The 72089-nt window shown below is 35.1% G+C and overlaps 2 protein-coding genes and 1 long non-coding RNA gene across 6 annotated transcripts; all 3 read right to left on the bottom strand.

The window, feature by feature from the left end:
• Nucleotides 1–27969: 27969 nt before the first annotated feature.
• Nucleotides 27970–37834, bottom strand: LOC110724292 (UPF0235 protein At5g63440-like). 2 transcript variants are annotated; one of them, XM_021903714.1, is made up of 7 exons: nucleotides 37625–37834; nucleotides 35163–35277; nucleotides 33302–33455; nucleotides 31144–31240; nucleotides 28931–29019; nucleotides 28783–28851; nucleotides 27970–28190 (listed from the first exon to the last, which is right to left on the bottom strand). In XM_021903714.1, exons 1-7 carry the CDS (start codon nucleotides 37737–37739, stop codon nucleotides 28131–28133), a joined length of 699 nt encoding a protein of 232 aa, XP_021759406.1. In that variant the 5' UTR covers nucleotides 37740–37834; the 3' UTR covers nucleotides 27970–28130. The 2 variants fall into 2 exon arrangements, with proteins under 2 accessions (XP_021759406.1, XP_021759407.1); XM_021903715.1 differs by having other exon boundaries at nucleotides 35163–35269; nucleotides 37625–37825.
• A 12853-nt stretch (nucleotides 37835–50687) lies between these two features.
• Nucleotides 50688–51446, bottom strand: LOC110724105. Its single transcript, XM_021903502.1, has one exon. It carries the CDS (start codon nucleotides 51444–51446, stop codon nucleotides 50688–50690), a length of 759 nt encoding a protein of 252 aa, XP_021759194.1.
• A 5353-nt stretch (nucleotides 51447–56799) lies between these two features.
• On the bottom strand, nucleotides 56800–65380 carry LOC110724291. 3 transcript variants are annotated; one of them, XR_002511947.1, is made up of 8 exons: nucleotides 65229–65380; nucleotides 64959–65081; nucleotides 64768–64798; nucleotides 63487–64645; nucleotides 60343–60465; nucleotides 60118–60235; nucleotides 59909–60011; nucleotides 56800–57140 (listed from the first exon to the last, which is right to left on the bottom strand). It is a non-coding gene; the product is annotated as an uncharacterized LOC110724291 (long non-coding RNA). The 3 variants fall into 3 exon arrangements; XR_002511948.1 differs by lacking the exon at nucleotides 60118–60235 and having other exon boundaries at nucleotides 56804–57140; nucleotides 63487–63596; nucleotides 63737–64645; nucleotides 65229–65377; XR_002511946.1 differs by lacking the exon at nucleotides 60118–60235 and having other exon boundaries at nucleotides 56804–57140; nucleotides 65229–65377.
• Between the last annotated feature and the right edge of the window lie 6709 nt (nucleotides 65381–72089).

Genomic DNA, 72089 nt, shown 5'->3' with positions numbered 1-72089 from the left:
AAGAATAAAAGTAAGAGGGAATTCAATGAAATAAAAGCCTAGGGCACATTTTCACAAATAAAAAATATTCCAGGGTAAAACATAACAATCAATCATCAATGCATCAATTAATCTGATCATAAAGGACTTTCGCTACGTATTACAATCACAGAGTTAATTTATCGGCATTAAATCTCATCTCTCGAATCTCAACTTAACCATTTATAAATTAGTCCGCCTATTGAAACTAACCCTAAACATCAATTCTCATCTCTCGAATCTCGAATCAATATTGTTAAACTCATACAATTAAACTAGGCCTAATCTAATTGCATAGCATTAAATCAATCAATAGGAAAATAATTAAGCATTGATAATCAACAATCATAAATTACCCCTTCATATTATTTATTTGATCCCCATAAACCCTAGAAATAAAACTACTCACACATAATTAAATATAAACTAAATAAAGCAATTAAATAAGTCATAAGAGAATAAAGGAAATAAAATTGCTGAAATTAATAGAGAAGAAATCGTTACCAAAAACAATGGAACTTCAAAGTTGAGTCAAGAACAAGAGTTGAGAGAATTCTAGAGAGAGAAATAATCTAAGTAGAGAGAGAAAGTCTAAGAAAAAAAGATAAACAAAAATCAAGTACTAAATCATACTTAAATAAACTCTAAAACATTCCTAATTAGAAACTAAGAATTCGGCAAATCAGGTCCCCCAGAAACACACGTCTGATCGGGCGAAGGGCCGCCCGATCGGGCCCGCCTTTTTTCGCACCTCTTCTAAGTAGCTGCGCCCAATCGAGCTAATGCTCACCCGATCGGGCGCGCCTTGCTAGCAGCACTTGACTGCGCGCCCGCCCGATCGGGCGTAAGCTTACCCGATCGGGCCCGGCTTCACCGCGAGGCTTGGAATTCGATTGGGCTTGAAACTTCGGCCCAATCCGGATCTCTTCTTTGGGTCTTGAATAATTGGTCCGAATTCCCCAGTATCACATATACCGAGCCCTTAATCACCGGCTTGATAACTCTAACCGACCTTGGGCTTCAAAAACGGTCTTGCTCTTCTAATGTCCGTAGTTGCTCCATGAAAACCCGAGAAAATGCTCCAAAAGTGCAATTTCCTACAAAACTCAAGCAAAACTACAAAAACACTAGAAAAACACCAATTAGTAATAAAAGTGACTCCAAAGAGCCAAAAACACTACTAATTATGACCAAGGGACGGGGGTAAAACACTATATAAATTATACACATCAGTGTTCAACACTAATCCTAATTGACATGCAATATTCATCAAAAGCCTGGGATGTGAAGTCACCAGCGTAATCTAAACGAATAGCCTTAATAGGAAAGTCTGAAAAATGTGCTCATAATATGATCAACTAAGCAAGTACTCTCGCAAACGCCAAGCCGCGAGTTGATAACAATGATACGTGTGACCATCTAGTTGATGCATCTAGTAAAACCATGAAATATCTAAATGGCCCAGACGGGGGATGAATTGGTCCACATATATCCCCTTGTATACGTTATAGAAAAGTAACTGATTCGAAATTTGTTTTAGCAGGTGATGGCCGGAGTATTAACTTGCCTATTAAGCAAGCAGCACATGAAAAATTATTATGAAGAATCTGATGGCTCTTCAATGAGTGTCCACATGAATTTTCAATTATTTTTCGCATCATTATTGAACCGGGATGGCCTAACCGGTCATCCCAAACTTTGAAGACATTAGTAAACTACTGGTTTACTATAGCATGTGATTCAATTGTATTGATTTTTGTATAGTACAAACCAATGGAGAATGTAGGTAATTTCTCCATAGTAAGTCTATTTCCTTGAGTTACACTCGTGATTTGAAGGAATTCATTATTTCCCTCACTAATTGTCTCAATATGTGTAGGCGTCGTTTGAAGTGCGCCTACGTTAAAGCATGTGGTGAATATGCTTGACACTCATAGGGAGTGGAAATTGACATATACGATTAGGGACAAGGAAAGTAGGGAGCCGCCAACAAGTTTTTAAGGAACTTGTAAACCGTTCACGGATCATAAAAGGCAACACGATAAAGAGACAACGATAGGCAGCAACGATTGCCCCGTGAAGGTTACACCTCATTCATAATCCATGAGATTACTAACTCCATATGGTTCAGAACCACGAAAGGAGGATCGGGGATGATGGTACGAAGTGAGTCATGGAGTCACATTTGCCCGTATTGGCCTCTACTCGATTCTTATAGTGAAAAGTGATTCCTACGATCTCAAAGGCATACAAACAAAGATTCAATTTGTTCCAAACTATTATTATCCTAAATTGGTTTAATATTAATGCAATACATTATTCTAAAATATTAATGATCACTTCAATTAATAACAAGATTAAAAAGGAACCTAAATCGGTTGTCCAAATTATCTTATTAGGCGTGATTTTCAATTACATATTCCCTTTAACATGCAATATGGTGATCAATAAATAATAATAGAATATACATTAATATTGGAAGCAATTTAACAATAATTCCAACAATATAAAATCGTTAGAAAAATAATAGAAATAAAAGGAACATAATTCTTACTTTGATTTTATTTGCTTGCAACTATAAAATAATAAACGAGTTAGTAACTTCAAGGAAATAATAATAAAGAAAATAATTAAATTAAATTAAATAAAGTAGAGTTGATTTGGGGCCAAACCCTCAAACAGTTCTACCTTTCACGCCTTGGCTTAAGGACAGAACCACGAGTAAAGTATGGACTCCTTGGAGTGCTTGAAGAAGGAATTTTGAAAGAAGAAGGGTAGGCTACTGTTTAGGCTAGAGCATAGAGGAGAGAAAAATAGAGAATTAATTGATGTCCCGTACATCAGAAATAAGGGGGTATTTATAGAAAAAATGTGCTGAGGGAACACACAGAACCCTAAAAAGATAAAAACCTTAAAAAAGTATACCGCGACACGGCAAAGTGTGCCATGACACGGGAAATCCTACCGTCAGACAGGGAACATTCCCGTGACACGGTATACTGCTGTGTGACGCGGGAAATAATTAGTGAACGGGGGAGAAAACGCGTTAAAGGATTACGCGGAAAGGACACGGAAACCCTCGTGTCACATCTGGTGCCCCATGTCACGGGGAATCCCACCGTCACACGGGACAGTTTCCCGTGACACAGTGGACAGCTCCTGTGACGCGGGAGTCTGTGGTCCGTTTTTCCGTCTAAATTCATTTTTAACCCTAATTTCGCTCAGCATTTTAAGTGTCGATTGATAATTTCGGGCCAATTCTGATTTATTATTATTATTTGGGCTAAAATAAGAAAATAAGTAAATAAAAGGTTTGGGCCAAAATAATAAAACAATAAAAAAAAAGGTTTGGGCTGAAATTAAAAAACTATGCTTTGACCGAACATCAAGACTGATCCATGGGTTAATTAAATACGATATTTAAGCACTCTCGGGATGAAATACTGAACCCAACCAATAGTGGCGGTGAAAGGTTGTTCATCATCGGGTCTGGTTTTGGGGAGACATTTTTAGGTGTCTAAAGAAGCCCCCACTTTGACTGAGTTTGTAGAAACGTTAGTTTCGAAAACGATAGTCAAAGTAGCCAATAGGGACGGAGAATGATTTAAGACGTTCTGCGATCCTAAATCACTCTGTATACGCCGATACCTGTAGAAAATGTTAATTCCACAGATAAAAGAGTAAAAGGATAGAATACGTATCTGGCACCAGTGTATCGGTGACAAATGAGTTTGGCAGCTTCCTACGCTTGAAGGAATCCACCGGATGACGTTCGTTCAAACGCTTTCCATGCCTGAGGAAAGCCAACTGAGGAATTTGGTAGCTTTCTAAGCCTGAAGAAACCTACCGGATGATACTTTCCATGCTTGAGGAAAGCCGGCATATGAATTTGGCGGTTTTCTATGCTTGAAGAAATCCACCGGATAATACTTTCCATGCTTAAGGAAATTTGACAGATGAAGAGATTGCAAGTCTCTGTGTATCGAGAACCTTGCGCCGTGAAATGATGGTGGTTCCATTGTCCCCGAACGTGGGTTGTAGTTGGTTCGCTTGCCCCCAACGTGGGCTGTAAATGGTCCACTTGTCCCCGGACGTGGGATGTAGATGGTCCGCTTGTCCCCGGACGTGGGCTACAAATGGTCCGCTTGTCCCCGGACATGGGCTGTAGATGGTCCGCTTGTCCCCGGACGTGGGTTGTAGATGGTCCGCTTGTCCCCGGACGTGGGATGTAGATTGTCCATTTATCCCGGAACGTAGGCTATAGATGGTCCGCTTGTCCCCGGACATGGGCTGTAATGGAGACCTGCAAAATAAAATTTGCCAAGGGACTCGTATAGACTATTATTGACTTGACCAACTGACTTGACCAAGCTTGACTTGACATGACATGACATGACATGTGTATGACTTGTGATTGTGTGTGTATAGTTTGAGTGTGTGTGCACAGACACAAGCAATCGAAAATGCAAAAGCAAAAATTTTCCGTCATTTTTGTCATGAAACGAGTGAAAGGTACTGACTTTCTCCCAAAAAAGAAAGACGTGAAAAATGAAGTTTTGTTTTTGAACTTCCCTCGATAAAAAATTTTGAAAAAGTTTTTGAACTTCCCCAAAAGAAAATAATGAAAAAAGGGGAAGAAGTTTTGAACTTCCTCCTTGAGCAAGACGAAATGAATCGTATGGATTGAATTGCTTGTCTTGAAATTAATTTATACATGATGCATGTTCTTAGGCCAGGAGCAAAGAACGATATTGCATAATGAACGTTGCTTAGGTCAAGGAGCTAAGAACGATATGCTTTGTATGATTACAAATCATTGATATATAAATGTTGCTCAGCACATTATGCGATGCATGAAATAATGAACATTGCTCAGGTTAGGAAGCTAATAAAGTATACAATGTTTCTTTTAATGAATTTTGTCTTGAAAGATGATGAAGCATGCACAGTGTTGAAACAAGATTTCATGATAAGGGCTCTTAAAAAGAAGGATGATTGATATGGATATGGATGTGTGAGTGAATTGTGTGAATGTGATACTAAGGCTGGCTGCAAGGGTTATGGTGATGAAAAGAGATGTGAGAAGAGTCAAAGATGATGACTCTTTATGCTGGGTAAGCTAATGTGATGTGGGTTCAAGCCCCCAAGTCTAGCTCTAAATGGGTAGGGATATAGAGATAAGCATTGGATATAATTTAACTCGATCATGCATAGATATGAATATGAATGTGGCCGCACCTCAATGTTAGGTTGCCTACGTATCCGTTAGAAATCAGGTCAAACGTAGCTCTAACCGAACTTTGCACAAGTGTGTGTACACCTCAAAGAGGTCTTTCAAGGGTTGTAATGTGGTTAAGCTGAAGGTTTAAGGAAGAAAAGGGGTAAAAGGCTCAAGACCCGACAGAAGCCCCTAAGATATGCAATTATGTATTAGACTTTGCAAGTTTTATTTTTCATATATTTTTTTTTTTGTTTTGAATTTTTTTTCTTTTTTTTCTTTTTTTGAAACAATGTAGGCAATCTCATATCATGTGGTCCATCATTCACTTAGCATTCATGTTTCTCAGGCACGGTACCGAGCACTCGATGAGAGACGCAATTTGAGACGTGTTCATATCAAAGCCATTGGAACACTTGCCTTTAGACATTGTTTTATTGTTGCTTTGCTGCTTTTTTTTTTTACTTGAGTTTTGAATGTTATACAATTACACATCTTCCAATCCCAGGGTTAAGTAAATGTGGGTTGAAGAAATGAAGGTCAAACGTTAGACGAGGCTCAAAATGGTTGATGAAGAAATGGAATGTGATTGAACGGTTAACAGCAAACGGCAGGGTTGCAAAGGTGCCTTAAGTCATTGGTGTCCCTTTGGTTTAGTTCGGTAATTTTTTTTTTTTTTTTTTTTTTTTAGAATGAATGAATGAATGAAAAATTCTATGATCGAGATGTAAAGGAAATTTTCTCATTTTATTAATGGAAAAGGTGAACGAAACACATGAAACATATAAAAATTCAAAATGGAAAACGTATGCTAGACATGAATGGGGGAATAGAGATGAATGATAAGGAAATAAATCATGAAATCTTGCACGAAGGATGTGTTGTGCGCCTTGTGTTCATTACTTCTTGCCGCCTGGAGGGACAGGAAGTTTGTTTGCATCCACCAAGTCTTGAATGACGTCCTTCAAATTCCAACATTGCTCCGTAGTGTGGCCCCTTCCTTGATGGTACTTGCAATGGGCATTCGGATTCCATTTGGCGCTCCTTTCTTCAGGTTTTGGCTCTGAAAATGGCCCAATAGGTGTGATCAAGCCTTGACCGTAAAGGCGATCAAAGGCCGCATCATAAGTCATTCCTAAAGGGGTGTAAGTTCTTTTCTTCTTGGGAAATGGAGCATCAAGAGCTAACACTTCATTGAGATCAACTTGGCTTATATTGTTGGTAGTATTTTCGTGCTTAGAAGACGAAGAAGAAGGATGGTCGTTCTTCTTGTTTTTCCAAGTGTTATTATTGTTACTACCAGCAGTCTTTATTAGCTCATCCTCGATAATGATGCCGATTTCGTATATAGCTTCGAAAGTGTTCAGTGGAAGAAATTTGAGAAGTTCCCTATATTTATGAGTCAGATTTTGAATAAAGAGGCGAACCATATCTCTTTCTTTGGGAGGATCTACCAAGAGTGAAGCTGTTTCCCTCCACCTGTTTAGGTAAGCGGTGAAGCCTTCATTCTCTTTATGTTTGAGAATGGAGAGTTCACGTTCAGAAGTTTTAGTTTGAATGTTACACTTATAACGATTCATGAAACTGTAGGTGACATCTTGCCAAGTCGCAATATGCTTGGCATCTAGGGAATAAAACCATTGTTGGCAAGGATGTTCTAAGGAGAGAGGGAACACCGTAGGGAAGAGTGTTATGTCCAATCCCTTAAGAGCCATGGTTGCAGAGAATGCCTTCAAATGGAATATTTGATTGTTAGTAGGCTTGAACTTTGGAATATCAGCAGTGGAGAACTTTTCAGGGAGTCTGTCCTTCACATCCAAAGGAGTGGGAGGTCGTTCCACATAAGTGAAATCCTCATAAATCTTACTCATTTGTTCCTTCAATTTGTCAAGGGTGGAAACAGTGACCTTGTTTTGTTCCATGGTAGTGACCCTAGTGGTAAGGGTTTACATCATGGCAGACAGTGCCTCGATGGATTTGTTGATGTTCTCAATATCTTCTTTAGTGGCCATTAAAAGGTGATAAGTAATGTGAAGATAGCAAAGTTCTCTTTGAATGCCTATTAGATCTGATAAATTGTTGCGGTAATGACTCGAACCGTATTAATCTATCCCTGTTCCTTGACCAAGTACTGTGAAATAAAATAATTCACTTAATTGTTTAACTCATTGCTCAAGATAGGAAAGGAAGGAAAAAATAGACATTTGAAAACAGGTGAGAAAACTCCACTCATTTTTTATATTATGACGAAAAAAGGGTGCATGAACCTAGTATACGATCATAAACGACCTAGTGCACGACTCGATTCGGAACATAAAGAAAGTTTGTGGACTATACTTGACTCGTGAGTGACTAAGTGATGTTATTAGACTCGTGGTATGATCGTATGGCTAGACATGTGAACAATAACCAAAATGACTGACGCGAGAACCAAATTAACACGGAAGACTAAAAAAAGCTGACTGGACTTATTTCAAGGGCACCGTGACCATGTCACGGTACAAGCTGTCGTGACGCGGTGCTTTTTTTTTACTTTTTTTTGTGCTGGGTTTCCACCGTGCCACGGTGGAAACTTTCGTGACACGGTGAACTTTCCCGTGACACAGTGGATGCTGATTTGGCACGGGATTTTTTTTTTTGCAGGAAATCCACCGTGCCACGGTGGATGCTGACATGGCACGAGAATTTTTTTTTTGTGCAGGAAATCCACCGTGCCACGGTGGAAATTGCCGTTTGTAAGAAATCCACCGTGCCACGGTGGAAATTGCCGTGACATGGTGGATGCTGACGTGGCACAGATTTTTTTTTTTTTTTTTTTGCGCTAATAGTTAGTCATAAAATAATTTACCATAGACAAAAAAAAGATCGTTAAGGTTAGGATCACACGACCAAATATACACACATAAAACACGTAGGCACAATGATGCAAAGAATAGTTCGCAACCTAAGGTCAAGTTCTATGTTCGATTATAGTCAGGTTTATTTGTGTCAGTAGGGTACCATGGTTAAGAGTTTGGACGCGTTAGCAAGGCAGCCTCCCTTGAGGGTGTATGCCAACGAGTGGCTCCATGAGTTCGTGATGAAATCGAACTCAACTCCATGGTTTGGGTGGATTTAATAACTCTGATGAACCCTTATTGCCATGAGCGTTTTTGGGTTGATAGAGCTTAAATCCCCCGGGGCTAAGACGCATGTAGAACACACACATTTTTTTAGAAAAATCGAAGGAAGTTGACTGTGAGATGATAAAACAAGCCACCGGACTGATTTTAGAACTGCCGTGACACGACAGATACCACCATGCCACGGTGCAGCCCACCGTCAGAGGGTGAACTGCACCGTGACACGGCAAATTCTGCCGTGGCACGACAGTCAGAAGATCTGACTGTTGCCCTGTTTTCCTTCGTACACAATCAAGTTATTCAATTTATCCTACGGGACAGACCTAAATGTGACGTTAAAACGTCTATGCTTATGCAAAAATATCAAATTAATCACTGGAATATTTTTCAAGAATCTTTCAAGTCTCATCCACTCATCTTAATTAAATACCGATCACTCAAATCGATAAATAACCAAGAATCCTCCGCAGTGGAGTCTCAATATATGTAGGCGTCGTTTGAAGTGCGCCTACGTTAAAGCATGTGGTGAATATGCTTGACACTCATAGGGAGTGGAAATTGACATATACGATTAGGGACAAGGAAAGTAGGGAGCCGCCAACAAGTTTTTAAGGAACTTGTAAACCGTTCACGGATCATAAAAGGCAACCACGATAAAAAGACAACGATAGGAAACAATGATTGACCCGTGAAGGTTACACCTCATTCATAATCCATGAGATTACTAACTCCATATGGTTCAGAACCACAAAAGGAGGATCGGGGATGATGGTACGAAGTGAGTCATGGAGTCACATTCGCCCGTATTGGCCTCTACTCGATTCTTATAGTGAAAAGTGATTCCTACGATCTCAAAGGCAAACAAAGATTCAATTTGTTCCAAACTATTATTATCCTAAATTGGTTTAATATTAATGCAACACATTATTCTAAAATATTAATGATCACTTCTATTAATAACAAGATTAAAAAGGAGCCTAAATCGGTTGTCCAAATTATCTTATTAGGCGTGATTTTCAATTACATATTCCCTTTAACATGCAATATGGTGATCAATAAATAATAATAGAATATACATTAATATTGGAAGCAATTTAACAATAATTCCAACAATATAAAATCGTTAGAAAAATAATAGAAATAAAAGGAACATAATTCTTACTTTGATTTTGTTTGCTTGCAACTATAAAATAATAAACGAGTTAGTAACTTCAAGGAAATAATAATAAAGACAATAATTAAATTAAATTAAATTAAGTAGAGTTGATTTGGGGCCAAACCCTCAAACAGTTCTACCTTTCACGCCTTGGCTTAAGGACAGAACCACGAGTAAAGTATGGACTCCTTGGAGTGCTTGAAGAAGGAATTTTGAAAGAATAAGGGTAGGCTAGTGTTTAGGCTAGAACATAGAGGAGAAAAAAATAGAGAATTAATTGATGTCCCGTACATCAGAAATGAGGGGGTATTTATAGAAAAAATGTGTTGAGGGAACACACGGAACCCTAAAAAGATAAAAACCCTAAAAAAGTATACCGCGACACGGCAAAGTGTACCGTGACACGGGAAATCCTACCGTCAGACGGGGAACATTCCCGTGACACGGTATACTGCTGTGTGACGCGGGAAATAATTAGTGAACGGGGGAGAAAACGCGTTAAGGGTTTACGCAAAAAGGACACGGAAACCCCCGTGTCACAGTAGGTTCCCCATGTCACGGGGAATCCCACCGTCCGACGGGACAGTTTCCCGTGACACGGTGGACAGCTCCCGTGACGCGGGAGTCTGTGGTCCGTTTTTCCGTCTAAATTCAATTTTATCCCTAATTTCGCTCAGCAATTTAAGTGCCGATTGATAATTTCGGGCCAATTCTGATTTATTATTATTATTTGGGCTAAAATAAGAAAATAAGTAAATAAAATAAATAACAGGTTTGGGCCAAAATAATAAAACAATAAAATAAAAAAGGTTTGGGCTGAAATGAAAAAGCTATGCTTTGACCGAACATCAAGACTGGTCCATGGGTTAATTAAATACGATTTTTTAAACACTCTCGGGATTAAATAATGAACCCGGCCAATAGCGGCGGTGAAAGGTTGTTCATCATCGGGTTTGTTTTTGGGGAGACATTTTTAGGTGTCTACAATATGGTATCCATTTTGTCGAATATCTTTATAACTTAGTAAATTTCTTTGATATTTACGGGAGTATAATGCATCAATAACTTCCAATTTTGTTCCCCTTGGCAATAAAACATTTGCTCTTCCGGAGCCTTCTATAATTTTTTTACTACCTGATATAGTACTCACATTAATTTCTTTCATCATCAATTGCAAAAAAAAATTCTTATTCTTAAGTATGGTGTGAGTGGTAGCACTATCAACTAGACATAAATCTTCACCATTGGTTGATGATTGAGCTCCAAAGGAATTCATATTCTAAGAATTAAAGGAACTACAATAAGATCCACAATATCAAATAAATTAATTAATAAATGATATAATGAAATATCAGAAAAAATAAAAATGTCCAAAAACAAAAAATTGTCCAAAATCAAATGTCCCGTAAAGAATAAAGTCATAGTACTACAATAAAATTCTATAATAAAATAAATGCAAGCTAATTAATAGGGTTTATTGGCCAGATGATCATAATTTATTCAATTGTTTTCTTTAGGATTAGGAAAGAAATCAACCGCTTCTAGGTGAGTTGTATTACTGTAAGGAATATTTCAAGCCATCCTACACTTGAGCCCCACTGTGATCATATAATTAAGCATGGTGGCGTCTAAAGGGAAGGAAGCTAGAGTAAAAGAGTCGCCAACAAGTTTTAGGAACTTGTAAACCGTTCACATGGTGAAGGTTACACCCCTTAACGATCCAGGAGATCGTTAACTCCAATAGGTCTGGAACCATGACTGGAAGTTCGGAGATGAAGGTACAAATCCAACTTAAAAGATATTGAACTTGTCCTAAAAATAGGCTTCTACTTTATTCTTCTCGTATTTATGTGCGCTTTCTGACTAACATACAATCAATAGGTTTACCCTAAACCTGTTTAATCTATGTTGGTTGAATATTAATGCACAAATAAATCTATTATTGGCGAACACTTGAATTATAATCATATTAACCTAAACAAGATTATCAATTATCTTATTAAGCATGATTACAAGTACAAATTCCCTTTATACATGCATAAAAGGCGTGATCAAGCAATATCCATAATAATATATCAAGCAACATAATAATCATCATAATAATAATATTACTCATGTTAAAGCATAATAGCAGCAAGATCCTAGGCATGATACTAACAAGATTAATAACAAACCCTAGCATGTCACTAAACATCAAATATCAAAGCTTTAACCTTAACATGATACTAACATGATATTAGGAAAGAAATAGGAAGCATCATAATAATCATATTTGATATTAGAAATACTAATTAACCCTAAACATGATACTAGGAAGTAGGAAGCAATAAAACGTCCTAACATGATACTAGGAATCAACAACATAATCTAAACATGATTTCTATATCAAAAGAATAACAATTAAACCACTTACTTTGATGCCTCGTATCTCTTTCTAATAACAAAATACACATGTTAGTAGCTTCAAGGAAAATATAAAATCAAACAATTAAATTAAATAATTGAAATAAAGATTAGGGACCAAACCCTCAGAAATTATCAACCTTTCACGTCTAGGGCGAAGGCAACTTCGAACTTGGCTAGGTGTGTCTAAAACTAATGTATGAGGAATTTTGTAAAAGGGAAGGTTTAGAAAAATAATAGAGAGAGAGAAAGCTCCTAGCTTTTAGAGAGAGAAGAATGTAGATGTAGATCATGAATGTAGATGATTTGAAAACAGAGAGATACGAACCCTATTTATAATAAAAATAGCACGGGATCGAAGAAAATCATATTCGGAATAAAATTCCTCCTGTCGCAAACAACAGGAACCAGCGCCAAACAACGAGCTCGTCGCCAGGCGACGAAGGCCAACGCTAGGCGACGAAGGTTGGACGACTCTGTCGTCTCGCGCTGGTCCAAAGGTCAACGCACTTTTCCACGCGTAATTACCTTTAACACCGGTTGCAGGTAATTATGAGTCCGAGCAATTTTCAAAATAGATTTAATATATTTTATTCTAAATAAAAAAATTCTTTTAAAAATATAATTAATAGGACCTCCTTTAGATCATCGGGCCACCTTTAAAAATCATTGGCCCTAATTTAATTTAATCCATAACTTACTCATAAGTCATCGGAATTGGGCCTATAATATATCATAGGAAAGCTCTTTTCGAACCCAATCCAAATACACTATTATTGGACCTTTATTATGGACCAAACCAAATTGGGCTGGCTATTTTTCATAAATAGGAGTAAGAATGAAATATTTTTAGAAAACAGAAAGAGAAATATAAAAACACCCTCATCATTAGACTTTCCACACTTTTACTTCATTCGATAATCAAACGACCTGAAAGGTATTCATCACCGGGTTTGGTTTTGGGGATACACATTTTGGGTGTCTACAATCACCGTAATCAAAATCACCTTCGTCATACTCATACACCAAATTTGTTTCCGCTTTTTTTTCCTTTGTGTCTGATTGATTGTTCATAAAGGTTTACTAGATGTTTTGGTGTGCGACACACACGTGACCAATGGCCCTTTCCTCCCCAACGGTAACATATATTTTCACTTTTATCCTTCTCATTCTTATTTCTATATTTATTATTGATAAGTGACTTTTATGTCACTTTTAGGGTGTTTATTGAGTCGTTTTCCGGCATATTTTCCAATAATTTAGCCCATTTTATCCTTTATTTCTATTATTTGCTTATTCTCGTCTTTTATCTTTATTTTGAGTATTTTAGTAGTTTTTAATAGTTTTTAACTTATTTTCTTAATTTATTTAATTTATCTTATATTCTATGTTTATATTTTAAGTTTTTAGTTCTTGTTTTCTAATAAGTTCCTAGTTTCTCTCATTTTCTTATTTTATTTTATTTTCATGTTTGATCTCTTTATTTTATTTAATTTCTTTTGATTTTATTTTTTATGTTATTTTGATTTTATTTTATTTTATCTTTATTTTATTTTATTTTGTGGTAATACCCTCGTGTTTTTGGTTGTAGGTGTTCCGGGTTTCAAGTTCAAATCGTGTTTGGGGTCTGAGGTTCGAGGCAAATGCACAATGCTCCCTGCTCTTCCCCTGCTGCTAGTCTTAACCAACACCACCACATCACCAAACAACACCAACAACCTCCATTTCGCCACCACAACTGCACCAACACTCCACTCCAATCAAGAACCACCTCCATCATCCACCAATCAACCACCAACCTCAATTCACCAAACCACCTGAACCACGCCCTTCCCCTGTTTCCACTCGCAACAACAACAATCAGCAGCACAACACAGCCACCGTCATAATCAACCACCGTCAGCCACCAAAGCAACAATTGCCACCAACCAAATCAGCCCAACAACACCAACACCAACAGCAATCACCACCACGCTACCAGCAGCAGCACAACCCAGCCACACCTCCCATTTCGCCACCAAAACCGCCAGCAAGTACCACCTTTAATTCGACCCCCGCAACACCAATTAAACCACCAACACCACCTATCAGCCCACCAACACCCCACAACTTCACTCAACTCAGCGCACCCAAACCACCGTCCACCAAAACCCGTATCAACCAACACCAACACCACCAATCCGCCAGCAATCACCACCAATTTCACCCTGTTTCACCAACAATCTCAAGCCTCAAACGCGGGCGCACAGCCCTGTCAGAAGGCGCACACAATTGGAGTCCAAAACAGAATGATACAGTAGCTTTGCATGACTTGCTGTGCGTCTTCTGTGCGGGCGCGCAATTGTGGGTCAATCACGAGCTTTTCACGTGATTTTAATGAAAATCGGACAGCCACGATTTGATGCTAGATGATGATAGTGTTGATGAACGGTGAGGATGATTGTTTGTTGTTGATATGGTGAATGGAAGCAGCCAAATTCGAAAGGGAGAAGATGAGGGTAGTCTGGTGGGACTTCGTGGGTTTGGACGGGAATTGTGGGTTTTGGGATTTCTTTTTTCCTTTTCATTTACTTTTATTTTATTTTATTATAATTTTTGTTTTTATTGGTTTTTTAGTTTAGTTTTTTTTATTTGTTTTATTTAGTTTTATTTCTTTTTAGTTTCTTTCTTTTATTTTATTTTTTATTTAACTTATATTATAAATACCCCTTCGGGGTTATTTTCTCACTTAATTTTCAATCAACATTTTATTTTAGATGGACTAGATTAGTTTAGCCTTTATTTTCTCTCTCTTAGGGTTAGTTTAGGAGTAGTGTAGAGAGAGAAAGCTTGGATTTCCATGGAGTTTTTGAGAGGTTGAAGAAGCAACTTTGTGGAACTTCTTCTCATTTATTCAATGAGCATTTTCTAACTTTCTCTCATCTTTATTTCTTGCTTAATTCTTAGTTTTATGCTTTTTGTTTATTGATTTGAGTAGATTAATTAGTTTATTTGTTTAATCTTGTTTTTATTCTTATTTTACCTTGTTTTCCATGTCTTCCTTCATTATGTTTGCTTAGATTTTGTTCTAGGGAAATGGATGAAGGTTATGTTAATAAATTGAATGATTGATTGTGATTAGTATGGAATTGTTTCTTGATTATTGTGTATGGATGATGCTTTTATGGATTAGAATCTTTCTAGCTAATTGATTCTATGTTCTTAATTGTGCTTTCAATCGAATGTGCGAGAGTGAGTTGGTTGAGAGCCCTAATTTCTTCCATACCTTTGCTAGGCTAGTTGCACGAGAGTGAATTAGTTTAGTAGGATAATTAACATGCTTAATTGTGCGAGAGTGAGTTAAATATGTTGATTGTTCCTAATCAAGGTCATTTTCATCTAGTTGTATGATGTTATTGAATGTATTGATGTAATTGGATTCCACTTTCCCTAGTTTTAGTTATTTGTTCTTAGTTGTGTTTAGTTGAACCTCTCTCTATCTCACAAGCTTTCCTACTAGTCTAGTTAACACAAATTGATACACTTAGTCCTTTTGGGTTCGACCCTTTACTTGCCACTAACTAGTTTAGTGTAAGTTTAGGTATTATTAATTTCTAATTTAGTTAAGGTGGTAGCTTAACAACCTATCTTATCCCTATCAATTATCCCACTTCTGGTGAGAGTATGAATTCCTAAAATGACCACCTCGCCCACGACCATATACACGTCAGTGGCCACGGCTACGGCCTCGACCACGACTGTTGGCGTGATCTCTAGCCTTTTGCTCTTTCCCACCATGGGATGTCGCATTTGCTTCAGGGAATGGAGTAGTGCTAGTTGGGCGTGATTCATGATTTTTCATTAATAATTCATTATTTTGCTCAGCCACAAGGAGACAAGATATTAATTTAGAATATTTTGTAAAACCCTTTTCACGGTATTGTGTCTGCAGGATAACATTGTTTGCATGAAAAGTAGAGTATGTTTTTTCTAACATTTTTGCATCCGTAATTTTCTCTCCACATAATTTCAATTGTGACATAATTCTAAACATGGCTGAGTTGTATTCACTCACATACTTAAAGTCTTGTAATCTTAAATGTAACCAATCATAACGAGTTTTTGGTAATATCACAGTTTCCTAGTTGTCATACCTTTCCTTTACATTACTCCAAAGGACTTGTGTGTTTTTAACAGTCAAGTACTCAGTCTTAAGGCCTTCATGAAGGTGATGGAGAAGGAATATCATAGCTTTAAGCCTTATCTTGGCTTGTTGTAGTGTTTTTTTTTATTATTTTTTTTAGTGTTACCAAGTCCTTTTGCATCTAAATGTATTTCAGCATCTAACACCCAAGACATGTAGTTGTTTGCAGTAATATCAAGAGCGATTCACAGGAAGACTGATTTCCCTTTAATTTTTTTTTTCGTCTGCTCAATCGTTTATGTTAGTTTAGATGAACTACTACAAGAGGGGGGTGAATGGTAGTAGGTTCCAATCGCGGAACTTATGCGGAAATTAAAAACAAAACGTAAAGGAACTTAAAGCACACAGCAAGATTTACGAGGAAACCATCCAGTGCCCAACTAGAAGTAAAACCTCGGCCCTATTGGGACTTATAAACAAATTCCACTATAATAGGCAACTCTCCTAGTACAACCTATTACACAGACCTTTTCTTTGCAAGTTCCACCACGGACACTTGACTATATGATAGGACACCTCCTACCAGACCTAAGACACCTCTCAGGACCCTTTTTCTCCCTTAACCCAGGACACTTCCTAGGTGACCCAAGACACTTCTCAGGTTCCTTTCACTCACTGTGCAACCCAAGACACACTCGGGGTGACTAACTACCACTCGAATTTTACGAGATTTCAAACTCATCACAAACGTGAATTTAATAGAATTCACAATCTCACCCCAAAATACAAAACACTCAAAACCATTTTTCCCATTACAAGATCTCATTGAATATCCCTAAATACATATCTATGAATAAAGAGATAAAACTAATATGTTGAACACTCAAGATCGGTCTGGAACTCACTGAACGTACTGTAACCAAAAACCTGATAGGAACTTTGACCAGGAGGACTGACTTAGCTTCGTGGTGAAGGATAAAACCATTCAGCACGACCACTACACTTCGTCAGCCTCATCTTTGAATGAATGCATATGAGCATATTTATAGTACACTCGAAATATTCATTTTATCTTGAAAAAGATAGATTTTCTGAAAAGATAAGTTTAAAAGATATTTTCTAAAAATTAGTTTTCCGAAAATATATCTTTTTGTTAAGAATAAAAACTGTCAATAATAATAAGATAAACTTAGCATAAAATCAGATTTTATTCAAAACTTATCTTTTTGTTTAAAATACTTTTTAAACAATCTTATCTTTTTCCAAAAGGGATTTATTAGAAGATAAATATCTTTATTCAGTAAAACCAAATCCCTAAAAGATATTCACGTATAAGGTAAATATATATATCATTAAAACCGACCTTGAACGACGTGCATACTTAAGTTCCTATTAGGTTCTTGAACTCTGACAGTCTCCGAGTTCCTGACAATTCAGTTACTCTAATTTCATTGACTGTTTGGAGTCCACCTTGGTTCTATATAGACTTGTTCCAGACCGAATTTTATGTCCAACATACTTACATGAATCCTAAAGCAATATACTTCTATTTCTCTGTCTTCATGTTGCTTCTCTGAAACTCTTGTTCTGGAATCCTGTAGTCTTGATATATTCTGGATCTTAGGGTTTGCCCCAGCATTACACCGGAACCAGGTCGTTACAACCCGTTTCGAAGTTCCGGTTAAGAAACTTTTGGAAGTTCCATTTTTGGAACTCTTCTTCTAACTGTACTTGTATCCTCATGGATCCTCTAAAGTTCCTCTGTTTCAGTTCCTACTTCAGCCCTCAACGCTTACTGAACCTGCAAACATCACAACACTAGAAAATCCTTATTAAATGGAAGTTTGCTCAATTCTTAACATCATCATCAAAACCTCATAAGGGTCAATAAGTTGCCCCTTTTTAATGATGACAAACTGAGCAAACTTCTGAGGATAACAAAGTAACTCAGAAGGTTAGTTTTTTCATTTATAAAAACAGTAAAGAAAACCAAACTAAATTAAAAGACTCCTACACATACATGACCTATATATGTATAGGATACTTACCTTATGAAGCTAACATATGCAAACACATGTTTACATAGTTACCTTCATGGTTCCTTAGCCATCATCATGCTTATCAACCATAACACTTATCGTTGTTCTTGTTCCTCTATTGCTTATCCTATATTGCTCAAGTTCCTTACATATATACATGTCATTACTCAGGTTCCTTGTATCCTGTTCCAAGCATAACTTGCTCTTTCTATGCACAACTTAACATACACGTTAGATAGATAATCATCATTAGTTTATAATCATCAAAACCTAATTGCTCAACAATTTCCCCCTTTTTGATGATGACAAACTAATGATGCTTATCACATATTGAAGGATAATCGTTGTACATTTATTCCCACTTAGTTTTTCAAGGAAATAACATATAACAAAGTTAGGAACATACACAGGAACTTAACATAGTTAGGAACTTAGTAATACACATCATTATCAATATATAATTTCAACGATCATGATGTAAGAACTTTAGATTTAATTACTGCATACCATAAGCATCATACATATTCTTCCCCCTTTTGTCATTATCAAAAAGGGTATTGTTCCACATGTTTGTTTTTCGTAAATTATACACACTTAAAGTCATATGTCACACCTACCACCATATAATAAGTAAGTATATACTGGTTAAACACTTGTTGTTCCTAAAAGCCTCAAGGTACTCACTTTTCAAACACGAATACCATTTCCACACTAATTTCCAACTCACAATCCAAAGGCCCAACTTCAAAACCCTTAATTGAACTTAACAAATAAGAAGTTAAAAATCAAGTAAAGATCAGAGCTAAAAAGTTAGAAATTGATTGCATAAATAGACAAATGAAAGCGCAAGCTCAAAGGATATATAAAGAAGCATATGAAACAAAATAAGTAGAGGGAATGTGAAGTGGAATTTGTGCTCTTCGTTTAGACCTTTTGAGATGAGGAACGCCACATTGTACTTCACCTCAAACTCTTGAATCTCCTGTTGAACACAACACATATTCATCTTGCCAATTGATAACCAAGTTCCCTTACTTCAACCACCAACTTTTTGAGGAACATTCTGCATACTGGAACTTAAATAGATTTCAGTTTCATCATAGTCAAGTTCCTTCAACGTTTGTCGTTGTTCCTTCACTAGCTCACCAAGTATACGAGTACTCCACATCAAAGTCAATATTCTTCACCTTTAGATATCCAGGAAATTAAATATTTGATCACCCTTTTCTTTTTCTTTTTCTTTTTTTTTATTTTTTATTTTTTATTTTTATTTTTATTTTTTTAAAGGGTGTCATTATACAAATTTTACATGCTTTCCTGGAATAACACATTTTAAATCAAAGAAGATATTACTTACTCATACACTTGAGTTCCACAACCAGATTTGAACCATTTTGATTTCTTGGTTCCTACCTTATTCCCCCTGAGTCCCTTACCATTCTTCTTCCTTTTCAAGTACTTACTTCTTTCTTTATCTTCAACTTCCCCCTCAACATATAATCACCATTTTTCATGTTTCATCAAATCATAAAAACATGATCAACAAACTTAGAGCACATGGGAATCAAGAATAAGAAGTAAAAGTGTGTGAACGGAAAGAGGGAATTGAATTGGGTGAATAAGAATCTTCGATTTCTGAATATGGGACAATTAAAGTATATGCAACACGGACACACAACTTAGAGCTGTAGAATAATGTTGCGATTGAAGATATATGGCGTGGATGCTTGAAAGTTGGCTAAAAGATAGGTTAGTTCCCTCTGAAATTTAAACAAGTGAGTTACATACGGTCTGGGAACTTACCTGTCTTGTTCCATCAAAGTTTCTTCCATTGTTCCTTTGGCAACTTAGGAACTTCGTGTTTGACAACACCCATAGTTCTATTATGAGACCTCTAATACTCTTAGGCAAGTGAGTATGTCTTTTACAACACAAGAACTAAGTGTGACACATAAAAAATAAGCGCACATTCTTTACTTTATGTTTAACATGCATAGGAACCCCAACTTGACATAACTTAAGGGAAAAATACTTTATACTCATGTTATGTTTCATCGAGTCTTGTTCCATTAAGCAATAAACAAGAATATGATAAGTCAAGACACAACCATAAGAGAATCAATTCACAAATTCACATATTGCATCCATACGAAAGATATATCAATCCAATTCATCTAATGCCGACATGTGAAAGGAACTTATATCTTATGCAGTCTCATATCAAGAAATATGTAACTATTAATACATAGGTTGATATGATGGCTTACTTTGGAGTTCTTGAAGTGGTTGTTCTATTCCTTAATGATTTCGAATCTAATATGAACTTCCACTTCTAACTCAAGTTCCATTGTCAGCGGTTAATGCTTACAAATATATTTTCTTATCATAGATTAGCAAAAACCAATGCACAATGGCTCGTTAGTTGTACCAAAAATATAATCAATGTAAGTAAGTACAACTAATAACTCAATCCATCTTGAAAACAAAAATTGATAATTTTAAAGCTCAATTTTCAAGAAGGAACTTGGATAGCAATCTATCCTAGAGTATGTTCCACATAGACATCTATAACAAAATGTTATACAAAAGACATCCAAGACATTTATGTGGTACAACTCTAATCCCATATAAACAACAAGATAAAATAATGTTCAATTACCTTAAAGTCTAGCTACACGAGCAATAAGTTCCTTAAAAACAATACATACCTTTGTATTGGTTGTTTCCTTTAAGAACCAACCTGACCTTGTTCCATTCACGTGCCTTACTCAACAAGCTTTTTCCAGAACACCCTTTTTGATCTCCGACCCTTTTTAGGTGTTCTAGAATAGGTTCAGGATGTGACATGCATCTTCTTCCTTTTAAGCTTATTAAGTTCCTGCTGCACATCTAACCTGATAACAACCAATTACATGTTTACATCAACCTTAAAAACAGACTTATCTTTTATACAACTATGAGTTATGAAGTCCATCCTTTTCGGTTGATATCTCGGGCTCTTCTCTGATCCTTGGTTGTTGAGGTTTTCCCTTTGGTTATATATATATGCATGAAAGACACTTTAGTTCCATAGTTTGTTGAGATATTGCTGGTCGGAACAAATATTATCTCAGCTCTGGAACTTCGTTGGAACTTGCTTTCTTGTATTGAGTTCATTGACCTTTGCTGCATGAGTTTGAACTTAACATCTCAAAGTTCCTCAACATATGTAGCTAGCCCTTGTTGTTATCCTTAGTGACCTATTTCTTTACTAGGAACTCCGTTAGTTCTTCAAGAACACATGAGTTCATCTTTTATAACATGTTTGATGGGAACAAACCTGTCAGTCTCAAAATATGTTCACTTATTGCACATTAACATGATAGTGTAGACTCTTTATGTTTTACTAGTCTAGGCGTTTATGGATAAATCTCCTTGGAACTTCTATCATCAAACATCCCTAAGTGGAACATAGGGTGTCTTGTTCATCAAAGATCTATTGCTTCAGTGTTGATGATGTAGCAAGAGACATTGAAAACTATTCCAAAGAACCTGCAAAGACCATTAGCATATAACTTTGTTTTCTTCGTGTCTTTCATGATTCAAAGTTGGAAACTTGTTGTCAATCCTGTGTTCCTGCAACAAACATCAACTATTATTGGAACTAGGTTCCATTGTTAGATCTATACCTTCATAAATGATGAACACTTAGCTACATACCCTGTGATAGAAAAGACTTTCAACAAACAGTTCATCATCTCTTCTATTAAGAAAAGTAACCAAGTATTCATTTTCTTTCATTACTTATAAACAAGACATCTCTTTCAATTAGTCTCTACATATCACATGGTAAACATATCCATATCACTAAGATCCAATGTATTAGTGTTGCTTACCATCTACCTGATGTTGAAAGAGAATGTAACATGTGTTTCATTCTCATGCTTCTCGATCTTAACCTGTTTGGAACTTACATATACATATACCTATTATCGAGTTCCTACTAGGTTTATCAAGCATGAAAAGATTAACATGTTCACAGTTTGAAGCATAGAGGTATCTCATCTTAAATAAAACCTAAAAATGTCAGGTTGTTGTTAAGAATCACCTTGAGATCCACAAATGATGTGTTCCCTTTTTTACTTCCTTCATATGTGACATTTCCACTCTTTATTGATGATGTCATTTTGAATCCATAAAACAACTAGAGTTACAAGCAATTGAAAACCAGAATGTGCATTAAAAACTCGACAAGAAAAATAATGGGATAGGAACTTGACTTACTAACTTCCTGTTATGTAGAAATTTTACCTTTCGTGTTAGAATTATAAGTCAAAGTTCTTCCATTGCAGGTTTATAGCAAGAGATACCTTGATTTGGATATCATCATCTCTTTTGGATCCTCGCTGTCGAGATAATGCGAGTTCCCTCCTATTATAAACCTTCAACTCTTCCATGTTCCTTTTGACATAAAGTTGGAACATGTCCTTCCGTTCCTTTAGACCGTTGTATCTTGGGTAGAGGAACGTGTTGATTTAATCTCACATTCTTCAACACCTTGTCAAAGTCCCTCATATTATCATTCAAAAGATATAACCTGAAAGTTCACAACCTAAGAGATTCCTTTGTGCCTTTAAAATGTAAGTAGGTTAGTCAAAAGAGGTAGATAAAACCTAAAGCATAAAAGTATTTCAGCATAAAGTTCCTGTAAGAAATATCCCTTTTAGATGTTGCTCCATGAACGAAATTATGAATCTTCAACACGCAGTCAAAGATAATCATCTTAACCCATCATCCTTCATAAGAGTCTGCTATAGGAATTAATGCTTTGTTCCAGGGAACTTTAACAATAGGAACTTGACTGGAACTTGAATAAGAAGCTGAACAGAAATTTATACTCTAACTCCTATAGCACCTTGATATAGAAGCTTAGTTATTCCTGTATCCCTAATCCGTTTTATCATTTCAAGTTCACCAAGTTCCAACTCCTTTCAGCATTGAGTTCCTAAAGGAACAAACTTTTATGCCCCGATTTATCTATATGGACAAACCAACAAAACAATCAATAATAACTTGCACAAAACTAGAAGAGAAGTTAGTTTGTCATGGCATACATTATAACTATCAAAACAACTTCTCTTTACATCCATTCACAAATAACCTTCATAAGAATAGGGAATTGAATTTCAATAAGAATTTGTGAAGGATTAATACATACCAAAAGCACATGACCAATATTTACAGAGAGATGTATAGGCGACTTACTCACTTATCCATATTGTCGCTTCACCTACTACAAACCTCTTATAAAGGCTTTCTAGTGAGAGAAACTTGCACATAATTCCTTATATACAAACAACCAAAGATCATCGTTATTAATAAGTTGTCTCTACTCACATAGCCTGCAAAATCAGACATCTTTTGGCTTTGGTTACCCAATATATATTGGGTACCTTCATGTTAGTAATAGACGTCAATAATCCATAATTAAAACAACTACGGTTAAACCAACTATCTTTACTAACAATAAACATCATGTGTCTATATAATAAATATACAGAATAATACATACACATGATAAGGTCATTCTTTGGGAAATATTCAAAATATACGTTCATTACCTTGCCCAAATTGAGTTTCCATACAGGGGTAATCCAGGTTCCAAGAGACCAAATATGCATAATTCTACACAATACGTTCCTTGAACTATTTCTAGTAAACCGATTCTTTAAAAATAAATCAATTTGTAAATCTGAAAAATACTTTTCACACTATAAATCAAATTTGAAGTTACACAAAATTGATTTAAAAACTTTGAAAACAAAATCCAAAATTTAACTAGAAATACTGCAAGAAACTTTTACACATATTATCATGCATATAATCAAGACTTCAAAGACGAGACACTTACCTCAAAGATGTTCATCTTTGAATCACTTCTGCTTCACAAGTTGGCCTTCACGTGGTATTGGGAACGTTCTAGGGTTGAGTTCCATTCGCTGCATTCCTTGTAGATATCCATCCTAGCCTGGAACTTGCTCCTCGGGGTTGCCAGGTTTATCAAGAGAACCTGGCTCTGATACCAATTGTTAGTTTAGATGAACTACTACAAGAGGGGGGGTGAATGTTAGTAGGTTCCAATCGCGGAACTTATGCGGAAATTAAAAACAAAACGTAAAGGAACTTAAAACACACAGCAAGATTTACGAGGAAACCATCCAGTGCCCAACTAGAAGTAAAACCTCGGCCCTATTGGGAGTTATAAACAAATTCCACTATAATAGGCAACTCTCCTAGTACAACCTATTACACAGACCTTTGCTTTGCAAGTTCCACCACGGACACTTGACTATATGATAGGACACCTCCTACCAGACCTAAGACACCTCTCAGGACCCTTTTTCTCCCTTAACCCGGGACACTTCCTAGGTGACCCAAGACACTTCTCAGGTTCCTTTCACTCACTGTGCAACCCAAGAAACACTCGGGGTGACTAACTACCACTCGAATTTTACGAGATTTCAAACTCATCACAAACGTGAATTTAAGAGAATTCACAATCTCACCCCAAAATACAAAACACTCAAAACCATTTTTCCCATTACAAGATCTCATTGAATATCCCTAAATACATATCTATGAATAAAGAGATAAAACTAATATGTTGAACACTCAAGATCTGTCTGGAACTCACTGAACGTACTGTAACCAAAAACCTGATAGGAACTTTGACCAGGAGGACTGACTTAGCTTCGTGGTGGAGGATAAAACCATTAAGCACGACCACTACACTTCGTCAGCCTCATCTTTGAATGAATGCATATGAGCATATTTATAGTACACTCGAAATATTCATTTCATCTTGAAAAAGATAGATTTTCTGAAAAGATAAGTTTAAAAGATATTTTCTAAAAATTAGTTTTCCGAAAATATATCTTTTTGTTAAGAATAAAAACTGTCAATAATAATAAGATAAACTTAGCATAAAATCAGATTTTATTCAAAACTTATCTTTTTGTTTAAAATACTTTTTAAACAATCTTATCTTTTTCCAAAAGGGATTTATTAGAAGATAAATATCTTTATTCAGTAAAACCAAATCCCTAAAAGATATTCACGTATAAGGTAAATATATATATCATTAAAACCGACCTTGAACGACGTGCATACTTAAGTTCCTATTAGGTTCTTGAACTCTGACAGTCTCCGAGTTCCTGACAATTCAGTTACTCTAATTTCATTGACTGTTTGGAGTCCACCTTGGTTCTATATAGACTTGTTCCAGACCGAATTTTATGTCCAACATACTTACATGAATCCTAGAGCAATATACTTCTATTTCTCTGTCTTCATGTTGCTTCTCGAAACTCTTGTTCTGGAATCCTGTAGTCTTGATATATTCTGGATCTTAGGGTTTGCCCCAGCATTACACCGGAACCAGGTCGTTACAACCCGTTTCGAAGTTCCGGTTAAGAAACTTTTGGAAGTTCCATTTTTGGAACTCTTCTTATAACTTTACTTGTATCCTCATGGATCCTCTAAAGTTCCTCTGTTTCAGTTCCTACTTCAGCCCTCAACGCTTACTGAACCTGCAAACATCACAACACTAGAAAATCCTTATTAAATGGAAGTTTGCTCAATTCTTAACATCATCATCAAAACCTCATAAGGGTCAATAAGTTGCCCCTTTTTAATGATGACAAACTGAGCAAACTTCTGAGGATAACAAAGTAACTCAGAAGGTTAGTTTTTTCATTTATAAAAACAGTAAAGAAAACCAAACTAAATTAAAAGACTCATACACATACATGACCTATATATGTATAGGATACTTACCTTATGAAGCTAACATATGCAAACACATGTTTACATAGTTACCTTCATGGTTCCTTAGCCATCATCATGCTTATCAACCATAACACTTATCGTTGTTCTTGTTCCTCTATTGCTTATCCTATATTGCTCAAGTTCCTTACATATATACCTGTCATTACTCAGGTTCCTTGTATCCTGTTCAAGCATAACTTGCTCTTTCTATGCACAACTTAACATACACGTTAGATAGATAATCATCATTAGTTTATAATCATCAAAACCTAATTGCTCAACAGTTTAGAGATGGTGCTAATAACGTGTTAAATATAGAAGAGACGATATAGAGAGATAGAAAAAAATTTTACGTTATATCTCTTATTCCATCTAGTACGGGATATATATACATGTATATTGACTAAGGTTCCATCAACGAATAAGATCAAATACTCAACTCTAGAGTATTCTAGATAATACATGGGATAATAGTCATCCACATTTAGATATTTCATAACAAAAATCACATTTGTAACTCTTCTTTTTTTTTCTTCAACACCATGGCTACCTTATGAAGCTTTAAATTTCTCCCTCAAAGTGCTCGTACCACCATTATCACAAGAATCCATCAACAAAGGGAGTAATCATATATCCAATTATTTACCACAATCCTCAATTACACTAAGTAACTTCTAGATTCGAGTTAATATTCACTCCAGAATTTCATTAACAATTTCTTCAAGGGGGCACCTCAAAGCTAAGCTACCTCCCATGGAGGTCAAACACACCTAAAAAATAAAAACCACAACTTCAACTAAGTGAAATCATCCATCATTAACACTATTTCACTAAATAAACACAAATATAATTATAATAAGCAAATTAAATATCTGAACGTCAACTATTGTTGCCTCATCATCCTCACTACTACAACAAATCAACAACAATAGGCAATTTACCTAGTTATTTTCATTTTAAAAATTGAAAAACGGTTAAAAAAAATAAAATAGGAAAGAGAAAATAAAATCAGTAAAATAGAAGAGAGAGAAAACAAAAAGGCTGAAAAAGAGGAGAGAGAAATAAAAAAAAATAGATCTTTAGAATTATTTATAGAGTTGCTTGGATAGAAAGTATTTTAAAAGAAAATTAAAAGTTAAAAGAAAATAAAGGAAAAAAAAAGAAAAAAAAAACATGCAAATTGAATGAAATGGTTTAGTATAGAGGAGGTGTAGGGAGAAATACATACCCTAGAGTCTAAGGAAAATTTTGTATATTGTATTATTGTGACCATGACATTGCCACCCCAACGAGCCTATTTTTTTTTTCCTCGGGTGATCAAAATTAATTTGTTCTCTATAAAGAACCTTGATCGTTCTTTCAAATCTATATACTCCCTCCGTTTTTAAATACTTGCTCCATTTTTATTTTTTACACTATTTATTTGTCCTACTTTGACTAATGTTTGTGATTTAAATATAAGAAAAATATAGTCTTGTGGGTATTTGTTGGAATCATCTCAATAAATAGATTATTAATTTTCAATGCTTAGAATTTTTACTTATTGGAAATTAAAGATATTAGTGATCAAAAAATTAGCATCAGCATGCGCGCCCAGCAGAAATGGAGCAAGTATTTAAAAACAGAGGGAGTACTAGTTTAGTCTTAAAGAGGACTAGCCAAAGAGAACATTCAAAGCCTCGCCAAGACCTAGCCTAACCATAAAAAACATTTGAAGCCTTAATGAGGTTACAAACCACCACGCCGGAAATAATAGATTTCCCAAATGTCACCACTCACCAATAAGACAACCCCAAATGTTCATCTACTAAATTAAATCATACAATCAATTAGATGGTACAACCGAGTATATTGTGCATCGATACTCCTAAGTGTCAATCCCATACAACATAAACATAAACATAAAGATATCACCCTCACACATAAAAATATCACCAATTAATATAAAAATCAGATTATGAATTTGTTTAACCAGATAGAAATTCAAATTAGTTCTTAGGTTTATTTTTTTTTTTTTTTTTTTTTTTTTTAAGAAAGTACATACAGTTACTTTTGTTTGATTTTTGTAAATTTTAGAATACATAGAAAACCAAACTAAAATTACTGCTTCAGAAAACGGTAAGATTACACTTGTAATGTACTAGTACTTGAAGCGTAAAAAATAATGCACTGACTTATATTTTAACTATTGTACATTTGCCATTAACATACACTTGAATTCACATCAATCGTGATGCTAATTCGCTCATGGTTGAACAGCTTCCAAAAGCTTCTCATACACTTGTCTTGCAGTAAGATCTTCAACCTAATTCAAGCATTGGATTTTTTACTATATTAGTTTGGGAACCAAAAAGTCATCAAGTTCCAATAACAATACTGTGTAACTAAAGCTTTGCAGTCCTTAGTTATCTGCTCTTTCTTTAATTTTTCTCTACTGCGAGTCCGCGATTGAACATTAGTACCTTAAAGAATAGTATGCAGCTAGACCAACCATGGTCAATTGGTCATTGCAAATTTGCATGTTCTAAACCCTTCCAACTGAAACCCACAAATAAACTAGCAAATCCAAAGTTCAACATGAATACAAAGATGAATTTTGAAGAAGCCTTCATCAATATTATTGAAGGGATGCAATTTTCTTCATTTTTGAAGTATATTCAAACACACTAGCACGTAGCAACTAGTAGCAGGGTGCCAGGGCTGATGCATTGGGTTGATGAATCAATGAACAAATGATTGCTGTGTGTTATTCTACCCCCTTTATAGACAGACATTTTCTTTGAAGTATTGAGCAACATTCATATTTAGCAAATTACATGATATAGAAACTAAAAAAAATAAAAATTAACAAAAAAAATGCCCAACTCAGAAACAGAACAAAACCAAAATTTTCTTACCACAAGGAGTTTTGATTTGTTGTTCCATCCTCTCTGAAGAGTCATCTGGCTTAACCTAAGACCCAAAACCTGTTCAAGAAAATCTTTGATGAGTATAATCATCATAATGCACTTGCAATAAATAAAAAACTATCAAAAGATAGTATACCTTTCCCATGAATTCCAGGAGCTCATTATTTGCTTCTCCACGTGCAGCAGGTGCTGCCACGGCTACTCTTACATCATCAGCATTAACTCCTGTAAGCAATCATTAAAATAAGCTAATCAGGGTCTGATATTTGTGACATCTGATATTTGTGACAGAACAAGCTATAATTATTAATGATTAGAGAGAGAGAGAGCACACAACAATAAACACTTAAAAAGAAAGCAGGCATTTCATTTAATCAATATGGCAAAAAGATGTTGAACATATAGTAGTATACAATCAGTTAGAATTATTGTTAAAATGAGGATAGCACAATACCACAGTAATTAATGTCACGTAAGCAAGTTTAAACTTCACAAGTTCATATCCTACCCTCAAAAAAAAAAAAAGGAAAAGAAAAAGAAACTTCTCCTCTCAGATTACGTTGGTGATGCATGATGAAGGAAAAATTTATTGCCCAACAGGACATCAGTGTCCTTATTTTCAGTTGACAGGAAAGGACATTAAGTACCTCTTAGGGCATGATTGGAGTGAAAATAATTCATTAATGGGGAATAGAAAGTTATAAGGGGAGATTGTATGGTGGATGAAGCAGTGAAGTATGATGAGAAAAAGGAGGGAAGAGGAGAATATTACCCACACATTGAAGGTATTAGTTGGTGAAGGTGGGTAACTATTACTCCCATTTTGAGGGTGATAATTCCTCTCTCCTTCAGTATTTCTCATAACAACATTACCCTATTCCCTCTACTGCCACCTCATCCTAGTAACAACTATCTTTACACACCTTCCTTACCCCTTAATCCAAGCATGCCCTTAAGGGTGTTATAACCATCTCTCTCTTTCTCAAGCCTCTCCTCTATCTTTCTCTTCCCCCCCCCCCCCCTCCCAAAAAAAAAAAAGAAAAGAAAAAATAATTAAAAAAAAAAGAAAAAACAAAAAAGAAAAAAGAAAAAAAAAGAGATTAGAGAAGGTGAACGAACAAATTAATTAAAGCATCACCAATAAGAGGAAGAGTTGGATTGCCAGTACATAAACTATTAGAATAACTTGTTCATTTACCTTCTTTAATCTCTTTCTTAATTAAAGTAAGTGCCTTTGGACATGTAATTGTGCAAAAAATGGATGAAGTACATAGGCACTGAAAGGAGTGACAGTGGTGAATCCAAGAAGTGGCAAAAGAAGCCTTTGAAATTATTATAATAAACCATATTTTACAAGAAAAGGCAAAGTATGATTACCTTTCTTTATTATATGGGGCTTATAATTGAGTTAAGATAATTATGAGACGGATTAGGTTACATTGTAAGGATCACATAACATGTTTAAATAAAGTCTCGTCAGGTTGACTATTGTAGCTTACTAGCTCGTAACACGTAAGCTCTAGAGTAAGGGATATAAATGTATTTATATAACTAACAACAAGTTGACCCGAGTTAACATGTAACCACCCATCTCATGCTCTCTTATGATATCTTCATGACTTTGGCACAATGCAACTTGCCACCAATTTATTAAATTCACATTCCAATCTTTTATACTTATCAAACTCAACTCACCTTATATAACAAGAAGTAAATAGAATAAGATCAAAATCAAAATCGAATTAAATCAATTTCACATTTGAATCACAGAGAAGAAGGATTAACAATGGATGCACATTCATGCTTGGCTTGATTTTGTCTTTAGGTGCTCCAAATCTAGAATACCAACTATGCATAGGGTCTAGAATCCACCAAGTTGTGGAAGAAAGAGGGAAAGTTTAGCATGTCACAAGTCTTGGTTGCTAATTTATTAAACCCCAGTGCCCAATAATTTAGATATAGGTTTTGTTAGAGAGAACTATAAAGGTATCTAGAACTTAAGCCATATGTCAAGCACATACATATCACTACGATCTTCAAAATACCTCAACAAGATATCAAGTAACCTAGCAATCCAGCTAAACAGTCAAATTTGAGTCTGGGGAAACTTACTGAGTTACAGATCTACCATAAAACTCTTACAAAAATAGTAAATTTAAGCATATCAAAAGCTGCAGCTTGATATAATCAGATAGTATTTTTTGTTTATATCGTTAAACAAAAATGAAATAAAAATATCAGTCAAAGATATATATATTAAAAACCCACACAAGAACAACTCTGAACATGAAAGTTTATAGTGCCAAAGATGGTGAAGGCAAAGACAAAAAGCAAAAGATAAAGTTTTACTTGTAATTGCTGAACGAGATGCACGGTCTTCGACTTCTATTGCAACCTGAACAAGCCCACCTTCTAACTGTGATATGCATGGTGGCACAGGAGCATCCTGTATGCACAGAATTTAATTCCACAAGTTACGATATTAATTAAAATAATGAACAGCATCACGCCATCACTATATACAAGAATCAAATATTCAACTAAGTTGAGAAAAGAATTCTATGCTTTACAGATCAATAAAATAAAAGATCAAACTCTGATTGCATAATGGCATAGGGGTGTCTTTTATGCAAAATTTCTATACCACAAGAATTAACTATATGCAAGAATAAAGCATTCAACCAAGTTTCCCTTCTCCTATGAATATATGCAAGAATAAATTATTCAACAAGTTGAGAAAAGGATTCTAAGTGCTTAATGATCAATCAGATAAATGATCAAATTGACAGCAGAAGTCATTCACAGGACTCAAGAGTGGGATATTTACTTGTATTGTTGTTACATGATGAACGTCACTCCTAGGGTAGGTTTTCCCTTAGTTTTAATCTCTTTTTAGTCCTCTTTGGCATGTTTTAGCTCTGTTTTACTCCTTAGTCTTGTTGATCCTTTTTGCATGAATAAATGCCCTTTTATGTAGAGTTTTCCTTTGCTTTCTTTTATGTGGTTTTTCTCCCTTTATCTTCCTTCCTTGGTGTCTTTTGCAGGTATTCAAGGAGTTTGCTTTGGAAAGGAATCAAGAGAACTAAGGAGAAGAAGCAAAGGCATCCTTGCACGCTTAGTTCATGATCAATTCAATTCAATTCTATCTTTATGCATGTTCAAGTGGATTCTATGTCTACCTATTCCCCTCAGCATTTGCTTATTAGACTTTTCCTCGTGTTTTCATCGCTTTGTAGCAAGGGCGGAGGTATTAGGGGGACTGGTGGAGATTTGCAGCCCATGTTTTTTAATGTTATGGCCCCTCTTAAATTATTACTTATCTTTTCAAAGACTCATTAGTTTCATCAAACAAGGCTTGCCATGTTGGTTGAGGAATGTTGCCTTGGCGTGAGTTGAGTTCGATTCCTATCATTGACATATTTTTTGTAATAAGGCTTTGCTATTCAACGTGGGCTTAGTGTTTTATAATAAAGCTTAATATATTCATTTTATTTAAATAAATTTGGCTATTTTTTTTAGTTGAATGGACCTTTAGGCTAATTACTTACATTCAACATGAAATATCAAACTTTTAGGGTTATATGCTATTCTATTCAATAACTATTGTTTTTGTATTGATATCATGAAATAAAAAATACTAGATTTTTTTTTTTTTTCTTTTATAAAAGAGTTAATAATGAACAACAAGAGAGTTAGACTTTTAAAGCAAATTTGAATCCCGAGAGCAATTTGAGTGATGATAATGAACCAAATACAAATTTTGCGGGGGAGAAAAGCTACTACTATGTACTTCAATTCCTGAAACTGATAACCCCAAAAGGTTTTTGTTTTATATACATAGAAAAGTAAGAAAACTCAATTAAGTTGCAAAATAAGGATGATTCGTTTAGAGATGTTTTGGTAGTATACATAGAAAAAGAGATTGCTGTAAATTTTAGTGTTGAATCTTTGATTGACGATTTTGCTACTATGAAAAATCGTAGAGTAAAATTTAACTATGTAGTAATTTTTTTTATAACATGAAATTTTAGTACATTTTAATACTTTCAAATATCTATTGTCTAACAAGTCCGGCACCCTGGCTTCGCCCCTGCTTTGTAGTGTTAGCTTAATCATTTCTCTCTGTTACGAACAAGCTTAATTGGTGGTAGCAATTGTAGTGTTTAATTGTTCTCCGTGGATCAACCCTTGACTTGCCACTAGACTCTTGTTTAGTGTTAGATTTAGGTATTATAAATTTGTGTTTGATTAAAGGTGTTTTAGAATTCAATGACCTAAAATATCCTTTGTCATTACATAATTGCTATATGTTGATATAGGCTCTATTTCAGCATGGTTGCATAATATAGTGCTCATATCTATGCAGATTATAAGCAGCCTATATCAGTAATTCAGTTATCAGAGCACTTGAATGGGGCAAAATTATGTGAAACGGACATTAATAGATCAGTAGGTAAGGAGTGTAGCTCTAAAGGATATCAAACTTCCTTTATATCACACTTATTACCTGTGGGTTTGTTTCAGCAGCAATAGTACTAAGAGCGCCATCAATTATGTATATGAAAGATGCATGCTCCAGCTCTTCTTCAGCTCTATAGCAAACAAAAAGGCCACAACCTAAACAATTCATTCGGTGCTGCTTTTCCAGCTTTCCTTCTCCTCTGATAGAACCAAATACACAATAAACAAACACATAAATACAAAATTAAGAAAAGAAAAGGAAGATTAAATTCTCAGAGTCAAAATGTTTAAAATAACACTCATTAATGTGGTGATGCAGATACAAAAGAAACCACTTCAGAGAATCAACTGCAATACTCAAATACAAGTCTTGAGCACTTCTGAACTTCAAGCAAGAAATTGGTCCTAGATTCTGATCTTCAGGCAAATTAGGAATAGTGCCTTGAAATCTCATTCCTAGTAAACATAATCACATCATCACTCAATGGCTTTAAAAAAAAGTTATACGGTTCTAATTAGGTGAGTTAAGACTGTAAAAAGGGATAGAGGTGTACAATCTTACAGTTACAACAACGGAGAGGTTGTTCGATTTCGACAAGGGTGTTAAATAGTCTCAATTGCAATAAGGATCACAAAATCATTTTCGAGGGCAATGCCCATCTTGATGCAATGACAGCTGAATAAATCACAACCGATGATCCAAAATGCAATTCTATCTCCTAAATCCTAGCATATAAGAATTAAGCAGTGCGTACCATTTAATGAGCCATTTTGAATTATTCCATAGTACTCTAATGAATCAAAGTAAGCTTGGTATAAAAAGGAAAGGCAATGTTAATCGCCATGGTTTTTCATTTAGAATGAAGAATTATTTTCACAGCTGATTTGAGCTATGAACCATATCCTTATCCATAATTCTACGAGGCCAAGATCCAGGAGAGGTGACAAGAATCACATTTCAAGGATGATGACTTATTAACATATGATATGAGTGCCTCTCTGTATATGATGGAACACACCAAAAGAAGACTCGATTGTACGTGTGAGACTCGATTGTACATGTGAAACACTCAGATTAAAAAACATAATACTTCCTGTCTCATATATTTTGCAATGCTTGCACTTGTCACGGAAATTAATAAAATATAACAAAAAAAATTTTAAAAAAAAAGTGTGGATAGTGATAGGAAAGTACGAGAGGGGTTGGAAAAAAATAAATCTGAGAGAGGTTACTTGAAAAGGCAAGACTGCAAGAGTGCTAAGCTTCATGTTTTGGGATGTGGATACCAGCTAGTTTAGTTGGTCAAAGTCTTGGGGCCTTGGGGGTGGTACCAAAGGCATAGGAACAAACACCCTACATCATTTTCCCTTCGTGGCTCTTTCAAAGTTTATCCATATACTTTTCTAAAAGGACCGTAAATTTTATGAGCATAATTGAGACTTAATATTATACAGGGTAAAGATCATACATTAACTCTTCTGCATAGGGTGTGATAAAAAAAAATCCACTGCCACAAAGCATATCATCAGTATATTTGTATAGCGCTACATTTATATTAATCAAATAATCACAAAGCTGGACTTCAGAGATTCAAAATACATGCAGCAACAATTACTAGCAGTCTAAAGGCTTCTAAGTTAGATCTGTTAAAATTGACTATGAGCAACTTGCATGCACACAGTGATCAATACTACACCCCAGATAATCACAGTTCAGGGAGCCAATAAATCACTTGATGGATCATCTTTTGGCAAATACTATTTGTAGAACATATCATGCATCAGAAAACTGATAATCATAGTACAATAGTAGACAAAATTTAAACAGTGAGTTTAATAACAACCAAAATTAAGGACGCAATAATTAAAAGAAAACTCAACGTAGCTGCAGAAAACATCATCTGTACCTTTTCAACAGAACCCTTCCTGCTTCATTGATGTTAAGCCTCGCCAAATGTTTCTTTTTGTCCAACACATATGCCTTGTCAGTTTTTCTCTTTGGCAATTTCTGCAACTGGGTATCTTATTGAAAAATATTTTAGTAATAGATTAAAATCTACACATTAGATAATCCAACAATGGACATAAAATCATTTAAAATTTTGCATAGCCTATTCCTACAATGTGAATTTGACCAAAGACAGTATCAAAACTGAAAGTTGAAGACTTGAAGCCAATACAACACTCTCATGCTTCTCTAAGTAGCAATGTCCCAGGTTTCAAAAAAAAAAAAAAAAAAAAAGTAGCAATGTCCCATAAATTACTAGTGATAACTGAGTTTAATACTCACTATATTCTAATAAGGTTCATTTAGGATTAAATTTCATGTATTTTAGGCCTTCTTAAACTCCTAATTGCAACTTTCCCCTCTTGTTGTGGTTTTGCTTGTTATATTGTAATTTGGAGGTGTTTCCCTGCATTATTGGTTTTCATAAGGAGACAACACAAGGAGGAATTTGTGGATGAGAGGCAATGCTGGGAGTATGAAAGGTCAAACGAATGAAGCTGGGGGAATGGAAAAAGGCCAACAATAATCCTTGTGTTGTTTCGCTGGAGACCCACCAGTTCTTTCTTTCTTTCTGACTCTCTTCTTTCTTTCTTTCTGTATGTAAGTCTTTTGTTTTCTTTTTTAATTGTTTTTATGTGTTGTTGATATTATAGTGAATTGTAGTGACATTAAATGAGAATGTCAGTAGGTAATTTCTTTTTTTTTTTTTTTTTTTTTACATTGTGCAGTTGAATGGAGTCTCAAAATGTTGGTAGTAGTACGGTAGTGGGTAGGTAATTTTTTTTTTTAATGGATTTATATTTTGCTGATTTTTTTTTTGCCGTACCCGTATTTTGAAAAAAAAAAAATTTGCCGTATCCCGTCCCCGTATCCGTACCCGTTTTTGTCCCCGTATCCGTATCAGTGCAACCTAGATGGTGGCAAGGGTAGTATAGGGAATTCCCTCAAAATTTGTTAGCATTTTGTTAGCATTACTACATGTAGATTCTAACGTCTAGGCTCAAGCTTTTCAATACTTGAGCAATATTGGCTCTTGGTCTAAAATACTGGATAAATTTTTAGTCATACCGATCACAATAATAATAGTAGACCCTGATTGAAGGGTCTTCAATTAAGATAATGGACATAACTTTGTCTATTGCAGAAAAAAGCAACACACAAAGGCATGTATTTTACACTGCCTCAAAGACGGTGGGGGATGTCTCAAAGATGAATGATGTGTTCAATTTGTCAGTCAACTATCCTTATCTCTCTCTAAACTAAGCACCATCCTGTGTAAAAAAAAATCGACAGTGTTCACTCAAAAAATCCTAATTTTTAAATTTCTGGACATGACTGCTAACAAATCAACCAGTTAAAACAACACAAAAATTCGGAATGTTGTATGTGATTTCAAATCTTGAACTATAATCACAGTGATTGAATTACTACCTTTGGAATTAGATTTGCGATTGAGGGGCTTTGAATTCCGAATTATAATGTCACGGGGAAATTTTCCGATCACACAATTGAAATGGGCATCTAACAACCTTGACGAAGAATTGGGAGTATATAATGTAGAGTTGGAAGAAGGTTTATAAAAGGATGTTGCTAACTAGCGCACGGGGCGTTAGATTACTACTTAAAACATTTCTTATAATAATATATATATTTTAAAATGCTAGCCAAAATCACGGGTAAACGTATCGATGTCATTAATTATATGTCTATAGACCATGTAAATAATGTTTATTTACATTATTTAATAACTCTACTTTTAGTCATCTTATCAAATTCCAATTTAATAACTCTGCTTTTAGTCATCTTATCAAATTCTAATGCCATGGGGAATTCGTTAGCCTTTGCCTTCATAAAAGTCAAGGTTCTAAGTAATAAAAAAAGGGAATATTAGAAAAAAGATTATTAGCAACGGTTTGAGAAGCAAGACTTTTACTCAAAATCAGCACATAAAAACCTGGGTGGACGTATCGATGTCATTAATTATATGTCTATAGACCATGATGAAGATTACCTAAGTCTGATTTCCATCAATTTGCATCATCTAAAATGCAATAACAACAAAGCTCTACTCTTAACATGAATCATCATGGCATATCACAGATTAAATTAAGTTTACTGATTACTTACCATATCATATATTAAATAAAGCATATCAAATATGCAATCATACAGTTAACCCTGCCTCCATGAATTATAACTTCAATTGATAATCACTAACTAACCATGCCAAATTGATGCAATCAATACCAATTACATGATACAACAACAAAGATGAGCATTCAATCACTAATTAGAAAGTGATACAAAGCAATAATAAAAATGAAATGGAAACCCTAAAAGAGAGAGATAAAGAGAGAGAACCAGTAATAAGGACATGAGAGCTGCAGTGCTTGCAGTAGTAGACGAAGAGCTCAGAGTTAGGGCCGTCAGGAACTGCATCTTCGCTCGAATAGGTGTGCGTTGTCCTCTTCGGCATCTTCTCTCTCTTCAATGGCGACACTGCTCCCGTGCTCCGGCAACTGTCGAGCGGTCACAGATTTTCTTTCTTTTCAGATTTACCGCTTGCAAATTTGGGGTTCCAATAGGAGTAACCGGGTCGGGTTCTGTAATCGATAGTAATGTCGGATCAAGTCGGGTTTATCACAGATTTTCTTTCTTTTCAGATTTACCGCTTGCAAATTTGGGGTTCCAATAGGAGTAACCGGGTCGGGTTCTGTAATCGATAGTAATGTCGGATCAAGTCGGGTTTATTTCAAAATTGAGTCATGCAAAAATGATAAACTTATAAGAATCAAAATTTGAATCAAGTTATTTTCGAGTTGGATCGAATCAGGTTGATCAAGTAAGTTGTAAACCGCAATTTCTAAGTTCAAACATACTCCCATAGTACCTAAAAAAACGTCATTTCTACCTCTCGATTTTACGCGCCGACTACACAAGGTTTTTCCTCTCACTTTCCCTCTACTTTCTCCTAGCTTCGTCGCGCGCACTACAGTTACTTCGTTATGAAATTTCTTCAATCCAATCATCAACTCTTCTTCATATCTCTTTTTGTCCAAAATTGAATATGATTTTATGAAACTTTCAAAAAAAAATTATAATTATGCTTGTTGTATTTGTATTGAATCTATTGTTGCTTATGATATCAAAAGTTAAAAAGAGGAGAGACTACGAAAAAAAAAAAGAAGAAGAAGAGTATGTGTTTGAGGATTAACACAATAAAAAAAAAAACACAAGGTTTAGGTAAAGGCAAAAGTTAATGAACATCTTGGAGGCGTTGGATAAGATAACTAAAAATAGAAAACTATACTTACTTTTTTTTTTTTTTGAGGAAAAACGAGCACAATATATTAGTGAAGATCAATATCCACCAAAGTTTGTAAGCTTTGGGGGAGAAATCTATACTTACTAGTATACTAAAGTAATCCCCAAAATAATTCTTAGATTACATGTGTCAACACCATATTAAAAATAATCCCTCCAAAAAAAAAATTCGTCATTTGTTTAATAAGAAAATAAATAATAATTTTATCAAGATTATAAATAAGATAGAAAATTAAAATTTTCACATACATAATCCAATTTTCAATTTGATCAAATTTTTTTAAAAAAAATGTCTGTTACATATTGATAATTCCAGATTTCCAGTTATTGACAGACTAAGTAAATCAATATACAAATTTTATTTTTCATGTTATGCATAAAAATAATCCAACTATGTATTAATTGAAAAATTCGAGCATAGCTTGGATATTAACTAGATTTAACTTAAAACAAACTTTAATTACACCAATCAATGCGTGATTTGGCATGCATTCCCAAATTAATACCATATTAAGTACTATTTTAAAGAGTTATCTAACGCCCGGGGGACGTTCGTTAGCAAGATCCTTAAGTAAAATAACATTATATATTAGCAAAATAGAATAAGTTTCACATGATTTCCTCAAAATAAAATAAGTTTCAATTCAAAATAACACAATATTTAAACTTTTTTCCGGCTATTTCACCAAATAATCTTGAGTTTTTCTGTAATACCCCGTATTTTTGAAACTTATTTTCTAATTAATTAATTAATTAGTATTTTTTAAAAGGGTATTCTAGTAATTTATTTTACTATTTGAATTTTTGAACCAAAATGATATTTAAATAATTTTGGCACCGACAACATTTTCAAAACTCAATTGTTATTTTGGATCTTTTTACAAGTGACAAGATAAAGTCATATCTCCTAATCAAAAGAATTACCTAAGACCTTGAACTAAAGCAGATAAGAAGGTAGGGTCGAATCCACAGGGAAACAAGTCTCTATTCCTAATTTATTAATATAATCTAAGCTATGGGAAAATACAAGTTAATCTGCATATAAACGAATTTTTGTTAATGAGATGGCATTTTTGTAAATATATTGAAAAAGCAGGTTCATTTATTCAGTACTTTTGGTGAGTTGTCCAATTACTGTTTGCCTTTTGCTTTTACTGTTTGGTGAGAAAATTACACATGTACCCCTCAACTAGTACATGAAAAGACGCATATACCCCTCCACTGCTACTTGAAAAGACAATTATACCCCCATATAAACAAATTTTGTTTATCTGGGAAATTGACGGGGTATTCCTCCTAAACTATTAAGTAGCCAAAATACTTTTAGCGGAATTAAACTAAAGGACCTAATTAAATTAACACGGTTAAGAATTATAATAATAACAACAAATCAAAACCTAGGGTATAGGTTCACCGATAAATAATATTCCAGGGTCACAATCAATTATCATTGCATCAATTAACCAGGTCATAAAATGCTTTCGCTACGTGTTACAATCACATAATTAATCTACCGGTATAAATCGCATCTTTCGAATCTTAACTTAACCATTTGTAAATTAATCTGCCTATTGAAACTAAGCAACATCAATTCTCATCTCTCGAATCTCAAATCAATTAGGGATGTCAATGGGGCCAGACAGGGCGGATGTTGGCCTTCTCATCCCACACTACTAAAAAAAAAAAGGTTTTGCGACCGCCTCTGACGGTCGTTGAAAATAGAAAAAACGATCGCTGAAAATAATTGCGACCGTCAACGGTCGTAACGTGATGGTCGTTATTGATTTGGACGCAAAAAAAAAAAAATTATTACGACCGGTTGACAGTCGCAATTTTTATTGCGACCGTTTTCATTACTTTCAACGACCGCATGTGAAACAATCGCAAATAATTATAATTGCGACCGTTCTTTGCAGCGGTTGCAAATATTAACAATAGCGACCGTTTTTGGCCGTCGCTAAAAATTTAACAAAATTAAAAAAAAAATAAATAAAAAAGTAAAAAACCGCACTCACTGCTAGAGTGTCAGTACATGTTGCAAGCCCCACCACCGCCACTTACCACCACCATCCACCATCACCGCCCACCCAAAACAACCCTTAATTTAAAAACATTTGAATTTATAAAATGACCCACAAAATCATAAAAAATTCACAAAATTAACAAAAATCAACGCAAAATTATAAAAAGAAAAATTAAGAAAGTATGAACAAAATCAATAAAACATGAACAAAATCGATGAAAATATGTACAAAATAACCGAAATTATGAACAAAATCAACAAAACATGAACAAAACCAACTTAAGTTTGAACAAAATTACCGAAATTAAGAACAAAATCAACGAAAATTCGAATTAGAATACAAAGTTCACGAAAATTCAAACAAAAACAACAAAAAACTCAAAATCAAACCCAAAATCAACATAATTCGAAAAAAAAACTCAAACATAAGAAACGAAATAAAACCACATACCTTTCCCAATATTTCTTCCTCTTTGGGTTTATATGGTCAAATTCGACGATAAAAACTCCATATCTGGAATTTTTATGGTCGAATTTGACCATTAAAACCACAATTATTCGTTTGCTGACGAAAATGCAAATACCCCAACTCATTTGTTGATGAAAATCCGAAGATTAAGAAAAAAAAATGAAGACCAAAAAGAGAATGAAAATGGAGGAAATGGTGCTCTGAACGCCGGCTAATGGAGTGTAGAGAAGTAAGAAGAAGGAGAACGGAAAGAGAAGAAGGAGAAAGGAAAGAAAAAAAGATCAAATGAAGGGAAAGAGAATCGTGAGAAAGGAAAGAGAAGGTGATAGAGGGGAAAGAAGAGAGAGAGAAAGAAAAGAGAAGAGAGAGAAGAAAAAGGGGGGATGAGCAGCACTAAGTGAATAAAAGATTAGGGTTTAGAAGAATGGGTTATCTTTTTATACACTATTTTGTTTTTCAAAAAAAAAATCCTTTTGCGACCGCTAAAACCGGTCGCAACTTACGACTGTTTCATGAACGGTTGTTGTTTACGACCGTTTTTAGCGATCGCAATAGCTATTTTTATTTTAGAATTATTTTTAGTTCTTAAACATCATTGCGATCGTATAAATGTCCAGATACGGTCGCAATGTTGGATTTCGATGAGTTCGACTCACCGTGGAAGAAAACCCGAGCCAAGACCACACTCAAAATTAATATAATCACCAAGCATAAATAACTTACACAACAAGAATTAAGTAAAAGATTAATACGTTTGACGCGTGCTTCACTTACTACAAGAGCTCTTACTTCAAAAGCTCTAAGTCTCGCTCACACGAAGACCTCCAAAGAAAGTCCACCCGCAACTCGACCCCGACAATGGTCCAATGCTTAGAGGTTAGCTAAGCCCGACCTAAACCTGAGTAATTATATGAGTTTAAAGGTTTTCTCAATAAAGATGCCTTTTTTAACACCTTAATCAAGTGATTTTCCCAATACCCCAACTTGGGTATTTATAGGGAAAAACATGAGTGAGATTTGCTCTTCCATCAATGTGGGAGAATTGATTATTCCTTTTATTTTTAAATCAAAATAAAATTAATTATCAAGCTACTAATAAATCAACAAGTGGCACATTTAGGAGAAGAGTTAGGTGAGGACCACAAGGAGGGGAGGGGACCAAACTTGATCCCCAAGGAGTCCCATTTGGTCGGCCACCTACCATCTCCCATGACCAATCACCGGCTGCCACGTGGCACCCCAAGAGGAGCACCAAGGCAGCCGGTTTTGGGCTGCTAACACGGCCCAACAGCTGCGGCCAAGGCGCGGCTTACGGCTGCAGCCTCGACCCAGGTAGCTGGCCTTGGTGCGGCTGTTGTCCTTGGCTGGCTATCGTGGCTAGCACCATGCTAGCCGTTGTGTGCTAGCATGCACTAGCCAGCCTAGGCTAGGCTTGGGTTCATTTACTAGCCACCTCGGCTTTTACCAAATGCCCCTAGGCATCGGTTTGCTCGGGGAATTCCGATCCTAGGGGTATTTCGGTAGTTTGTTGATTTATTAGTAATTTTACTGTCTCGTCCTTTACTATTTTGACTTGACTTCTGACGCTCGGATTCGACGCTCCAAGCTCGAATTTCCGACGTCTAAATATTAATTACTCAGGTGACTCATTTATTCCTTCCGAATTAATTCGTCGCGTCGGTTCGTTAGTTGATTGGGTGTGACCCAAAGGGTTCAGTCAAGATTAAGATGTAATATTAATTATACATTAATATTACTGATCGGAAGCGGCCTCCACCTAGGCATTCCGATCACTTGACCTCACTGAATAATTAGCTTTCTGATAATTCTGAACCCCCTATCGGAATAATACACTTGTTCGAAGGACACCATTTCTATACTATCACGCAAAACGGTTGTAATAATTCGACTGTGTAAAAAACAGTCGCAAATTTCACATTTTGCGACCGTTTTCTTAACGGTCGTACAAAAACGGCCACAATTTAATCGAATTCTTGTAGTGCCCATCCCCATCCTCGCCCCGATGGGTACAATTCCAAAACCATCCCTGCCCCACCCTCCAATTGGATATCCATCCACACTTAATCCCCACCTCCCAATAGACAATTAGCGGTGTCAAAAGCTGACCCGACCCGAAATATCGACCCAAACTCGATTATTACCATCCAAACCCCAAAAAATGGTGACCCAAACCCGACCTGATCCGACTGGAAACCAACCCTAGACTCGAGTTGACCCGAGTATGTGATATCCAAACCCGAACATGATTCGACCTGGAGATGACCTGACACGAATATAACCCATAATTTATTGACCTAAACAGAACCCGAATTAAACCGAAATTGACCTAAACCCGTTTTAACGCGTCAAAACCCGAATTTAACCCGACTTGTTACTAACCCGACCTGAATTCAACCCGACTCATTCCTAACCCGACTTATCACTAACCTGACTCGAAATTCAACCCGACCTGTTACAAATCTAACCCCAATCGACCCAAAAATTCAACCTGATTTGTTACTGACCCGAGTAACCGGACTTGTAATTGACCCGACCCAAATTTAACCCGACTTGTTATTGAACCGACTCGAATTTTAAATAACTAACTCGACCCAAAAATTCAACCCGATCTGTTACTAACTCAACCCGAAATCAACACGACTTTTTATTGACCCGACCTAAATTCAACCCAAAGTGTTCTTGACTAGATTTCAAATCACCTTAAATTCAATTAGACCACCTTATTATTGTTGATCAAAACATTTTTTCTAGGGAAACAAAGTCGGTCCAGGCTAGCAAAAGAAAGGAGCATCATTCCCAAATTTAAGAGCTAAATAAAGTACTCCGTATATATTTGTTGTATGGTCAAAGGAGATAATTATCTTCCTATATTTTAAGCTATAGTTCTCTAGTATGTTGCCATATATATATTATAGTAAAAGGAAATAATTAGCTTGATAAAAATGATAATTAGCAATTTATATTAGTTGAGCCCAAATATGACCCAACTTGGAAATGACCCGATGATGAGTCTATTTTATATATATATTTTATTCCCCGTCCCACGGTCATATTTGTGCTTATTTGAAATCTATGGAGCTGTTTTTATTACTAATATACGTTTTCTAGTGTTTTTGTAGAATTGATATTATTTTGTCGGAATTTGTAGAATTATGATGATTCCCGAGCTTATTGAGCCACTATAAAGATATTAAAGACGGAGCGTATTTTATGACCGTATATTTTAAGCCCAAAGCCGAGTTAGAGAAATTTAATCTGGTGATTAAGGGCTCGATACGAGATAAGGTCCGAGATTTTACAAATTATTATATCACAGACCAAACAAGTGAATGAATTTGGGCTAATCAACTCTAAAAGACCAAGTCCAAGAACAAAAGGGAGGTAGAGCTTTGAAGCCCAGCTCGCAGCTCAAGCTAACCGAGCGAGGCCTAGCCCGGTCGGGCGGACATCTTTAGCATCAAGTTATTTAGTTAGTGGGCCTGCGAATTATTGGGCTTGCTTACTGGGTTTTCATTAATCAGAGGAGTAGTAGCTTTAGTTTTGTGAGGCGGTGGTTAGCTGTTAGACTTCTTTTAGGATTTATTTTTGCTTAGTTTTCTTTTGTTAGGATTTTATTTTCGTAATTTTATCTTAGTTTATAGTAGTTTGAGTCTTAGTGGGAAAGTCTTCCTTAATTATAAAAGGGAGGTAATAGTAGTACGTGAGGTTAGGCAAGTTCTCTTAGTTTAGTTTTAAGTAGTTTTTAGTTTCTTTTCTTTTAGTTTTAGTTTTCTTTTTTCTTTTCTACTTTTTCACAAGATTTATTATTTTGTTTCCTTATTACTTTTATACTATTATTCTCTTTATATTAATTATGTGTGAGTAGTTTTCTTTCTAGGGTTTATGGGGATCCATAAATAATATGAAGGGGTAATTTATTGTTATTGATCGTCAATGCTTAATTAATTTCCTATTGATTGATTTAATACTCTGCAACTAAGCGCTGGTCTTTTATGTATGAGTTTAGAAATATTGATTCGAGATTCGAGAGATGAGAATTGATCTTTAGGCTTAGTTTCAATAGGCGGACTAATTTATAAATGGTTAAGTCAAGATTCGAGAGATGAGATTTAATACCGGTAAAATTAACTCTGTGATTGTAATACGTAGCGAAATCCCTTTATGATCTGATTAATTGATGCATTGATAATTGATTGTTATGTTTTACCCTGGAGTATTATCTATCGGTGAGCCTATACTTTAGGCTTTTATTTATTGATTTCTCCCTACTTTTATTCTTCCTTACTTTTATTCTCCTTAGATTAATACCTTTCACAACAACAAATTTGGTTACTTGATAATTTAGATTATAATAATTAATTAGGAATAGAAAGACTTGTTTCCATGTGGATTCGACCCTACTTCCCTATCTACATTAGTTAGAGGACTTAGGTAATACTTTTGATTAGGTGATACGACTTTAGCCTGTCACCCGACATAACTGTAACCCGCAAATTATTAACTTGAACATAACCCGACTTGAACCCGAAAATGATCCGACTTGGAAATGACCCAACTTGATTATAACCCGCAAATCATTGACTTGAACTGAACCCGACTTGAACCCGAGAATAACCCGACTTGATTATAACCCGCAAATTATTTACTTGAACCGAACCCGACTTAAACCCAAGAATGACCCGACCTGATTCTAACCCGCAAATTATTGACTAAAACCGAAACCGACTCGAACCCGAGAATTACCTTAACCCGTTTTAACCCGAATTAAACCCGACCTATTGTTCACCCGACCCGAATGTAACCCGACTTGTTATTAACCCGACCTAAACCCGACCCAAACCCGATAAGATGTATGACCCGACGTTACCCGACTCAACCAGAATCTAACACGCATAGGTTACGACATTAACCCGAATTGACCCGACCCAACCCGAGTTGACCCGACCCAAACCCAACTCGTTTACCCTAATTGACAGCTTTATACACAATCCAACATAATTAACATACTTCCTCCGTTAACCACTATCTGCAACTTTTACTATTTTTAGACGCTTAACATTATGTGCAACAATTTTTTTTCCCTTTTTTAATAAAAAAACATAAAGAAATGACCATTATACCCTTACTTAAAAATCTAAATCTGCCTATTAATTTTACTAATCTTATTTGATGCATTAATCAGTTTTTTAGATTACCGTAACCATTCCCACCAATTCTCCCATATAATCCCACCTACTCAACTACCAACATTAAATCAGATTTCCCCAACTACTCACATTAATTGGAAGAACAATCTAGGGTTCTTCAGATTCCTTTAAACATGTTCATCTTCTTCGTCATTCTCTCTCCTCTTCTAGTTTCTGGGTTCATCTCTCTCTCTTCTTTTCTGGGTTTCGACACTCTCTCTCCTCTTTTCTGGGTTCATCTCCCAAATCTATTACTTGTGGTCTCTCTCTTTGATTCTGTCAAATTGAGGGTTGATTCCTCTTTAAAATTGAGTCCCTTTAACAATGATTAACCTAGATCCACTTCACGATGTCTTCTTTGCGACTAATGTTGAAGAGGAAGGTGATATTATTCAGATGCTGATTCACTCCTTCAACACTGACTCTCCTTGGCCTCGAAGGATGTACGATGCTGGGAATAGGGGTCTATACATAAGAGATTACACCTTGAAAGCCCTTGGGGGAGTTCTCCAGTCCACTGATGACATTGAGGAAGGTAGGAGAGAGGAAATCAGGCGTCGAGGCAAGAGGGCGCCTGATTTCAGCAAGGAAGGAGTTTCTAGTAAGGGTGAGGGTTCTTCTGCTCCTAAGAAGCCCAGATCTGAGAGTGCTAAGGCACCTCTAACCAAAATAAGATCTAGGCGTCGCGCTGCGTTGGTTGCTCGAAGCAGAATTCGTGGGGCTAAGCTAACTGGGGTGATTGACATTTCTGATGATGAAGACCCTAATGAAGGTGGTGTTGGGGTTGCTGCTCCTCCTGGTGTGGTGGCCCAGGATGTCGGTGGTGTTGCTGCTGCTCCTCCTGCAGATCCAAATGATGGAGTCCCTAAAGCCCAGGATATTTAGGATGAGTTGGGAGTTGTGCTTTCCCCAACTGAATGGCGCATTTAATAACGATTTCTAACCCTAAATTTGTTATTCTTTCATTTTGTTTATGAGTCCCTAATAATTTATTCATTGATGTTGGCTGTTGATGTGTATTTTGTGTTTATTGGCGATGAATTGTGTTGTAGTCCTGCTTGATGAGTCCCTGATGTTTGCTTATGATGGTTTGCTGTTTTGCTTTATTGATATTGTTGTTCTAGATTAAGGGGAAATGTGATTGATGAATGATGATACATGTATGATGTGCACTGATCTATGATCTATGGTTGTCATTTTGAGTCCTTCTTTTTATGTGATGGGTTGTTGTTATGTGGAGCTTCCTGTTTGGAACACTTTGTTGTTGTTGTTGTTTTAGAATGAGGGGAAATGTGATTGATGAATGATGATACATGTATGATGTGTATTGATATATGATCTATGGTTGTCTTTTTTAGTCCCCCATTTGATGTTATGGGTTGTTGTTTTGTGGAGATACCTGTCTGGAGCACTATGTTGTTGTTTTTGTTTTGGAATGAATAGAAATGTGAATGATGAATGAGGATGTTGGTTGAGCCATTGATATCACTCTGTTTCTCAATGACCATTATGTGAGATCACACATGAGTCCCAAATTTGAACCTTAAGGTTGTTGGTTGCTGCTCTTTTTTCTGTTACATTTTGAGATTGATAATGGATGCCCTACAATGTTATTGGTGTGTTTATGTCATTTCCAAATGATGAAGGGACTCATTTGATCCACCTTTGTTGAGTGTCATTAGCTCCAACTTTTGTGATTAAAGTTGTTGAGGAAATCACTTCCACATAAGGTGTTGATAAAAAATAAACATTAAACCCTCTAATGGAAATAGTGCTGCCTTTCTTGAACATTGAGTAGTGGAACACTTGAATGAAACTGAAAAATGAGTCCCAATTTTATAAGTAAAAGTTTGATTTTCATTCATTTAGTTCCATTACAAAAGCTGACTCCTACATACAACCACTGTTCTTACATGACTGCCCTGGACATTCCTCTCTTCCTAATAACCAAAATACACCTAACCACCCAAAATATAAGCTTAAACTTACAAATAACCTAGTACTACTTGTTCTTGCTTAAACAAAATAATGTGGTTAGGTGTGGCAGTCTATGTCCCAAAAGGTTGCTACTCATTGCTTTTTCTTCTAATCTGCATCTACCTGCATTTGTGTGTCTTCATCATCTGCTTGGTTCACTTGCCTGAACAAACTGTTGAGATGTTCCACTGCTTGTTGAATGATGTCCCTGCTGACCTCTAACTGTTCTGGCAGAATCCCTTGGTTTTATAACCTGTTTTTGCCCATATGTGGTAGTGGGTAGTTATTTCCTCCATTCTTAATCATTATCTCAGTCATACATTTTTGCAATGTGATCCATGTATTCCTATTGAGTTTAGGATCTGTAGGGAATATTTCAAGCGTTATCCCTAGCTTGAACCCCACTGTGATCATACACTAAAGTACGGTGGCGTCCAAAGGGAAAGAAGATAGAGCAAAAGAGTCGCCAACAAATTTTTTAAGGAACTTGTAAACCGTTCACGAGGTGAAGGTTACACCCCTTAACGATCCAAGAGATCGTCAACTCCATAAGGTCTTGAACCAAATAGGGTTCGGGGATGAAGGTACAAATCCAACCTAAAAGAGATTGAACCTGCCCTAATAATAGGCCTCTACTTTATTCTGATCGTATTCATGTGCGCTTTCTGACTAACATGCAATCAATAGGATTAACCCTAAACCTGTTTATCTATGTTGGTTGAATATAATGCACAAATAAATCTATTATTGGCGATCACTTGAATTATAATCATATTAACCCTAAACAAGATTAATAATTATCTTATTAAGCGTGATTACAAGTACAAATTCCCTTTAAACATGCATAAAAGGTGTGATCAAGAAATAAAAATAAATATCATCAAGCAACATAATAATAATCACAATAATTATAATAAAAATCATAATAATAATTATAACAATTATTAAAATAATCATGAATCATGTTAAAGCATAATAATAATAGCAAGATCCTAGGCATGATACTAACAAGATTAATAACAAACCCTAGCATGTCACTAAACAACAAAAATCAAAGCTTTAACCCTAACATGATACTAACATGATATTAGGAAGAACATAGGAAGCATCATACTTTTAATCATACTTAGTATTAAAATTACCCTAGACATGCTACTAGGAATATCATAATAACAACCTAAGCATGAACTCTATATCATAACATCAATAAAAACCATTAAAGTACTTACTTTGATGCCTCGTACCTCGTTTTAATAACAAAATACACATGTTAGTAACTTCAAGGAAAATAATAAAAAACAATTAAATTAAATAATGGAAAGAGAGATTTGAGACCACCCTCAGAAATTAAACCTTTCACGTCTAGGGCGAAGGCAACTTCGAATATGGCTAGGTATTTCTAAATCTAATGAGTGCGGAATTTTTATATTTGAGAGAAGGATAGTTTAGAAAAGAGAGAGAGAGAGTAATCAAGAAAAATCTTGATCAGAGTTGGTGAGTCAAAACGGAGTTTTTAAGACGTTATTTATAGAGAAAATCAGCCAAAAAGATAAAGCATCAAAAACAGAGTTCTGACGCAAAAGGCCAAGTTAGCGCCAAACGCTGACCTTAGCGCCAAACGCTAAGGCTAGCGCCAGGCGCCAAGCGTAGCGTCAGGCGCTACAACTGGCGTTTGGCGCTGACTCAGAAATTCACGCGTTTTCTTAAAATCAGATAGAAATTGCCGTACAGGAGGATAAAATCGTATTTTCCTCAAAAAACGTTCTTTGATTTTGATTAAAACTCTAAAAAGTCAACAAAAAGTCAATTTATCAATGCTAATTGAATTAGGAATGAAAAGAACCTTCTAGAAGAATCTAGAAGACTAAAACCATTCCTAATTGCATTAGGAATGATAAATCTATATTAGGCCCTCCCCTAGATCATTGGGTCGCATATAAGGCTCAAACCGGGCCCAGTTTGGTAAATTGGTCATGACTTCCTCAATATTCATCGGAATTGGGCTTATAATATATCGTTGGAAAACCCTTTTCAAGCCCCATCCAACTAGACTAATATTGGACCCATATCATGGACCAACCAAACTGGATTGACTGTTTTCTTAAAATAGATTTTTAAAAACAGAGAGAAGAGAAAAGAAATTAAAACTATCCGCAACACTAAACTTTCCATACTTTCACTTCATTCGATTATGATTCAACGTGAAAGGTACTCATCACTGGGTTTGGTTTTGGGGAGACACAAATAGGTGTCTACAGGATCAAAAACAGCATAAGCCTCATTTACCTTCTCAACCAATTCATCCAAATTTTCAGGAAAAAATTGATATTGGATGGATTGGATTGAGGTAAACAACCCTAAATCAAGCACATTGAGATCAGGGGACTGGGCTGGCTGGAAAACCATCTGTATGTTGAAACCATCTTATGTGCATGCTTCTTGAAACTCTGCATCTGTTGGGATTTGGTGTGGTCTTGCATTATCCCATTGTATGAACACATTTTTAGGCAGGCTTGGATGCCACTTGCTTTTGATTGCTGGTATAACTTGTTCAACCAACATTTTCCTTGTCACTTTCTTTGTGACACTCTCTATTGCCTTAGTCTCTAATATCCCTGCCACTCTATTCTTACTTGACTTTAATGCTCTCTTTTTTAATACAAAAGGGAACATACCATATTTGCCATCATGTAGCAAGTTTTTGTTAGCATCATATAGAGGTTTACCAAACACTGCCATAAACATGGCTTTGATTTTGAACCTTCTGGACTGTTGGCACCTGTATGGATTTTCCTCTTTTGGCAGCACGTAAAACCTCCTTGTTTCTAGGTTCAACCAGAACCACTTTTCATCAATATGAATTGACTGTTGCATGTTCAGAAATGTTGGGTCCCCAACTGCAGGAATAGGGTTAACATGAGCTAAAGCCCACTTTAACCTTGCAACCTTATGATTAGAAGTAAGTGCTGGTCTGTTTGTGCTTGTGTGAGTTCTAAGTCTGCCTCTTTTCTTCAAATTGTGAATGGCGACATGTGATATCTTTAGAGCTGCTGCATAGCTTCTCTCTGTTGTTCTCTTGTACAGAGGCACTGATTGGAGAAATTCATCTGAATATTCCACTGGTTTGCATCCGCATGACCCCGACTTCTTGTTTCTGACATCAATCACATTTCCCTCTGACATCTACTTTTTTAGATCATCAAATACTCTTATAATTGTTGACTTATGGACTTAAAATCTTAATGCCAGTTGAGTCTTGAGTCCCCTTATTAACTGACCATCTTGCATTATTTCCAGTAACATTGCATCAATGATTTCTCTTTTTTTTTTCCAAATTAAGTTGTTTTCTAGATGTTGGTTCTACCTGTTGAAATGCATCTGCTTCCTGATTGTTCAGTGAGTGCTATTGCTGGTTGTTATCTTCATCATTTTCAGATTCAAGGTCTGAAAACTCATAAGCATCTTCTGTATCTTCTTCATCCATCAACATTTGATCAATTCCATAGAATTGATCATCATATCCATAATGATCATCCATTGTATTCTGTTTTTTTTAGGAACACTGACTGTTTTTTTTTCAGAGTGGATGAAAGGAGAAAAGGTGGTAGCTGAAGTCGTTTTTTGGTGCTGGTGAAGCTGCCACGATTTGGAGAGCAGAATGAAGATGAAGATGATTAAATTAGTGCACTAATTTAGATTAGGGGTAGTTTTTTGGGTAAATATGGGCTGATGATGTGTAATTAGTGCTAACCTAATTTTTTGGGAAACTTGTTTACAATATGGTCTGTATTAATGGTGAAGTATGAATATGGTGATGAACGTTAAATGTGATGGCTGGTATTTATAAGCCACTTGAATGTGAATTGAAAAGGTCAAGTTTCTGTTGGAGGGAAAAAAAATTGGCTCTAATTTAAAATTTTGGCCAAAAAGTAAGGAGGAAAAAACATTCCCCTCCAAAAACAGATTTCCACCCAAAAGAAACATGTGGGCAGGTCCCACTTTCTCTTTCTTCTTAGTTTTAATTAGTTTCCCTAACATTTCTTAAACAATATTAGCAACTTTTGCCTAGGAGTTTGTGAAGGCCTCCAAAGTTGCAGATAATGGTTAACGGAGGAAGTAGATTACAAGAAAAAAAATTGTTGTTAATATTACACACTCTTTTAGTTATAAAATTAGTGTATTACAATATTATATCTACTATTTTATTTTACATAATTTTTTATATAAAATAGTATAAAAATATATAATTTTGTTTTAAAAAATATATAGATGTGGGTGTAAGGTGGGGATGAGGCGGGTATATATGAAGTGGGCGGGTTGGGCGGGGCGGGGATGGGGCGGGTACAATGTAAAATCCACCCCCATGGCGGGTATGATTTTTATCCCCATCCCCGCTCCACCACCCGCCAAACCAAGACCCATCCCCACCCAACTGGGGCAAGGATGGGGCGGATCTCCTACTTGACCCGCCTCACTGACATCCCTAGAATCAATATAGCATATATAACTCATACAATTAAACCAAGCCTAATCTAATTGCATAGTATTAAATCAATCAATAAGAAATTAATCAATCATTGACAATCAACAATAATAAATTGCCCCTTCATACTATTTATGGATCCCACAACCCTAGAAATAAAACTACTCACACATATTAAAATCTAAACTAAGCAAAGCAAATAAACAAGGCATAATTAATCAAAGAAATCAAATTACTGAAAATAAAAGGGGAAGAAATCGTTACCGAAATAAACGGAATTAATGAATTGCATAAAACCAAAAGCGTTGAGAGAACAAGAGTATTAACCAAAAGCTTAAAACTAAAATATAAGAATTTTAACTAAATGAAAGACGTAATTGTATCATGCTTCGAAAAGCCTATTTATACTTAAGCTAGAAAATCCTGAGTTAGAACAAATTAAACGACACTAATCAGACTTCCAAAAACACGCGCCAGTCGGGCAGACTCTCGCCCGACTGGGCCCTCCTTTTTGTTGGGATAATCTTCGCTCGCGCTTGGTCGGGCGCGCCTTCGGGCGGAGAGCCTTTTCTTATTCCTTCCTCACTTGGGCGCGCCTCAGGGCGAGGGCACTCCCCGGTCGAGCGAGCTCTCGGGCATTCATGGATCTTCGATTGAGCCACTTTCTTGGCCCAATCCGGATTTCTCCATGCGCGGAGTTTTAGGAGAAATTGGAGAAAGTAATAAAATATAGAGATAGTGGGGTAGGTAGAAGAATAAAAAATTGTAACAAGCAAAAGTAGTGGAGAGAATTGGAGGAGATAGAATATGAAATTAATTAAATATGTTTCATGGTGGGTCCACTAAGTGAGAGTAATTAATTAAATACTAGGTTAGATCTCGTGCCATGCACGGTGATCTATAGTTATAAACTAAATTAGCCCCGTGCGATGCACGACATAATAAATTTCTTTAAAATAAATATATTTTATATATGCACCTCATATGAGAAAAGAATATAGAAACATAACCATTAATTGCAATGGTATTTAGATCTAATAATTTTAAAGATAGTAAAAAATTAACCAAAATATACAATACAGAGTACTCTTAAACCGAGAGTAGTTATATTTGGAATCCAAATAGTTTTTTATAAATCCATAATAATATAAAAATATATAAATAGAAATAACATATTATAATAATTGTCTTCAAAAAGAAAATATACTTCGTACATATAATTTAATAATTTAAGTAAAAAAATAAGAAGGTTTCAAAAAATAAGTAAAAATAAAAATAAGAATATGATGTCAACAATTGATTTAGGCGGGAATTTTTTTTACCACAACTTAACATCTGTACAATTTAAATAGGGGATGATGTCAGCGGTTTTTACTTTAGTTATATTTATAGATTGTATAAGTTTTCCAAATAAGAAAATGGAGCAAGTATTTAAAAACGGCCGAAAAAAGGAAAGTGGAACAAGTATTTAATGGAGGGAGTAATTATTTTATACAAAATATATTATTTACACAATATTTTTATTCCTTAAAAACCAGCAAAATGTTTGCCTAAATATTTAAAGGGAGGTCTGAAAATATGAGCTAAGGAAAGCTCAAATTCATATTGTATTTTAAGCAAAATTATTTTGGTAATTTTTGTATTTTAATTATCTTCCTCGGTTCCATGATTTTCCTTAATTCTTATTTTCTATCTCCTAAATATTTGATCATCTTATTTCCCTACCTTAAATCATTCTTGATTATTCCCGAAGTAAAGCCATTTTCCATATTATTTTTCATGACAACACAATTTTCATAATTAATTATTTCTTAGTCACCATAATATTAAACCTTCCTTAATTTTTAAACTCTCTTCTCCAAGTAATTTCCTTAAACCAATACCATAATTCTTCCAACATTCTCCTACCATAATTTTTGCATGAACAAGCCTATAAATACCCTCTCATAACTCTCATATAATTCACACCAAAACTCAATTCTCTTCTTCTCTCTTATTCTTATTTTTCCTAAACCTTTTTATACTTTTCTTTCTACTACTCTTTTCATACATAACTAGCTCGTATATCTTTGAATCCTATTTTTGGGCACTTTTGTTTAGCTTTGGGGGTTTTGATGTTTCACATAAGATTGTTCCTCTCAAAAAATCCTTGAGGTAAGGCTTAAGAATTACCCAATTTGGAGTTATATTGAAGGAGTTATAGCCTCTACAATTTCTACCTATTCTTTTCAACACAAATTCAATTCTCTTTAATCCTATTCTTTTATTTTCTTCATGGTTAGTTTTCTAAAATATAAAATCTATTTCAAAGTTATAATTTTATATTAAAGTATTATTTTTAAAAGATTTTTATAGTCCATGCAAATCAGATTTGATTTTATGTCTAAAGATGTTATAATAACCTTATGGTTATGTTAATTACAAGGTGTATTCGTGATAGAACTTTGAAATTGCGAAGTATTGATTGATATTAGGAATCAAGATATATTTAGGTGGCTACATACCTTCAAAAGTGATTAGTTTGAATAACATGTTTTATATGACTAGTTCAAGTGCGCCGCGCGCATCGCGCGCGCACCGGTTTGTAAACCTTATTAAGAAAATTATTAACAAGACATATAAGTAAGTTAATTAGCTTAGTTTTTGTAAATTTGTACATGATATATACATGTATACGTTATAAATTATTGCATTATTGTGTAAAGTATAATTAAGTTGTATTGAAATATATTAGTGTTATTACTTATTGATATCATATATAAATGATAGGTCTCTAAGAAAAAGATTTTATCATATTTAATGTAGAACATTTGTGATGAAAGGGGTATCATCAATTTACTGCATAACGTCTTTTCCCAACCTCTCAAGTAATCCCTGACCTAGTAACTCGAGTAACACCTGACTAAAGAATTCAAATAACCTCACAAAATAACTCAGGTAACCCTGCCACAATCCGTTTCATAATAATTGCAACACTACTTTCTTTAGTAAGAGTCCACGACTATTTTATTATTTCTCTCTGACCAACCTAATTCACACTTTTTTATTACTATATTTCTCTCCTACGAACAAATAAATATATCCAACTACCTATAATTTACATTATATAAAATCACAAATTTTTGTATGCAGCTTGTTGTATCGTGCAACAAGGTTTACTTGAGTTTCTCGGTATAGTATTACTCGAGTTGTCGGGGTTACTTGAGTTTCTCGGTTAGGGGTTACTCGAGTTGTTTGGGTTACTCAAGTAACCCCTCACCGAGTAACCCTTGAGAAATTCATGATTGAACCCCTCGAGTAACCCTACCTCAGTAGCCCCTCCCCCTCAAGTAACCCCCCCCCCCTCAAGTAACCCCCCCTCAAGTAACCCTTGGTTGAACCCTCAAATAACCCCTTACCGAACTTCTTAAGTAACCTCTAACCAAATTACTCGGGTAACCCCGGATCGAACTCATTTAATAACCCCTAACCGAGTAACTCGAGTAACCACTGGCTGAGTAGCTCGAGTACCCATGATCGAGTAACCCCTCGAGTAACCTTTGACCGAGTAACCCCTTTAGTAACCCTTGACCGAGTGACTCGAGTAGTTCCTCAAGTAACCCTTGCTCGAGTGAACCCCTTAAGTAACCCTTGTCCCAACCCCCAAATAACCCTTGAACGAGTAACTCGAGTTACCCATGACTGAATAACTCAAGTAACCATAACAAAATAACTGATGTAACCCCTGACACATGGTGTTGCCTGCTGCACCAAATAGTTGATGTTATAAAAATTCACTTTTTGGTCCCCATTCTATTTTTTTCTTTAATTTTGTGCAACACCCAGTATTAAGATTAATACAAAACAGAAGGAGTAATAGTTTACTCATCCATAAATATCATACACAATTGTGTCACCTCTAAATAAATTTGCATTGGTGGTTAATAGGTTATTCCTTATTCAAAACTCATAACATTTGGATAATAGGTTATGTTCTTATGAAAGGAAAAAAAAATTACTCCGTAATGACTTTTGAATAATAGTCTATCCTTTCATAAAAAAAAAAAAAAACACAATAATTTTTAAAGGAAAAGTATTTTTTTCCTTAGGAAAAAAAAATATTACACTTGTACTTTGCAAAATTGTAAGTTGATTACACTTTAAAGTATCTAATGACAATGATTGTTAATACTTTAAAAACTAAACTAATTGCGACTGTCTTATCACTTATGTTAAAAAATGAAACAATTGCAAAGCATTGCCTGCTTACTATAGTTAATACTTGTATATAACAAGTCTAGTGAGTAGATTACAGTAAAGAAAACAAGTCTAACAGCCGCATCGACGCCATTAGAAGCAGGCCCAGCACCTCCTCCTTTGTCGAGAATTAGTCTATGTTAGAAATCCAAAGCAACCTGAAAGAAAATAAATTATGTAGGATATCAATACTAATAACAATGTGAGTCATTTGATATATTATCATAATCAATGACATTTGATTACTCTGACGATAAAAAAAAAATCACAAGGTGAAATGCTGAAATCATCATATACAGGAAAATACAACTCCCAAATAGTAGTATCATATTATGTTGCATTTAGCTATCACTCATATACATTCTGTAATATAATATGCAACACTATGTCAACCTGAACTTTGTATTAGAAATGCCAGTTTTGAGTTTAAATTTAACCACCAATGCAAGGTTATTTACCTTCCCACAAAAAACTTCTAAAAAAATTGACTTTCACCTACATATTTAAGGTCATGTTTTAGTGGGTCGGTCACACATGAACTCCACTAAACTTGGAGTTGTTGGGTTAATGAAGTAATTCGGTCAGGGGTTACTCGAGTTGTTGGAGTTACTCAAGTTATAAAGTAACCCCTTACCGAGTAACTCCTCGAGTAATCCATGATTAAACTCCTTGAGTAACCCTCCTAATCGAGTAACACCTCCTCCTCAAGTAGCCCCTAATTGAGTAACCCTTCAAGTAACCCCTAATTGTACCCTGAAGTAATCCATGTTCGAGTAACCCGAATAACCACTAACCGAATAGCTCGAGTAACCCATGGTCGAGTAACCCCTCAAATAACCCTTGACCAAGTGAACCCCTCGAGTAACCCTTGTCTGAACCCCTCAAGTAACCCCTGATCTAGTAACCCCTCAAGTAACCCTTGACCAAGTGAACCCCTCGAGTAACCCATGTCCGAACCCCTCTAGCTTCTAGCTTAGTGGCCCTGATCTAGTAACCCCTGTCCGAACCCCTCGAGTAACCCCTGATCTATAACCCCTATCGAGTAATACATTATCATTTCTTATATGGATGGCAGTGGGTCGGGTTAAATGGGAGACCCGCCCCATCCCCGCCCAAGTGAGGCGGGGATGGAGGGAGGTTTGGCGGGTGATGGGTCGGGGATGGGTATAAAATGTGTACCCGCCATGGGTGATGGGGCGGGTATGGATTTTAGAGTAGACCCGCCCCATATCCGCCCCGCCCCGCCCCGTACCCACCTTATACTCACCATATTTATTTTAGAAGAGTTGAGAATTTATGAAACTTGATAGATACCCCCTAAGACTCAATAAGCTTGAATAGTGAAAGTCTCAATTTTTTTAACCTAATTTGATATAATCGTGATTAATGTGATACAATAGAGCATCATTGCAAAGGGTTTGGGACGATTTTGGGGCGGGTATGAGGTGGGTATGAATATCCAAGTGGGTGATGGGGCGGGGATGGATCCTATCTTGTACCCGGTGGGGCGGCTATGGATGTGGATACTATACCCGCCACGGGTGGTGGGGCGGGGATGGGTATAAGATTTTTATGCGGGTATGGGTATGGAGGTACCATCATCCGCATCCGACCCGCCCCATTGCCATCCCTGATTTCTTATATCATTTCTTTTAGCTTTCTCTTGCTTATATCATTTCTTTTAGCTTTCTCTTTCTCCCGCTCTTATTTTATGGAATTTTAATTTTTGAGCATTTTAGAAAGGAAGGGTGTAAAACAATATTATCATCTACCAAATCTCTATAAAGTATTTTCCCTCCTCCTCTATTTCCCCAAACTTTTTCTCTCTTTCTCTGTCTCAATCTCTCTCCCCCACTTCTCCTTGCTCCCTTCTTTCTTTTTTAATGGTTACATAACTTTTCTCTCTAATCTCTCCACTTATCATCTATAATTATAGGATATGACCTGGTTATTATGTTCAAATAACAATAGGATATGACTTATACGGTAAAACCATAAGTAAATAAATAAATCTCTCAAGATTATATGTAAGATTGAAACACATATGATCATATGAATGCAATCACCAAACTTAAACAGAGTAACAAACTAACAACTTTGATACAGTTCTTCAATTCTTCCCATATCCAAATCATAAAAGTAGTTTGATAATCACACCATTTATTTTCTCAACAAAGCTGAGAAATAAAATCTACAGGGGATTCGAACCCATATCATTTGTGCATTTGCACAACGCTCTACCAATTGAGCTAGTAGGCTAATGTTATATAGGATGTAATAATAAGTAATGAATTGAAATTTTATTCACCTAACAATGTTCCCCTCTTCATAACCTCAAAAAAGATTCAATATATATAGATGCATTTACAAACTCTATTCACCGAAGAGAGAGGCATCCAAAAGAAACCACACAACAACTCGACAAGTGTGGATGTACAAAAGTCCATACCCCCAATTAAATTCTAATACCATATATTCATATCATGGTAATACATACGACCTTCAAAACTGCAGTAATGTAAGGATTCAGCAACATTTAAAGCTACTCTCAGTCACATTTCCTACTCAATTGTCTAGTTTTCTCTTGCAGAACAAAAAAATAGGCATAAGATAACGCTAACAGAATTATTAACGAAGTTGACATAAATTATAGATTATAAATGCAACAGATTGCTCAGCAAGAACTGGAATATGTACCCAAATGACAGTAACAACCGACCTTTTTTAGTCACACTTAATATTTTAGTACCTAGCTCTAGTCTTTGTAAATAATCATGTTAAAGTACACCAGTCAGGCAATCACCACTCATTTACAATCACATTTGTCAGTTTTCACATCAGAATATGACACCAGTTTACTTATTCCTCTAATTCAAGTCAAGAGAAAATTAATCATTAATAATTATGGCCCTTATTAATGCTTTACCTTGGAGCAAATAGGACAATCAATGTCCAATTATCCATAAAAAATTACTCGCACAATTTTAGAAAACATGGTCGAGCATTGTGAACTCCATCAAAAGATGAATCTGCAAGCAACAGAAAATAGCGATAAATCAAGCAATGTTATATAGCGAAGACTGAATCAAATTTGATAAGGGGGAAAACACATAAACCCAAAAACACAGAACTAACTTTGTGAGAGAGGGAAGAGCATAGCGAAATATTTAGAAATAGTACAAGCAAGCTCCTCATTCGAAAGCACATGATACAACCATTTAATGAAACAAAAAATCCTTTCCAATACACATACCTAATTACGAAATAACAAACATAATGGCAAGTTAGTATAACAACCTTTTTATCGTAGCAGAAGTATCAACTAATATTAATTGTTTGGACCAAGAAGGTAGTACTTACCTGTTTTGCAAATATCTGAAAGTCAAGGACCAACCCTTGTGGTGCGTCTCTGGCTCTTTGCAAAACCATTTTCGTACTCTACCTAATTCTCAAAATATCCCTCAGCGCTGCCACCCCGCCGATCTAAAAAAGGTAGAGAACCAAATGATGTAAATCCCATATAATCTTACATTACCAAACATAAGTGTCATACAATAATTTTTTCATAATTATCGACAATTACAGAGTTGCAAACTCTCAAGGCCTCTCTATTATGAGAATTTGTTAATAAGTTTCTACAATACTAATGAAAAGCTTCACATCCAGATATTTTTATACCTGCCACTATATTAGTCACATCAAAGACAGCTAGTAACATTAATCAAGAAAAGTAATTCAATTAAACGAATAAAATAAATTATTTTGTTTTTTTTTGGTGTTTTACCCAAACAAAACAACCAATTCGGCTAATGGTGGTTTTTTTTTGTGGTATTTTTTTTTCATTATCTCTTCCTATAGCCTGATAAAGCAACCAACACCTTTTTTTCTCATCTATGTCTTGCTATAGCCTGATAAGCCTTGAGCCCTTGAGTCATTACTGAGTGTAGACACCCAAATGTGTCTCCTCAAAACCAAACCCAATGATGAATACCTTTCATGTCATTTGTTTATTAAATAAAGCAAAAGTGTGAAAAGTCTAGTGATGAGGATGTTTTATTAAAATATCTCTTCTTTTTGTTTTTGAAAATATTTCTTTTCTTACCCTATTAATGAAAAGCGTGCATTTCAGTTTAGTTTGGTCCATGATATGGGTCAAATTATAGTGTAGTTGGATGGGGTTTGAAAAGACCTTTCCAACGATATATTATAAGCCCAATATCGATGAATAATGAGGAAATTATGGCCAAAATACTAAACCGGGCTCGATTTGGTTCTTACATACAGCCCAATGATCTACAGAATTGCCTATTATTAATTATCATTCCTAAAGCTATTAGGATTGATTATAGTAATCTAGAATACTCTATAAGGTTCTCTTAAGTCCTAATGGAGATATGATTGATAATTATGTTTCAAAGAGTTTGAAATTGAATAAAACTACTCCTTTTGAGAATTCTTGTTTTGTACGGAATGGAATATATTCAGATTTTATTTTCGTGCCTCATAATCTTTATCCAAATCTTATATGATTGGATAGATCTTAAAATTATCTTTCCAATGATATATTAAAATATTAATTCCGAGCTATAATGAAAAAGATATGAATGAGATACGAAACTCTATCCAAAATTGATACCCTTCCACTATTTCGGTCATATCTTAATATCTACAAAAAATTTTAATCGGATTCTAATTGGGTTGTAAATTAGACTTCAAGAGCTTTCCAACGACATTATATGACTTATTTAGGCTTCTGGATCAAAAGATATGATAAAAATAAAATCCACAAAAATTGTCTTACATCGCCAAACGACAGGTTTGTCGCCCGGAGACAAAGCCTGCCTGTAGGCGACATAAGCGTGTTTTATTCCTTTTTGAACTCTGATTCGTTTTTATCAATTCCGGACTATTTTCTTATAAATAGGGTCCCTGGACCTCTGTTTTCAACAATCAACTCTTAACCAGAATTGTCTAATTCTTTCTCTCTCTAAAAAGCTAGAAGCTTTCCTTCTCTCTCTATTCTTTTTCTCAACCTTCTCTCTCTCAAAATTCCTCATACATTAGCACTAGACACACTTAGCCAAGTTCGAAGTTGTCTTCGCCCTAGACGTGAAAGGTTTGATAAGTTCTGAGGGTTTGGTCTTAAATCTCTATTTCAATTATTTAATTTAATTGTTTGTTTTATTATTTTCCTTTAAGTTACTAACGTGTGTATTTTGTTATTAGAAAGAGATACGAGGCATCCAAGTAAGTGCTTTAATTGCTCAATTGATATTTTTGATGCAGAAATCATGTTTAGGTTGTTATTTTGATTCCTAGTATCATGTTATGATGTTTTTCCTAGTATCATGCTAGGATGCTTCCTAGTATCATGTTTAGGGTAATAATTAAGTTTCTAATATCAAGTATGATTAAAAGAATGCTTCCTATTTTCTTTCCTAATATCATGTTTATTATCATGTTAGGGCTAAAGCTTTTATCTTTATTGTTTAGTGACATGCTAGGGTTTGTTATTACCCTTGTTAGTATCATGCCTAGGATCTTGCTATTATTATGCTTTAGCGTTGATATGATTATGGTTATGAACATGATTATAATAATTATTATTATGGTTATTGTTGTTATTATGTTGCTTGATTTTTATTATTGTTATTGCTTGATCACGCCTTTTATGCATGTTTAAAGGGAATTTATACTTGTAATCACGCGTAATAAGATTATTAATAATCTTGTTTAAGGATAATATGATTATAATTCAAGTGATCTCCAATAAAAGTTTTATTTGTGCATTAATATTCAACCAATATAAATTAAACAGGTTTAGGATTAACCTATTGATTGCATGTTAGTCAGAAAGCGCACATGAATACGAGAAGAATAAAGTAGAGGCATATTATTAGGGCATGTTCTTTCTCTTTTAGATTGGATTTGTACCTTCATCCCCGAACTTCTAGTCTTGGTTCCAGTCCTATTGGAGTTAACGATCTCCTGGATATTTAAGGGGTGTAACCTTCACCCTATGAACGGTTTACAAGTTCCTAAAACTTGTTGGCGACTCCTTTGCTCTAGCTTCCTTCCCTTTGGACGCCACCATGCTTTAGTGTATGATCACAGTGGGGTTCAAGTTTGGGGTAATGCTTGAAATATTCCCTACAGTCAAGGCACACTTTTATGACAGTTAGAACATCATAAAGTAAAATGAAAGAGCTTAATCCCCCAAACAACATCCCTTGGGTCAAGTATATGTTTGTTAGAAGCACATATAAGGACAAAAGGCTAAAACCCTAAAAATTGATTCAATAATCATAATCCAAAATCTTCAGATTGACATACCCGATCTACATATCCAAAACTACCCATCCATAAACATGATTTCAATCTAATTGCATAAATAAACAAAACCCAAAATTCGAATTCACCCAAGTAAACATGATAAATGGATCAAACATAGATAAACAAGTAAGATACCGGAAACTAAAGGCCTTGGAGGAGCGTGAAACTCACTTGATGCTGCTCTTTCAAAGGTCCTAAAGAGCGGAAAATGTCACTTTACTTATCAATTCAGTTCCAATTCAAGTTCTCCATCTTCCCTGTTAATCTATTCATCTACAAAACTTAAAATAATCGAAAAAAAAGTCAATAAAACAGCAAAAATATCAAATTTCAAAAAAGAAACAACAACTCCATCATAATCAGGTAAAAAAAACAATGGGATACCATTAGGACCAAGAGAAGAGTGAGTAACGTCGCAAACCTTTTCAAAGCTTCAATAGTTTGATATTCTTACAAACAGCTTCTCCGACCTAGAGAGATGGCATTTGGGATAAAATGATTGAAATCTATGAAGGATGTGTCTTTGTTGACCCAAAATATTTTGTAGTTTGTACAGAGTATTAAGTACAAACCTCAACACCCCAACATCATTTTCTAGGCAGACTTCCTAATTAGAAATCCAATGGTAATTATACAGAAAAAGAAGGGAAAAAAAAACGGGATGAGAAAGTACCAATATCAAACAATAGTTGAATGTAGAACCCTAAATTGACTATGCTAACATCAATTTAACAACAATGTGAAATCGAACTCTCAAATGTTTTGTTTTTTGTAAAGAGGGAAATACACATAAACCATTCTGCAAAATTTACAAACCCCGTTTCTTCAAAAAAAAAAAAAAAAAAAAAAAAAAAAAAAAAAATTACAAACCCCATAGCCATAATTTGCTAAATCATTCAAGAAAACAATTCTTAACCTTTCTGCTTCTCTGATGATTTGGCAAACAAAAAACTACAGCAAAATTAAGTAGATCTAACCCTAATACGGTATCAAAGAACACTCCACAAACAATAAGATCACCAACAAAGCAAAAACGGGAAAAAAAAGGATATTTGGTCAATTGAAATACAATTTCATAATGACAAAAAAAGGGGGGCATAAGTAACGAGACTGAACAAAGATTACAGCAGAAATTTGGAGAAGAAGAACCACCTTGATTAATGATTTTTTTGAGGATAAATGAAGGAAATAGAGAAGCAGGGCTTTCACCGGTGCTAGGAGGTCGCCGATCCCAACTAGCGTCGCAGGAGCTAGTGATAACCGCCATGGCCGACCTTCTCTGAGGTCAAAAATTATGATTCATTTCTCTTCATTTTCTTCAATTTATGCCCTAGAGGAGAAAGCATTAGGTGAGCAACATCGATAACTTACACCAGAAAAACCAAAAGAATTTTAAAGCTATGTACCCAAAAAAAATTTCAAATCATAAAAGGGAGGAGAATTAAAACCCACTTTCTTCCATTAAAGAAGTCTCGTCATCTTACTGCAAACCCAAAAAAAAAATCAACAAAATAAAAAACATATAAAAAAAAACCTCTAAATTTCACACAATATCCAAATCATGTTCAATCAAAACTACTATAATCAACCAAATTCATAAATTGATGTTAAATGACAGATAAATGAGATGCGAGATAACAAACCAGGAGGGAGAAACAGAATGCTGAGCTCGATTACTGAGGTCAAAGTAAGAGTTCGCTGGAAAACTACGATCGACGGCGGAAGAACCGAGGTCAGAAGCCGCATCCATTAGAGAAGTCACGTAGCTACCATTCAAAAACGAAAATAAAAAATGAAAATTGAAAGAAACAACAAATCCATAAGCAGAAAAATCAAAAGCGAAATTTATTGAAATAGATCAAAATTTTACAAGAAATACAATTTGTTAATTTAGGGGAAATCAAAGAACTCACCTTGAGGAGACAGAAGAACCAAATTGCAAAACTGATCAAAATCTGAGGTAAAGACTGAGGAGAGAGAGATTGAAAAGTGATGAGGAAAAGAGGAACGACTCTGTTCACAAGGAAAAGTTAAAAAGAAAAGATTCCTCAACCCAAGGGTTACATGGATTAAAGGGCAAAAAGGGAAGGACAATGTTCATTAAGAACAGAAAAAAAAGAGGAGGGGTAAAACCGTCCACACACTGTTCATAAGGAATTGCTAAAAGTAAAAATTCCTCACCCCAATTTGGCTTTTATAAGGGTTATGGATTTTATTGGTGATTGAATTAAATTGATTTGAATTATGATTTATGAAATAAAGTATGGTTGGAGGAATTGATTTTAAAATTTGTTTTAATAAATTTATTTTTAAAGGATTGATTTTAATATCATGTTTTGAATGGTTTTAAATCATTTATAATATTTAAAGGAATTTGGCTTTAAAAATATGTTGGATTGTTTTAAAGAGTTTTTAAAAAGGTTTGATTTTAAAAGATTATTGAATTAAATACAAAAGGAGTTTTTGAGTTATTCAATTATAAAGGTTGGTTTTATTTAAAGAGGAATTTCATGAGAATTATTGAATTATTTATAAAAGCTTTACAAGCATGATTATTATATTAATCCCACTATGCGGATTCATTGAATATGAACTTTGTATGACCTAGTCTTTCCTTGAGAATAGCCTTGAAATAGTAGGAGACTAGCTTGGGGGTTGTGCACACTTAGAGAAGAAATTAGGTTTTTGAAAAGATTTGATTTTATTAATCACTACTATTGAATTATTGAGTTATTGGAATTATATTTGAGAATTGGTTTTGATTCTATCACGAGTTTTGGAATTTATTGGATTAATTATTGAAATTGGTTTTAAAAGCGTGTTTGCAAATAAATTAAGTTTACATTATCTGGAACTATCGTACTTAAACATATTTTACTAATCCATATTTTCACTAGTAGAAAAATAGAGATTGACACCGACCAATGGCCACCAGTTTTTAAAAATCGGTGGGGAAAAAATGGGGAAAAATGGGTGGGATTTTGAGGGAAGGGTATTGCCACTGGTTCAAACCAAACTGGTGGGGAAAATATTAATCTCACCGGTTTTGAACCAGTGGCTTTATTTAAAAAAAAACATCCCCTCTTTATAAACCCTAACCCTAACTCTTCCCTATCTACAGCCTCTCTCCCCTCTCCTCCTTCTCTCTCCTACTCTCCTCTCTCTCCTGCTCTCTCTCTCTCTCTTGCTCTCTCTCTCTCTCTCTCCCGCTCGTCTCACCCTTTCTCTCCCCTTTCTCCTACTCGTCTCACCCTTATCTTTCTCCTCGTCGCTCTCCTCTTCTTTCCCCTCATCTCTTCATCGCCAGAGGTTTGTTCCATTTCCTCTTCTCTTTATTATCGGCGATTTCATTGGTTGGTGGTGTTAAAAAATTAATGGTTTTTAAGGATAAATTTGACGATGAAAACTCTAGATCTAGACTTTTCATGGTCGAATTTGGACTTATTAAACCAAATTCAAGATGGAATTCAAACCAATTCGGTTATTAAAGTATTTTTTTGTTTTTTTTTAAAAAAAAATTCTTTTGTTTTTTGTTTCTACTGTCGTGGTGGTACTGGCGGTGGGTAGGGTTTTGGTTGCTGTTGAGGTTGTTGTTGTGGTGGGTGTGGCGTTGGGTAGGGTTTTGGTTTGGTTGTGGGTTCGGTCAGGGTTTGGTTATGTGAGGTGAGGGCTGGGGTTGAAGCTGTTGGTGTGGGGTGACGGTAGTGGTGGTAGGGGGTGGTGGGTTGTGGGTCGTGGGTTGTGGGTCGTGAGTTGTGGGTGGGTCGTGAGTTGTGGGTGGTTTTTTAATTTAATTTATGTATATTTATGTAATTTATGTATGTAATTTTGCAGATTCTGTATATTTATGTAATTTATGTATGTGATTTTGCAGATTTAATTTATGTATATTATGTATTTTCTGTATATTATTATAATATTTAAGTTTATCCTGATTTTTAAGTGAAAAAAATGACTTTTTTTTTAATTATTTGGGACAATATTGCCACCAGTTAATCGGTGCTAATAACCTAGTATTACCACCGGTTAACCGGTGCTATTTTGCACTTTTCCCTCCGGTTTTGAACTGGTGGAAAAAAAAAACCCTGAACTGCCATTGCTCAAATAGCAACCGATTCAAAATTAGTGGGATAAGCCGGTTTTGGCTAATTGCATTATTCTACTAGTGTTCCTATTTGTTTTGGTTCACCTTGTTAACCATAATGTTAAGTAATGTTGACTATTTTCAGGTGGAGTCATGAATGAGCATATGGGAGTCTCTGGATTTGCCTCACCTAGTTTAGGAATGTTGGTCTTTGTTTCTATTTTGAGTACTGTAGGGAATATTTTAAGTATTATTCCAAACTTGAACCCCACTGTGATCATACACTTAAACAAGGTGGCGTCCAAAGGGAAGGAAGCTAGAGCAAAAGAGTCGCCAACAAGTTTTAGGAACTTGTAAACTGTTCACAGGGTGAAGGTTACACCCCTTAACGATCCATGAGATCGTCAACTCCAATAAGTCTGGAACCATTACTGGTGATCGGGGATGAGGGTACGAATCCAATCTAAAAGAGAAAGAACTCGCCCTATAAAATAGGCCTCTACTTTATTCTTCTTGTATTCATGTGCGCTTTCTGACTAACATGCAATCATTAGGTTTAGCCCTAAACCTGTTTATCTATGTTGGTTGAATATTAATGCACAAATAAAACTATTATTGGCGATCACTTGAATTATAATCATATTAACCCTAAACAAGATTATTAATTATCTTATTAAGCGTGATTAAAAGTACAAATTCCCTTTAAATCTGCATAAAAGGCGTGATCAAGCAATAAAAATAATAATAATCAAGCAACATAATAATCATCATAATAATTATCATAATTATTATAACTAGAATAACAATCATGTTCAAGCATAATAATATTAGCAAGATCCTAGGCATGATACTAACAAGATTAATAACAAACCCTATCATGTCACTAAACATCAAAGATCAAAGCTTTAACCCTAACATGGTACTAACATGATATTAAGAAATATATAGGAAGCATTATTTTAATCATACTTGATATTAGAAATATTAATTAACCCTAAACATGATACTAGGAAGCAATAAAACATCCTAACATGATACTAGGAATCAAAATAATAATCTAAATATGATTTCTATATCATAATATAAATTAAACAATTAAAACACTTACTTTGATGCCTCGTACCTCTTTTTAATAACAAAATACACACGTTAAAAACTTCAAGGAAAAGTATAAACAAACAATTAAATTAAATAATTGAAATAGAGATTAAAAAGTTTAGACTGAATTTGGGACCAAACCCTCATAAATTATCAATCTTTCACGTCTAGGGCGAAAACAACTTCAAACTTGGCTAGATATGTCTAGTGCTAATGTACGAGGAATTGTGTTTGTAAAAGGCTTGTCTAGAAAGAGAGAGAGAATAAACTTTAGCTTAGAGAAAGAGAAGAATTAGAGAATTCTGGTTATTGTTTATGAGAGTTGATGATTGAAAACAGAGGTCCAGGGACCCTATTTATAAGAAAATAGTCCGAAAACCGATAGTGCAGGGAATATTTCAAGCATTACCCCAAACTTGAACCCCACTGTGATCATACACTTAAGCATGGTGGCGTCCAAAGGGAAGGAAGCTAGAGCAAACGAGTCGCCAACAAGTTTTAGGAACTTGTAAACCGTTCACAGGGTGAAGGTTACACCCCTTAACGATCCAGGAGATCGTCAACTCCAATAGATCTGGAACCATGACTGGCAGTTCGGGGATAAGGTACAAATCCAATATAAAAGAGAAAGAACCTGCCCTAATAATAGGCCTCTACTTTATTCTTCTCGTATTCATGTGCGCTTTCTGACTAACATGCAATCAATAGGTTTACCCTAAACCTATTTATCTATGTTGGTTGAATATTAATGCACAAACAAATCTATTATTGGCGATCACTTGAATTATAATCAAATTAACCCCAAACAAGATTATTAATTATCTTATTAAGCGTGATTACAAGTACAAAAATTCCCTTTAAACATGCATAAAAGGCATGATCAAGCAATAACAATAAATATCAAGCAACATAATAATCGTAATAATCATAATAATCATGTTTTAAATAATCATGATAATAATAATTATAACAATTATAAAAATAATCATAATCATGTTAAAGCATAATAATAGCAAGATCCTAGGCATGATACTAACAAGATTAATAACAAACCCTAGCATGTCACTAAACAATATAAACATTAAAGCTTTAACCCTAACATGATACTAACATGATATTAGGAAAGAAAATAGAAAGCATCACAGAAATCATAATTGATATAAGGAACTTATTGTTGTCACCCTAAACATCATACTAAGAAAAGCATCCTAACATGATACTAGGAATCAAAATAACAACATAAACATGATTTCTATATCAAAATATCAATTAAACAATTAAAACACTTACTTGGATGCCTCGTACCTCTTTCTAATAACAAAATACACACGTTAGTAACTTCAAGGAAAATATAAAACAAACAATTAAATTAAATAATTGAAATAGAGATTTGGGACCAAACCCTCAGAAATTAAACCTTTCACGTCTAGGGCGAAGGCAACTTCGAATTATGCTAGGTGTGTCTAGATCTTGTGAATGCGGAATTTTGTATTTGAGAAAAGGCTAATTTCGAAAAGAGAGAGAGAGAGAGAGAGAGTATCAAGAATTTCTTGATGAGAGTTGGTGATTAAAAACGGAGGTTTTAGGAGGCTATTTATAACGAAAATCAGCCGGATTATGATAAAAAAATAAGAGTTTCGAAAAGAATAAAACACGACGCTGTCGCCACACACGCCTCTATCGCCAAACAAAGCCTGTCGCCAGGCGACAAACGTGTCGCCGCAGCGCCAGGCCTGTCGCCAGGCGACAACCTATAGTGTGGCGCTGCAGACAGTTTTTCCACACGTTTTCATATTTTGATAAAATTTAAGCGTACGAGGGGTAAAATTGTAATTTCCTTTAAAACACTTCTTTTATTCTAAATAAAACTCTTAAAACTCATTTATTAATGCTAATCACATTAGGATTCAAAGAAACCATCTAGAAGATTCTAGAAGACTATAATCAATCCTAATTGCATTAGGAATGATAAATCATAATGGGCCATCCTCTAGATCATTGGGCCGTATATAAAGATCAAACTGGGCCTAGTTTAGTAATTTGGTCATAACTTCCTCATTATTCATCGGAATCAGGCTTATAATATATTGTTGAAAAGCTCTTTTTGAGCTCAATCCAACTACACTATTATTGGACCCTTGCCATGGACCAAGCTAAACTGGATTGGCTATTTTCATAAAATAGGTTTTCAAAAACAGAGAGAAATAAAAGAATTAAAAACCAACCGCAACACTAGACTTTCCATACTTTCACTTCATTCGATTATGATTCAACGTAAAAATGTATTCATCACCGGGTTTGGTTTTGGGGAGACACAAATGGGTGTCTATAGATAGAAAAGAGTTAGAATTCAAATCGAAATAAAACTCATCCTGTCGCCAACGACAGATCTCATCGCCAGGCGACGAACTTGTCGTCAGGCGGTGCTAAGACAGTTTTTTGTGGATTTTGTTTTTATCATATCTTTTGAACCAGAAGTCCAAATAAGTCATATAATATGTCGTTGGAAAGCTCTTGAAGTCTACTTTCTAACCCAATTAGAATCAGATTAAAATCTTTTGTAGATAAAAAGATATGTCCGAAATAGTTGAAGAATGTCAGTTTTGGAAGAGTTTCGTATTCCATTCAAATCTTTTTCGTTATAGCTCGGAATTAATGTTATAATATATCATTGGAAAGATAATTTCAAGATCTATCCAAACATATAAGATTTGGATAAAGATTATGAGGAAAAAAAATAATATCTTACTGTCTTTGAACATCTTTAAATTCAAATAGAATTAGGATTTAAAAAAAAAGGAAAGTTTTATTCAATTTCAAACTCTTTGATTTTATCTTTTCAAAAAGGATAATTAAGATCTTTTAGAAATTTATGGAAGTTTCTAATTAATCCTAATTAGTTTAGGAATAGGATTAAACCTTTGGACCCTCCACATGATCATTGGGCCGTAGGTAAAATCCGGTTTGAGCCCAATTTAGCATTTTGGCCGTAACTTCCTCATTATTCATCGGAATTGGGCTTATAATATGTTGTTGGAAAGGTCTTTGCAATCCCCATCCAACTACACTATTATTATACCCATATTATGGCCCAAACTAAACTGTAATGCACGTTTTTCATAAATAGGATAAGAAAAGAAATTTTTTCAAAAACAGAAAGAAAAGATATTTTAATAAAAACATCCTCATCACTAGACTTTTCACACTTTCTCTTTATTAGATAATCAATTGACATGAAAGGTATTCATCACTAGCTTTGGTTTTGGGGAGACACATTTGGGTGTCTACAAGTACTCATAACAACGTTACTATTTTTATAAACATTAACACTTGTAAAAGAAAGTTGAGTTTTCCACTACAAGTTTTGTTATTGAGTTAAGTATTTTGAGTAGTCTTGCATAATCACGTGGTGGTAATATGACTAAGTTTATCTCTATGGTATAATTATACGTATTATACTAGTATTTCCACAGAGGGGGATTTGGGGATGTTATATTTTTGCTTATTCACAATATACCCATGAAACTTTTCAAATACATCATATACCCACGAGTTTAACAAATATGCCCCAAATACCCAAATGACTAAAGGA

The sequence above is a fragment of the Chenopodium quinoa genome, unplaced genomic scaffold (assembly GCF_001683475.1).
Source record: "Chenopodium quinoa cultivar QQ74 unplaced genomic scaffold, ASM168347v1, whole genome shotgun sequence".
In the NCBI taxonomy this organism is placed as follows: Eukaryota; Viridiplantae; Streptophyta; class Magnoliopsida; order Caryophyllales; family Amaranthaceae; genus Chenopodium; species Chenopodium quinoa.
Note: the sequence above shows the minus strand (reverse complement) of the source record. Positions and strands in the feature narration are given on the sequence as shown.

Excerpts from the sequence above, each read along its gene's own strand:
- LOC110724292 (XM_021903714.1), bottom strand. The coding sequence starts at position 37,739 with ATGCCGAAGAGGACAACGCACACCTATTCGAGCGAAGATGCAGTTCCT. Across the intron at positions 33,456-35,162 it reads GGAAGGGTTCTGTTGAAAAG|AGGAGAAGGAAAGCTGGAAA; the intron begins GTACAGATGATG and ends TGGTTCTATCAG. Across the intron at positions 28,191-28,782 it reads ACAAATCAAAACTCCTTGTG|GTTGAAGATCTTACTGCAAG; the intron begins GTAAGAAAATTT and ends TGCTTGAATTAG.
- LOC110724105 (XM_021903502.1), bottom strand. The coding sequence starts at position 51,446 with ATGTCAGAGGGAAATGTGATTGATGTCAGAAACAAGAAGTCGGGGTCA.